The sequence below is a fragment of the Schistocerca cancellata genome, chromosome 11, assembly GCF_023864275.1.
Source record: "Schistocerca cancellata isolate TAMUIC-IGC-003103 chromosome 11, iqSchCanc2.1, whole genome shotgun sequence".
In the NCBI taxonomy this organism is placed as follows: domain Eukaryota; kingdom Metazoa; phylum Arthropoda; class Insecta; order Orthoptera; family Acrididae; genus Schistocerca; species Schistocerca cancellata.
The window spans coordinates 4,725,131-4,797,219 of record NC_064636.1 but is presented as its reverse complement, the minus strand read 5'-3'; the positions used below and the strand labels follow the sequence as shown (position 1 = coordinate 4,797,219).

At 43.1% G+C, this 72,089-nt stretch overlaps 1 non-coding gene across 1 annotated transcript; it reads right to left on the bottom strand.

The window, feature by feature from the left end:
- Window positions 1-42,362: 42,362 nt before the first annotated feature.
- On the bottom strand, window positions 42,363-42,436 carry Trnat-ugu (transfer RNA threonine (anticodon UGU)). The gene has a single exon. It is a non-coding gene; the product is annotated as a tRNA-Thr (tRNA).
- Window positions 42,437-72,089: the final 29,653 nt, after the last annotated feature.

Below are 72,089 nucleotides of genomic sequence, written 5' to 3'. Positions count from 1 at the left end.
GGAAGCACACCAGCTCACCTGTCCGAAAGAAATTCAAAACTCGAGCATCAGCGAGGAAAGTGATTCTGGCCGTCATCTGGATGCCACAGTTGTATTTTGGTGATTATTTGGAAGATCAGCGTACAGGATGCAGCGCTGACCACTCACACATACTGATGAGCAAAGTAAAGCCAGCGATGAGAGGAAAGGGTCGCCAATGTCAAAGAAAAGACGTGATATTATTACACAACAATGCTCGCCCACGCACAGCACAGCTGATCCAAGAAACCACTGGAAGGAAAAAGAAACCATAATGGGCTGGGAGACTCTACGTCGTCGTCCCTACAATCCAGATTTGACTTCCGTGAATTTTCATTTTCATATTGCTGATGTTATGCAGAATGGAAGCTGTCTGCAGCGTAATTAACTCATAAGAAAAACTTCAAAAATCAACCACATTTGTAGAGCATTTATTGCTACCTGTTTGATCCGTTCAAGGACGCATCGCGTGGAAAGGATTCAGCGGCAGCGAGTAGGTTAAAACAATTTCGGTTTTACTTACTTCATTCACATTTATCGTCTATCTCTTGCCCAGCAGTAATTCGCAAACGACTGGGAAAAGCTCAAGTGGCACCCGTATACAACGAGATCAATATACATTTGTCTTCAGACATTACACCTGTAATGGGTCCAACCTAAGGCAGTTTAAAAAATCGCAGGTGACACTCGTGTACAAGAAGAGTAAAAGAAAGGATGTGCAAAATTACAGACCAGTGTCCTTGACATCGATTTTCTGCAGAATTTTAGAACGTATTCTGAATCTGATTACATAAATTTCCTAGACACCGAAAAGCCTATGTCCATAAATCAGCACGGTTTTAGAAAGCCCGTGTGAAACCCAGCTTGCCCTTTTCGCACATTATATACTGCGAACCACGGATGAAGGGTGCCAGGCAGATTGCACTCTCCTAGATTTGAGGAAAGCCTATGACACGGTGCTCCACTGCACACTGTTAACGAAGGGCCTCGTATGAGCATACGGAGTAGGTTCCCAGATATGTGAGTGGCTCAAAGACTATAATAGATACCAGTACGTTCTCGACGGCGAGAGTTGATCAGAGACAAGGGTATCGTCAGGAATGTCCCAGGAAGTGTAACAGACAGCTGTTGTTCTGTATAGACATAAATGATGTGACGGGCAGAGTGAACAGCAATCTGCGGCTGTTGATGATGCTGTCGTGTACGGGAGAGTGTCGTCAGCGAGTCACTGTAGGAGGATACAATTAACGCGAAGCGCGGACAACTGAGAAACGTGCAGGAGGCAGTGAGGTACTGAGCCATGCCGACGCCGGTGCCTCAGTCAGCTGCGCTACGTTTGTCGGTTGAGGACCCAGGACACGAACAGCCTGAGCCAGGTGGTCCCACATATTCTCGATTCCGTTAAGCCCGGGAAGCCTGGTGGTCGGTGGAGTACAGCAAACTCATCCTGGTGCTTTTCACACCACGCACGTACACTGCAAGCTGTGTCAGAGATTCAGTTGTTCTGCTGGTAGGTTCCGAGGGAAAACAAACTCCATGTAGGTGTGGCAATGGTTCCGACGGATATCTCTGCTCATGCACTGTGCCCCTCCAGAACGACGATGTCACGGCGGGAGTGTCACGATACCGTTTCTGAGACCAAAACGATCCTTCCTCCGGTCTTAACCCTGCCGTCGACTGTTGCAGGGTGTTCACTTTCAGGTAAATCACGCCCTACACGCCAACGACTATCTGTCACTGGAAAAGCCCGCTTGTCACCGTGCAGTGGACGCCCAGTCGCAGAACTGGCTTGGAAATTCCAGCCTTCGTCCCCGATAAACAGCAGTCAGCATAGGTGTGTGGACCAGGCGTCTGCTGTGGAGACCCACAAGCAGCATTTTTCGCCGAGCGGTGTTTGAGGAGACACTGTCGGTAGCCCCTTGCTAAACAGTTGCACGTTATTTACCTGCAGCCTTCTTTAACTCCTGTCATGTATGGCCCGTGGGGCACCACAACGGCCTCAACGTCGGTTCTGGACAGCGCCATGCACGGAGTGCTTTAAATATGACAACACGCCAACATTTTACGAACTTTTCCGTTTCGAAAATGCGTCCACTGGTGGCCCGAAAGGCAATGATCACGTGCTTTTGGATGTCACATAAGTGGTTGAGTTTCCGCATTACGCATACCCTACACTCCTAGTGCTGCCACCCGCTGTCTGTGAGTGGTTACTGCACATTGACGTCTGACACAGGCGGTGATTACGTTAATGTGACTGGACCGTGTAGTAAGAAGAAGGAAAGGAAAAGGAAAGGACGCTAATCGGTACCAGGAGCACCGAAAATGTATACCAATTGCCTGTGCATGAACTCCGAGCGAAATAGGAGCAGCGGCAGTTTCAAAATTGTAAATGGTAGAATCATGGCTGAACAGTAAGTTCCTCGCCCAACCTGACGAAACAGATGTGGAGATTGAGAAACGAATGCGTAAATGCAGGCAAAGAATCTGCGGAGAGGAGACAGTGACTGTTTTCTGAAGGTTTAAAGAGCAATTTCAAGATTTGCGAGATACACGTTTAGATTACGTCGCAAGTATGACGAATTATGAGAAAGACTGCACTGTGTAAGGGAAGCTACTGGGATGTCCCATAACCGTGGCATTAGTTCAGGGATTCAGCTGCGCGAAGAGACTTTGAAAGTGACTGAAGTTTTTTTGAAAATTTGCAAATGAATCCGGGTGATCAGTTACGAAGAAAGGGAGAAAATGTGTGAAAATAAAGCTCTTCTTATGGACGGACATTTCGGACAACTGTACACCATTGCATGTTGATACCTGAAGCACGGAAGACTAGCTTTTTTACCAGAGGAAAGTCAAAATAATTGTGAAATATTTTTTTCTGAATCGAGAATTGTCATATCTGGGCTGTCATTTAATACTGCAATGCTAGACTTGGAAATGGCTGCAAATTAAGCTATGGAAACAGTGTTCTCCGAGCCATCTATTTCCAGTTGTAATTTTCATTTCAAGCAATGCCTCTGGAAGACATACAAGAACAGGGATTAGTGGAGAGATACAGGGATGAAGAAGTAGTTCGATTGTCTTGCCGCAAGTATGTTGTAGAGCACATCTTCCACCCTACCGCCTTGATGACGCACGGATGGTAACAGCGTAGCAAATGCCCAGTGGCGAAAAGATCATGAATACGTAGACTATATAGTCAGTCAATAGGTGGAAAATCCTAGTACACCATCTGAAATGTGGAATTGGTGAAGACAGACAGTCGACCGAAATTATTTCGAAATAAATTCACTCCTAACTTGGCTTCAGTTGCGTTAGGTAATACCTCGATACCTAACACAACTGTATCAAAGTTATCTGCGTTCAGAGAATTTATTTCCAAGTGATTTTGGTCAGCTTTCTGCCGTCATCAATTCCATGCACAGGACCATGAATGCTGTCGAAGTTTGGCATAGCAAACGATACTCAATAAGCCAAAGGTATCTGAACCTACAATTTCTGATCAATACGCTAAAGGAGAATGCAATAAAATCAATACCTGAAATTTAAAAAAAATAATAATCCGTTGGTCAGCCTCTTCAGTGAAAGAGGTAAAAGATACTTATGTGTCAGGGTGCGAATTGTGCTTTTACCAGTGTGGGGGGTGTCTTAGGGGGTTTGTAGAATTATATATGTTATTAGCATTGACCGTGGCGTTACGCATGGTTAAACAGCTATTTATAAATAGATGTTAATGCCGAAACTCACTATTGACGCGTATGCACTGTCAGAAAAGCCATCCCTTCTTATATCTTTAAAAGTACATTATAGGTAAAGCTTACTTACAAAATCATCTACATACGGATAAAGTTATACGAGGGGAATTCCAAAAGTAGAGGCACATTTGGGAAAAGTTGTACTTATTCTGATGATAGAAAACTGAAACGTATTAATAGTAAGACTTATTAAAAACTTTCAGTGTTCGGCTCCACAAATATAAATTATATGTAAAGTTTTACTCCAGTGCGTGGGAAATAAACATCCCAGGTTGCGATGCATAAACTAAAACCAGAGGAGGGGATGGTCTGATGCAGAGGGGGGGAAATCCCCCCCTGCAAATCGCACACTGAATTATGTGTTGAAAAAGAGTTAAAAGATATTTTAAGAACACATAATGACTCGGTGGATTTAAGACGTTTAAAATTTACGACATTCCTACGAAAAGTTCGTAATATAAGACAGGAAGTAATGTTGTAGAATGGAAAAGGTAAAAAAAATAACTATTTTTTAAAACACGGCTATGCACTATGTGCACAGACAGTCTTAAGCCTAGATAAAATGTGGAGGGGAGTTCTTATTACAAAACGACAGGCAGAGCGTCCCCCATTGTCGCGGCTTCCTTCGAAGGTCGGAGGACCCGCAGCTAAAATGTATGTGGTCAGAAACACCGCGTTGACTCACGGGTCGCAAAGTCCACGGCAGCAAAATCCCATAACACCCTTCAAGAGGCGGCGAGGCATCTCGTACAGTAGTTATTTGAGAGTGAATTTATTCCTCGCTCCTCATGACACGTTATCCAATTGATCTTCCTGCTTCTGGAGTGTCTACAGCGAGTATGAGGGAATGCCGAAACATTACATCTTAGTTTTGTTCTGCTCTCCGTTCCGCACCTTCAAGGACCCACTTCTTATCTGTGGTAGTCGAACACCTGCACTTCTTCGATGTCATTTTCGCGACGGATTTATGTACTGTGCTTATGCTTTATTGAGAAAATACGGGAATTTTTCGAAGTGTATAGGGATGAAACGATTATCTTAATAACCGATAAAACAATTCCAGATATCGATTATTACGTACCGGCTGACACTTCATTGCAAAATGTTTACGGGGCTGTCTGTTATGACGGTCGCTTCCGTTTTTCGAATGTACCGAACACATGAGGTTTCTTCGATAAATAGAAGTTGACAACACGATCGAATTACAAAGGTTCAAATAGTGAGACTCGACTGCATGTAACTGCATAGGCAGATTTTCGGTCCCTGCAAATAATTGTATCGCAACTAAGGACATTATAGCGACACGAACGTCAGCCGGGTAAATAAGTCGTACACTAAGTGGACATCCAGCGGACGCAGGTAAACACTTCCTGTTATACCTGCCTCGGTGTAAACACGGAGGACAGCAGAAAGTGCCCTACGACCACTAGCTGGACTTCAGAGCAGGAAACGGCCGGGGTCCCCGGTGGTCTAGTGGTAAGGTGTCTGGAACGTTCCAGCGCCTCGGCTGGGGCTGTTCGCCCCAGCCGGGCCGGGGTTCTATCCCCGGCCGGCGCTGGAATTTTCAGATTTCCGAACACTAGTCCCCACCTCTGCCCTGGCATGTGGCGCATGCCGGGTACCCCCGTGGGGTCCTTGCTTCGGATCCCACGTGGAGCTTACTGCCACACTACAAACTAAACCTGATTATGCTGCTGCAAACATTTTAAATTTTAAATCACACACTTGCTTAACCAGACTTCATCTACATATATTTTAAAGTACTTAATATACCTCACTATCAAAAGAAACTGCATGGTATCATTAATATTTGTAGGATTACAACTACGAAATAAAAACCTTGCAAAAAAATATATATATCTTGTTTTCCTTCGTGTGCTGAATACTACTGAGGTAAATACCCAAACATCTGCCATTTTCTTGTAGTGAACAGCCAATATCCGAAAAAAAAATTATAATACTGATTTATATATTACATACTGTATTTCACACGTTCTCAGTGCTGAAAAAGCAGTAATTATTTCAAAGTCATAAGAAAATGCAAAATATTATATCAATAGCAAAACACAAGACAACAATGTGTTCTTTTTAGTATCATGATTGACTATGTGATAAATAAATTCTATAGATGAAATCGTTTCGTAAAAGTTTACAATACCTTTTGAAAATAAATTGTTTTCACTAATTGCATTTTCAGAAACGAACAGAGGCCTATTTTTCTCAAATTATTCTAGTGTCAAAATGAGATGTTTGATTTCACACAGGTCACTAATGAGACAAACTCTTTTTTTTTAATGACAAACGATATTTCTCGTTGTTTTATGTGAGCTGAATGCTGAATCAAAGAGATAACACTTAACATTAATAAGAGGAATTTCTTGGCGATTTTACTAACACGTCCATTATTTCATATAATATTTCGATTAATAGTTATATGACAACCTCTCTGCCTCTACGTTTTGTAAAAGTATCTTGTGGATCAGAAAAGAAATTATATTACTACCTCTACAAGTTAAGTCTAGTTGAATGAAAGAGATTGTAAAGGCCGTAGCCGAAGATGTAGAATGTTACATTCTCTGCAAGGCGTTTGCCATCAGTAATGAGCGAAACTGTAAAATAAGGAGAAGGGATGACAAACGTCTATTATTGTTGTACTATTATATCACTAACGTTGCATTGCAAGAAACTTACTTACAGTTCCCCTTGCTGTTCAAAATTATTTAACCCCCAATACCGTGCGATTATTTTGGTACCATTTAATGTAACAGTAGCCCCGACACCTCACTGCGCAGAGGAAATTGAACCTACATTTCGTATTTTTGTTAATTAGAGAGACTGTCTGGCAGTATGGCTGTTTCTTTTACTATTAAATTCCGAGCCACATATCCATTTTTAATGCTTAAAAGTGCGGACAAAACTTTTAGTAATACTAAATTACAAAGAGGGAATGATGAATGTAACATGCTGCATACATAAATGTCACTGGAGATGTAGTTTGCATTTTATGTTACGAGAACAGAACTATTTTGTAACGCGTGAAATACACAATGATACGGTAACAGACAAACCGAGCAGTGATGCCATAGTCTGTTTTGTAATAATAGTGTAAAGGAAGAAGTAAACAGCAACTAGACATTTAAGTCACTCAATTTTCGCGGCCATTTTGCGGTTCATCACTTTGCTGCAAGGTGTCACTACCAGTCCCTCACACAGTCAGTTATCACTTCGCTGCTAGGTGTCGCTACTAGTCCCTCATAGACTCAGTTGTCTATAGTGCAGGGCTTCGCTACCAGAGGGCTCTATCAGCACCGGCGAGGACTCACTCTGTCGGCGTTTGCTGCTTCACTCCTCAACATCTATGCTAGCTGACGTGACTGCTAAATCTTCAGACTAAACGAAAAAATAACACAAATACCAAATAGGGCAAATAGTGATAAGTGCGAATACTACCGAACCATCACTTTCATACGTCCTGGCTGAAAATACTGATCCAAAATATTTACAGAGGAATGGAACACATTAGAGAAGACGAGCTAGACGAAAATCGATTTTGTGAGAACACACTAGCCGCTAGAGATCGGTTGAAGAAATTCAACCCCTATTTATAACATCCATAGATGTAGAAAATAACTTCTGACAGTTTTGACCAGAACATACAGTTTGAATTTAAGATGCAACCACCGATAAAATACAGTGAGCGGCATGTTATCTAGAACTCGGCCAGAAATCAGACAGCAGTTGTAAGACTTAACAGGAAGCTAATAGTTGAGAAGTGAGAGAGAGAGAGAGAGAGAGAGAGAGAGAGAGAGAGAGAGAGAGAGAGAGAGAGAGAGAGAGAGGGGGGGGGGGTTCTAGCCCCAGCTTCCATGTTATTCACTTTGCATACAGAGTGTTTCACACGTCATGCCACACACTTATCGAGTCTGTAGAGGGGACCTAGCTGATGAAGTTTTACATAGGAATCGATGTCTGGAAACGTCATCCAGCGACGCTACAGAGTATATAAGTTACAGGCGCTGCAGTCTGTAAAATATGTGTATACAGGGAGATCCAATTTTCTATGACGATGGAGATGGATAAATGTATCAATTTGAGGTTACGTCCATATAACGGAAAATTAGAAGAGAATACATCCCTGTTACGTGTAACAGTATGTTCCGGTAGTGTTGTAGCTAAAATGTAGGGCAGCAAACTTTCAGAGGTGGTAGTATAGACCGAAAGAAGAAAGCAATGTGCCGTACACATGGGCTGTAAAATGCATACCTTAAGAGCTGTGAGGACTTGTTCATCTTCGCTAGCATAAAACATGTGTCCACTATTGAACAAGTGCTCATAGCCCCTCAGGTACGCATTTTGTGGCCCATGTTTACCGGACATTTTTTCTTACTTTGATCCATACTACCACCTTTGAAAGTTAGCAACAACAGTATCAGTACTTGTATTCCACCGTCAGAGGTGTGATAACGATTTTCCCTTTTAACTTTCGACTCATTCGTTTCCGGTACTGGGGCCCTTACCTCAAATAGATACATAATAACGGCATCACACACTATTTACAAACATTTGCCGGAGCTGGCACCTGTATTTTGGTGCTCCGTAGCGTCGTTAGATGACGTTTGCAGGCCTGAGTTACTATGTAAAATTGCCAGCTCTAGAAATGTATAAAGACAGCAACATACGAAACGGACGGGAAATTCGGGAAATTAATCGAAGATAAAGAAGAAATAGAAGTTGTTTCCAAATCAAACTTTCATTTTGCTGCTGCTGATTTCAAATTTCGTGGCATTTATTCGCTCTGAAGAGGATCGTTCAAACGATGGTCGAAATGTCGTTATTTTGGTTGTTTCACTGTTTTATAATGACATAGCCTAGTACCCAAAATGATTTTCTTCAAGTTGTTTGTAGGAATTCTATCGCTTCTCTCCGATATTTTCAGTATGATATTAGTATTTTTTCCTACACCTAGCAACTTTAGTAGTGCTTGAAATGACGGAAAGGTGCTTCGTTTTAATGATAACGATATACAGGATAATTCAGCCATGTTTCTGCGAAGTTGCACAACGCCGAAATCCTGAAAGACATCCGTATATTTCGAATGAGGTTCAACAGCTGTAGGTAGGAGACGAGGTACTGGCAGAAGTAAAGCTGTGTGGGCGAGGCGTGAGTCTTGCTTGGGTAGCTCAGATGGTAGAGCACTTGCCCGCGAAAGGCAAACCTCCCGAGTCGAGTCACGGTCCAGCACACAGTTATAATCTGCCAGGAAGGTTCATATCGGCGCACACTCCTCTGCAGAGTGAACTAATTCTGGAAACAGCTGTACAGGTACTGGAGAGATACAGGACGTTCCAAAATTCCCGTTAAAAACTTCTAGGGAACTGAGTGACGATATTTAGAAATGGAATCCATGTATGGAAACGTATATCCGTGCTACAGCCGTATAAATACATCTTTGCTAATGTAGTAGTAATTCCAGCAGGACACTGCGACACCCCACAAAACCACAATTGCTACAGAGTGGCTGCAGGAACACTGTTCCGAAGTTAAACACTTCCACTGGCCACCAAACTTCCCAAACATCCTGTACGTTTCCTGTAAACTGTATAGCATTATCGAGCATATCTGGGATGCCTTGCAACGTGTTGATCAGAGGAGATCTCTAATCGCTCGTACTATTAAGGATTTATGGGCAGCTCGGCAGGATTCATGATGTCAGTTCCCTCCTGCGCGACTTGAGCCATTAGGCGATTCCATGCCACCGCGTGTTGAGGCACTTCTGCGTGCTCGCGGGGGCCCTACACGGTATTTCTTTGGCTCTTCAGTGTAACAAATTACTTGTCAAAGTGACAGCGTTACCAACATGTTTTCAAATGGTTGTAGCACACGGTACGTTGCCGGAGATGGGTTACAATTTAAAATACGAGTATTATGTACTCAGTCCCCTCTACAAGTTCTAGCAGTTAGTGATGGGAATTACGGAACATCCTGTACGTTTCCAGTAAATTGTGTGGCCGTTGTCGTATTATATCTGATATCTGCGAATACATTTCATAATTCGTGACAGATCGTCAGGCGCGACTGCAGACGTCCGCAGCGTTTACCCAGGGGGCGTCTTGGCTACGGCAGCTCTGACGCCCACGAGAATAACCGGAGGTAGAGAGCGCAGCACGGCTAGTTTGAAGGACATTTTCAGCTAGTGTTGCCAGAGGTGTCTCTTTTTAGAGATACGACGACTCGCCGCACGTAAGCTGTAAGCGCAAAGCCAAATGCTAACATTTCAAAATACACTATCCTATCAGTAAGTGTACAGGCACCTATTAGTGGACATTAATATGCAGTGTGTCCACCCTTTGTCTCTATGGCGGCTTGAACTCTGCGCGGGACACTAAGTGAGGTGCCTGACGACAATTTACGCACCACACACGGAGATAGTATCTACGTGTTTGTCTTTGTACATGCCAGGCAATACATTGCTCAGCAAGATTGCCATGTCTCTCACAAATTTTGAACGTTTGGAGCACAATGGGCGGGTTCTTTAAAGCAGGTCGCGATTTTGACGATGTAACGAACCAACTGAACTGAGTTTGGTTCGATATTCGTCAGGATCCGTTATTGACTTATCAATTGGTGAAGCTCTTTCTCTTGAATTAATCATACAGTTTTTCTGCAACTGTAATCATTCATTTGCCCCTACACGTACATCACGTGTATCGATTTCCATCGCACTGGGGTAGTTCCTCCGGGATACGTTTAATTTCCTTAGTGTGTAAATATATTTGGAGCATGTCATTCAGAAACGTTTGAAACTAAATAGAGGGGAGCGGGTTGTTGTTAGGAGAACAGAATGTATTAGACCCGCGGATCATGTGGTGTTATTGGCAGAGAGCGAAAGAAGTATGACTGAAATGTTAAAAGAATTAAACAAGAGACGTGAGTAAATTGGAATGAGAAATAATAAGAAAAATGCAAAATGTCCGGTGGTAAGAGCACGAAAAGTAAGTACGACTGTAATGTTAGGAAGGAAGATACAGAACAATTTAGTGTTTTTAGATAACTGCGACGCCCTATTATGGACGACATTGGAAGTAATAAGGAGGTGAAAACACGTATAGCAATTGCCAACGAGACGTTTCATAAAAGGAGGCTTTTATGTGGGTGCGTTGATATTGGATAAAATAGGCAGGCGCAGTAAGAAATGAGGTGGTGTTAAGTGGAAGAACAGAGAGAAATTTTAAAGGTAGCAGGATGAGGAAACACAATTGGCATGGACACTAAATTAGAAGAGATTGTTTATTGATGGTATGAAGGAAATAGTGAATGAAAGAAGAAGAAGAAGAAGAAGAAGAAGACGATGCAGAACATACCAGGTGGTGGACAGCGTAAGGACAGAAAATAGTTGTGAGAAAAGAAGCGGGTAACAAATGATGGGACTGCATGGAGAGGTACATGTGAAGACCTGCCCTAGGGCATAACACTCATGATGGCGGCGATGATGGTGGTGGTGGTGGTGGTGGTGGTGGTGACGACGACGATGACGATGAAGATGAGACTTATTTAGGACGTTTTCCAAGACGCCCATTTTCTTGTAATCGAAATTTAAACAAGAAAATAGGCAGCATATAATCTGTACTCTACAAACGACTGTGAACTGCATGGCAGATGGAACTTGCCATTATACCAGTTACTAGGACTTATTCCCACTCCACTGACGCATGGAGCGTGCGAATTGTGACTGCTTAAAAGCCTCTGTGCGTGCTGTGCTTAGTCTAATCTGGTCTTCACGCTTCCTGCAATACCGCCCACATTGCCGCGGTAAGTGGAAGAATTTGTTTTCCGACACATGTCGCCATGTAACAGTCGCTCATGGCGATACATTAAAGAGTTCTCTGTCTCCCTGTCAGAGAGCCAGTACCCGGCATCACTCTAACGAAATAAAGACGCAATTTCTGTGTGCCGCATTTGAAGGTGAGTCTGTAAAGGCTACAAAACTAGTTAATGGAATAAAAAATATTTCAAAGAGTGAGTTGTTGCAGTTTTCCATTTTTATATTCAATACACTAGTCACAGGCTCTAGATCCTCAGTGGATATGCTTAATCGGTTGTGATACTATTTGAATTGTTGAGCGCGTGATGTGTCCCTCCGAGATAAATTTTGCCTGGGCTTTAAGCGACTCACCGGTCAGCATTTACAGAGCTGCCAACTACATCTCGCATATTATTATGCTCAGTTTTAACCGCAGCTAAGGGAAGCGAACGCAGATCGAACGTGCATTCGCAGTCATTCCCTCTATTGACTACCATTCGCCTATATACAACATTTAAGGATTCCTCCGGAAATATTTCAAGTAAACTTTCTCTGGATATCTTACGTTTGTTTCCAAGCGCCTGCCAGTTCAGTTTCATCAGAAACTCTGTGACACTCTCCAACGGGTCGAACAAACCTGTGACCATTCGTGCTGCCCTTCTCTGTATACATTCAGTATCGCCTGGCAGTCGTATCTGATTATGATCCAAGAATCTCTAGCAATATTGGGGGATGGGTCCCACGAGTGATTTCTAAGCAATTTCTTTTGTACACATATTGTGTTTTCCTAGAATTCCACCAACGAATGGCAGCCTGCCACCATCTTTCCCTAAGACTGCGTCTAAGTGACGGTTCCATTTCAAATCTCTAGAAATTTTTACACCCAGGTATTCGTGTGAGTTGAGCGATTGAGAATTTGACTCGCCGACACTATACCCGTAGGATAAGGTTATTTCGTTTTGTGAACCGAACAATTTATCATTTCGGGAACATTTGAACCAAGTTTTTTTTTTTTTTTTTTGGTGGGGTTTAAGGGCGCTCAACTACTGAGGTCATTAGCGCCCAGTCACTGTTAGAGCACATGGAATCTAGTAAAACTCAAGGCGAGGGGGGGACACCAGGAAGACCTGACAAAGATGCAGATAAAATAAGTAAAAAGGTTAGATGTCTTTGGACAAGCCAGTCAAAGTTATAAAACGCAGGAGACGAGCAGCTGCTCGAGCGTCATCAGCTAAAATATCCGGTAAAGTATATGGCAGGGACAGGACAACACGAGATTGACTAAAGCGGGGACACGACAATAAAACATGGCGCACTGTTAATGCCTCACCACAAGGGCACTGCAGGGCTGGGTCACCTGAGAGCAGGTAGCGGTGGCTAAGCCGGCAATGCCCAATCCGCAACCTGGTCAGAAGGACCTCCTCTCGCCGAGATAGTCGGGAGGAGGTTGTCCAAGCAGTTGGGAGCGGTTTTACTGCCCGGAGCTTGTTTCCTTGGAGGGATGACCAAGCATCGCACCACAACGACACAAGCCTCTTACAAACATCCCCATGAACGTCAGATGACGGGACACAATGGGAGGCTGGCCGAGGCAGGAGGACTGCAGCCTCATTCCCAGGCACTCCTACACGTCCGGGAACCCACAGAAAGCTGACAGGAGAACCATCATCAGCGAAAGAATGGAGGGACTGCTGTATCCGTTGAATCAAGGGATGGACCGGATAGGGAGCTCCAAGGCTCTGAAGAGCACTGAGTGAGACTGAGCAGAGTACATACGATGAATGGCGGTGGCGGCGGGAATACTGAACGGCCTGATGGAGAGCAAAAAGCTCGGCCATAAAGCTCGAACATTGGTCGAGGAGCCGGTATTTAAAGGTGGCGGCCCCGACGACAAAGGCACAGCTGACACCATCGTCAGTTTTGGAGCCATCGGTGTAAATAAAGGTGTGACCGGCAAGTCGAGCACGAAGTTCGACAAACCGTGAGCAATACACTGCAGCCGGAGTACCCTCCTTCGGGAGTGAGCTGGGGTCGAGATAAATATGAACCGGAGCCTGGAGCCAAGATGGTGTCGGGCTCTCACCCTCTCTGAAGGTGGTAGGGAGGGCAAAATCCAGTTGTCGAAGCAGGCGACGGAAGCGGACTCCCGGGGGCAGCAGGGCAGACACATACAACCTGTACTGACGGTCGAGAGAATCGGCGAAGAAGGACTGGTAAGAGGGGTGGTCAGGCATAGACAACAGCCGGCAGGCATACCGACGCAGCAGTACGTCGCGCCGGTAGGTCAATGGTAATTCATCAGCTTCAGCATAAAGACTCTCGACAGGACTAGTGTAGAAGGCTCCGGTCGCAAGACGTAACCCCCGATGGTGGATGAAATTGAGACGGCGTAAGAGGGATGGCCGAGCAGACGAGTAGACGAAGCTCCCATAATCCAGCTTCGATCGGACTGTGGACCGATACAAGCGAAGAAGGACAGTGTGATCAGCTCCCCAAGATGAACCACTAAGAACTCTGAGGATATTAAGGGAACGTGTACAACGGGCCGCCAAATAAGAGACATGTGGAGACCAACACAGTTTCCTGTCCAACGTGAGCCCTAGAAACTTAGTTGTTTCCACGAATGGGAGAACAACGGGACCGAGATGTAAGGATGGCGGAAGGAACGCTTTATATCGCCAAAAGTTGATACAAACCGTCTTCTCTTCAGAGAACCGGAAGCCATTTGCCACACTCCATGACTATAGGCTGTCTAGACAACGCTGAAGGCAGCGCTCCAGGAGGCATGTTCTCTGGGCACTGCAGTAGATCGTGAAGTCATCGACAAAGAGAGAGCCTGAGACATTAGGTGGAATGCAATCCATAATTGGATTGATCGCGATGGCAAAAAGGGCTACGCTCAAGACGGAGCCCTGAGGCACTCCGTTCTCCTGGAGGAAGACGTCGGACAATACGGAACCCACACGTACCCTAAACTTTCGATCCGTTAAAAAGGAATCAATAAAAAGGGGCAGGCGACCGCGTAGGCCCCACCTGTGCATAGTGCGGAGGATACCTCCTCTCCGACAGGTATCATAAGCCTTCTCCAAATCGAAGAACACGGCTACCGTTTGGCGCCTTCGCAAAAAGTTGTTCATGATGAATGTCGACAAGGTCACAAGGTGGTCAACAGCGGAGCGGCGGCGACGAAAGCCGCATTGGACATTGGTAAGTAGCCGTCGAGATTCAAGAATCCAAACTAACCGAGCATGAACCATGCGCTCCATCACCTTACAGACACAGCTTGTAAGAGAAATGGGGCGGTAACTAGAAGGAAGGTGTCTATCCTTCCCGGGTTTGGGTATAGGAACAACGACAGCATCACGCCAACGCATGGGGACCTGACCTTCGGTCCAGACGCGATTGTAGGTACGAAGAAGGAAGCTTTTGCCCGCTGGAGAAAGGTGTGCCAGCATCTGAACGTGAATGGCATGTGGCCCCGGAGCAGAGGACCGGGACAGTGCAAGCGCACGTTCGAGTTCCCGCATAGTAAAGGGGGCATTATAGGTTTCCAGATTCAGCGAGTGGAAGGAAGGTCGCCGAGCCTCTTCTGCCTCTTTCCTGGGAAGGAAGGCAGAGTGGTAATGGGCGGAGCTTGAAACCTCCGCGAAAAACCGGCCGAAGGCGTTGGAGACAGCCACAGGATCAACGAGGACCTCATTACCTGAGGTCATGCCACGTACCGAGGCGTGGGCCTTAATGCCCGACAGCCGGCGCAGGCCACACCAGACGACAGAAGAGGGAGTAAAACTGTTAAAGGAGCTGGTGAAAGAGGCCCAACAAGCTTTTTTGCTGTCTTTGATGACTCTACGGCATTGCGCTCGGAGTCGTTTGTATCCAATACAATTCGCCAACGTAGGATGGCGGCGAAAGGTGCGTAAAGCACATCGTCGAGCACGGATAGCGTTTCTACAAGCCTCGTTCCACCAGGGGACGGAAACGCGACGGGAAGAAGAGGTAGTACGATGAATGGAACGTTCGGCAGCATTGATGATAACAGCCGTGAGGTATTCGACCTGACTGTCACAACTGAGAAACTCGTGGTCCGGAAATGCCGCCAGGGAGGAGTAAAGTCCCCAGTCAGCTTTCGGTATGTTCCAGCTCGAAGGACGTGGGGATGGGGTGTGGTGCAGGAGACTAACGACACAGGGGAAATGGTCGTTCGAATAGGTGTCAGAAAGGACATACCACTCGAACCGACGGGCATGAGTGGTAGAACAGATCGAGAGGTCCGAGTGGGAGTATGTATGAGTAGAGTCCAAGAGGAAAGTCGAGGCGCCATTATTGAGGTAGACAAGATTGCGATGGTTGAAGACATCCGCCAAGAGTGAGCCTCTTTGACAGGATGCAGGAGAGCCCCAAAGGGGATGATGGGCATTGAAGTCGCCAAACAATAAAAACGGCGGGGGAAGCTGAACGATCAGGTGCATCATGTCAGCCCGACTAACAGCAGATGACGAAGGAGTGTAGATGGTACAAACTGAAAAAGTAAAAGCAGAAAGAGTAATACGGACAGCTATTGCTTGGAGTGGGGTGGTCGATGGGATGGGATGGTAATAGACATCGTCCCAAACGAGCAACATGACCCCACCATGAGCTGGGATACCGTCCACAGGGGTGAGGTCATACCGCTCCGAGGTATAGTGGGTAAAGGCAATACGGTCAGTTGGGCGCAACTTGGTTTCCTGGAGACCAAGGACGAGCGGACAGTGCAGGCGGAGGAGCAGTTGTAATTCCTCCCGATTAGATCGAATACCTCTTATGTTCCAATGTAACAAGGCCATCGCTAGTCAAAAAAGAGGGGGAACGAGACGGGGGAAGAGCTGGTCACCTCGACGGCCGCGGAGGGCCAGGTTTCGAGGGAACAACGCTACAACCGGCGGGAGGCGGATCCTGTTCCATCGAGTCGTCGCCAGCTGCGGCCGCTGTCCCCGGTTGTGTAGGAGGGGCAGCATCATTGGCCAACGAGAGGCCAGCTGAGCGCCTGGCAGCAGAGCGTCCCGGCGAAACTGAGGACGGCCGGGAGCAACGACTCACGGATGGAGCGTCAGACGAAACGCGCCGGGGTGGAGAGGGCGATAGAGACTTCTTCTTGGAGGCCCTCTTGGAAGTCCGAGGAGGGACAGGGATGGTGGGCTGGACCCAAAGGAGGTCCTCACGCGCGGGGTCCGTTTTGGAACGCTGGACCTCGGAAAATGGGGTCCGGAACGTTTCCCCAATGGACGCCTGAGAAGAGGATCGCTTCTCAGGCGGAGGGGGGGGGGGGAGGAGGAGAAGGAGGAAGGGTGGCCCCTGGGGCAAAGGGGGCAGGGGCCACGGAGGAGGAGGATTTGGAAGGGAGGGATTTGGGAGTCGGAGGCAGAGACCCTGGATGGGGGGAGGAGGCAGAGGGGGGAAGGGATTGGGGTGAGGATACTGCGGAAGGAGTGGACACAACTGAGGCAAACGAAGCGGTCAACGGCACGGGATGGAGGCGGTCATACTTCTTCCTGGCCTCAGAATAAGAGAGCCGATCCAAAGTTTTGAGTTCTTGTATCTTCTTCTCCTTCTGATATGCAGGGCAGTCTGAGGATCTAGGCGAGTGGATGCCGGGACAATTAATACACCGAGGTGGTGGGGTGCATGTATGTTCCTCACAAAGAGGACGTCCACAATCGACACAAAGGGGCTCAGCCTCACACCGTGACGACATGTGCCCAAAGCGCAAACACCGAAAACAGCGCATAGGAGGCGGGACGTAAGGTCGCACGTAGCACCGGTAGCACATCACCTTTACCTTCTCCGGGAGTTTTTTTTTTTTTATGGTTTTAGGGCGCACAACTTCAATGGTCATTAGCGCCCTGACTACTCTAAGAATGCACCGCGAGACACAAGTTCACAACAACAACTAAAAGGGAAAACACGATAAAACACAGACTGACAGGCATAGGATTAAAAAACAGCATCATCAAATGTCCTTAGAGAGGTTTGTCAAATTGATAAAACGAAGAACACGAGCAACTGCTCGTGGGTCATCCGCTAAAATGGCATCGAAAGTACTGGGCAGGTTAAGATCTAGACGCAGTGTGTTAAAATCTGGACAGGACATTAAAATGTGTCGAACCGTCAGCAAGTGCCCACATGGGCAGAATGGCGCCGGCGCAGCCGTCAGCAGATGGCGATGGCTGAACTGGCAGTGTCCAATTCTTAACCGGGCCAAAACTACCTCCTCCCGCCGAGAAGGGCGTGAGGAGGACGTCCAAGCCACGGGAAGAGGTTTTAAGGCCCGAAGCTTGTTGTCGGTAAGTGCAGCCCAATCGGCATGCCACAGCGACACGACGCGCCGACAAATGACCCTGCTAAAATCGGACGAAGGGACACAACAAGAAGCTGTCCGAGGCTGGAGGACCGCAGCCTTGGCCGTGGCATCTGCAGCTTCGTTCCCAGGGATACCGACATGGCCAGGAACCCACATAAAGCTAACCGGAGAACCGACGTCCACCAGCTGCTGAAGAGAGCGTTGGATCCGGTGTACAAAAGGGTGAACCGGGTACGGATCACTGAGGCTCTGGATGGCGCTCAGGGAGTCGGAGCAGATGACATAAGGAGAATGTCGGTGGCGGCAGATGTAAAGAACAGCCTGGTAGAGGGCAAAGAGCTCAGCAGTGAAGACCGAACAATGGCCATGGAGCCGGTATTTGAAACTTTGTGCCCCAACAATAAAGGAACACCCGACCCCGTCATTGGTCTTAGAGCCATCTGTATAAATGAAAGTCATGTTGATAAACTTCGAACGAAGTTCCAAAAAACGGGAGTGGTAGACCGAACCGGGGGTAACCTCTTTTGGGAGCGAGCTGAGGTCAAGGTGAACGCGGACCTGAGCCTGGAGCCAAGGTGGCGTGTGGCTCTCGCCCACTCGAAAGGTTGCAGGGAGTGAAAAATTAAGGTGTTGAAGGAGGCGACGAAAGCGAACTCCAGGGGGTAGCAGGGCAGAGACATACAACCCGTATTGACGGTCGAGAGAGTCGTCAAAAAAGGAACGATAAGACGGATGGTCGGGCATTGACAGTAGCCGACAGGCATACCGACAAAGCAGTATATCGCGCCGGTAGGTGAATGGCAATTCGCCAGCGTCAGCATGAAGACTCTCGACGGGACTAGTATAAAATGCTCCGATCGCAAGTCGTAATCCCCGATGTTGTATGGAGTTGAGGCGGCGTAAGATGGATGGCCGTGCAGAGGAGTATACGAAGCTCCCATAATCCAGCTTGGAGCGGACGATCGACCGATATAGACGAAGTAGGACGGTTCGATCCGCTCCCCACCACATACCACTGAGAACACGGAGGACATTTAAAGAACGGGTACAACGGGCGGCCAAATATGACACATGTGGAGACCAGCTAAGTTTCCTGTCACATGTAAGGCCTAAAAATTTGGTTGTCTCCACGATTGGGAGAGCAACGGGACCGAGTCGTAAGGACGGTGGGAGAAACTCTTTGTAGCGCCAGAAGTTAATACAGACCGTCTTCTCGGCAGAAAAACGGAAGCCATTGGCGACACTCCAGGAGGAAAGACGGTCAAGAGAACGCTGAAGACAGCGCTCCAGGACACGTGTACACTGCGCGCTGCAATAGATGGTAAAATCGTCCACGAAAAGGGAGCCTGATACATCAGCTGGGAGGCAATCCATTATTGGATTGATCGCGATGGCGAAGAGAGCGACGCTCAAAACTGAGCCCTGTGGCATCCCATTCTCCTGGCGAAAGGTGTCGGACAGGACAGAACCCACACGTACCCTGAACTGTCGGTCCATTAAAAAGGAACGAATAAAAAGAGGTAGGCGACCGCGAAGGCCCCATGTATGCATGGTGCGGAGAATGCCCGCCCTCCAACAGGTGTCGTAAGCCTTCTCCAAATCAAAGAACACAGCCGCGGTCGGGCGCTTCCGCAAGAAGTTATTCATAATGAAGGTCGACAAGGTAACCAGATGGTCAACAGCAGAGCGGCGCCTTCGAAATCCACATTGTACATTGGTAAGTTGGCGTCGAGACTCGAGCAGCCCAACCAATCGAGAGTTAACCATTCGCTCCATCACTTTACAGACACAGCTGGTTAGCGAAATAGGTCGATAACTGGAAGGCAAGTGCTTGTCCTTCCCCGGCTTAGGAATCAGGACAACAATAGACTGGCGCCAGCATGCGGGAACATGTCCCTCAATCCAGATGCGATTGTATGTACGAAGAAGAAAACCTTTACCCGCAGGAGAAAGGTTCTTCAGCATCTGAATATGAATAGAATCAGGCCCTGGAGCGGAGGACCGTGATCGGCCAAGTGCGTTTTCGAGTTCCCGCATGGTGAATGGGGCATTATAACTTTCACAATTCGAGGAGCGGAAGTTAGGTGGCCTAGCCTCCTCTGCCTGTTTGCGGGGGAGGAAGGCAGGGTGGTAATGAGCGGAGCTCGAAACCTCTGTGAAAAAGCGGCCGAAGGCATTGGAGACAGCCTCAGGGGCCACAAGGACGTCAGTCGCGACCTTCAAGCCAGAAACTGGGGAGTGGACCTTAGTGCCAGATAGCCGGCGCAGGCTACCCCAGACAACAGAAGAAGGAGTAAAACTGTTGAAGGTGCTTGTGAAAGCAGCCCAGCTGGCTTTCTTGCTTTCTTTAATAATACGACGACACTGAGCACGTAATCGTTTATAATTGATACAATTCGCCACTGTAGGGTGGCGTTTAAATGTGCGTAAAGCACGTCGACGAGCACGTAAAGCGTCTCTACATGCTGCGGTCCACTAGGGGACCGGTACGCGATGTGGAGAAGAAGTAGGGTGAGGGATGGAATATTCAGCAGCAGCGAGAATGACTTCCGTGAGGTGTGCGACCTGACGATCGCAGCTTGTGAAGGTTTGATGCTGAAAGGTCGCCCTGGAAGAGAAGAGCCCCCAGTCTACCTTGGAGATGGTCCAACTAGAGGAGCACGGAGAGGGGTAATGCTGCAGGAGATGGATAACACACGGGAAGTGGTCGCTCGAATATGTATCAGAAAGTGCATACCACTCAAACCTGCGTGCACTTTGGGGAGTACATATAGAGAGGTCTAAATGGGAATAGGTGTGAGATGGGTCCGAAAGAAAAGTAGGGGCGCCAATATTGAGGCAGACAAGATTGAGCTGGTTGAAAAGGTCTGCTAACAAGGAGCCCCTTGGGCAGGATGCTGGAGAGCCCCAAAGGGGATGGTGGGCATTGAAGTCTCCAGTTAACAAAAATGGTGCAGGTAGCTGAGCAATAAGTTGCATCATGTCTGCCCTGGTAACGGCAGATGACGATGGAGTGTAAACGGTACAAAAGGAAAACGTAAAAGTGGGGAGAGTAATGCGGATGGCAACTGGCTGCAGGCCGGTGTGCAACGTGATGGGATCGTAGTAAATATCATCCCGGACCAGCAACATAACCCCTCCATGAGCTGGGATACCTACCACAGGGGGTAGGTCAAAACGCACAGAGGTGTAGTGTGCCAAGGCAATGTGATCGCATGGGCGTAGCTTCGTTTCCTGGAGGGCTACGACGAGCGGACGGTGCAAGCGGAGCAGCAACTTCAAGTCCTCTCGGTTGGAGCGAATGCTGCGAATATTCCAGTTAATAAGTGCCATCGTAAGATAAGGAAGATGAAAGAAGGTGTCACCCCGAAGTCCGCTGAGGGCCTGGCTTCGAGCGAGCACTGCCGCCGCTATCAGTAGGCGGACAGTCATCGTCCATTGGGTCTATAGGTTCATCGGCCATCTCGGGAGGATGGCCGGGAGGGGGAGCTTCCTCCGCCGGTGAACGGCCAGATGTACGGCTACCAGCGGTGCGGCCAGGCGAAACGGATGACGGCCTGGGGCGGCAACCGCTGGGTGGCGCAGGAGAAGAAATGCGCCGTGGCGGAGAAGGAGAACTGTGCTTCCTATGAGCCTATTTGGAAGGACGTTTGGTGGAAGTACCGGTCGAAGGCTGGGAGGTCGAGGTACGTAGGAAATCTGCACGGGATGGTTCCTTCTTGAAGGCCCGTGCATCTGACTTCGGGGTCTTCGTCTTAGCAGAAGCTGATGAAGGGGCTGGTGTCTGTGGGGTGATGGGAGGATGAGGAGACGTCGACCGCGCGATCTTAGCACTGGCCGAACGGACGACCGTGGTGCTGAAGGTCAGATCGCATGTCTGGGTTGCTACCTCCCTGGTAGTCCGAGGAGAGGCGAGGACAGTACTGTATTTCCCCGCTGGGAGCAGCGCGGCCTTCCTACTAGCCAATAGCTTGCGAGCAGCCGAGGTGGACACTTTCTCTTTGACCCGAATGTCTTGGATACAGCGTTCTTCCTTATAGACAGGACAGTCGCGGGAGGATGCGGCATGGTCACCCTGACAGTTCACACAACGAGGAGACGGAGGTGGACAGTCACCCTCATGGGCATCCCTGCCACAAGTGACACATTTAGCCGCATTGGAACAAGACTGTCGAGCGTGACTGAAACGCTGACACTGGTAGCAGCGCGTAGGTGTCGGGACATAGGGGCGAACAGAAATAACCTCGTAGCCCGCCTTGATGCGCGATGGCAGCTTAACACTATCGAAGGTCAAGAAAAGTGTCCGGGTCGGTACAAGGTCATTGTTGACGTTTTTCATGACCCTATGGACAGCCGTCACGCCCTGCTCAGCGAGGAAAGATTGAATCTCCTCGTCAGTCAATCCGTCGAGGGAGCTAGTATAGACTACACCACGAGAGGAATTCAAAGTTCGGTGGGCCTCCACCCGGACAGGGAACGTGTACAGGAGTGTGGCCCGAAGCAGTTTTTGTGCCTGAAAGGCACTCTCAGTTTCTAGTAATAAGGTACCATTACGCAACCTGGTACAAGATTTGACAGATCCGGCTATGGCATCTACGCCCTTCTGGATAACGAAAGGGTTGACAGAGGAATAATCCTTTCCGTCCTCAGATCGAGAAACGACGAGGAACTGTGGGGCAGGCGGTAGTACTTTTGTCACTGGTGGCTGGTCACGTTTCCGTTTTTGGGCAGAAGTCGAGAGAGATGGAGTAGAATCCATTGCGGAGGAATCCCCTATGATTGCCAGCGTCTCCGATGGCGCGCTCCTTCCCCGTGGGGACCCTCTCAGAGGGCACTCCCTCCTTAGGTGAATGTTTACACCTCAGGTCACACCTCCCGAGAAACAGACGGAGGGACCAATCGGCATGGTCAGAACGTATCAGCTCAGGCAATCACCCCTCCCCGGGCCTGGCCTTTACCAGGGGGTACGCGCGTGCCTTACATGTCTACCCAGGGCGGGGAATTACGCGTTACCCCGTCACCGGCTACGCGTGCGAACGGGTGGGTCGGCCTTCAGGCACGCACAGGGAGGAAGGAAGAAGAGGAAAAAGAAGAGAGAGAGGGAGAAAGAGGACAGACTGTCTCAAACGCCGAGGCGGAGACAAGAGAAGGCAAGGAGAAGAAGGCAATGAGAAGGCAAGGAGAAGAAGGCAATGAGAAGGCAAGGAGAAGAAGGCAAGGAGACAGAAGGCAATGAGAAGGCAAGGAGAAGTCAAGGGAAAGAGTAAGGAAGACAGTGAGGTGGAGAAGAGCAAAGAAAGGAACCAACAAAAGGAAGGAAGAAACGAGAAGTGAAAAACCAAAAAGACCACAATTATAGGTCGTGGAACCGTCCGTCTCCGGACGCAGGCGCTAACTACCCCCGTGAGGGGGATGGACTCCTTTTAGTCGCCTCTTACGACAGGCAGGAATACCTCAGGCCTATTCTAATCCCCGGACCCACAGGGGGACTTCTCCGGGAGAACGTCCCCCTCGAAGGCGAGGATAAAGGCCCCGGTGTCGATGCGACGGTCTTTGGGGCCTCGCCGGACGAAATGCACGCCTCGGCGCTCCAGGTTGGCCCTGAGCTCCTCATCAGATTGCAGCAGGAGGTCCAGATGAAAAATAACCCCCTGCGTCCTATTTAGTGCCAGATGGGGGACAATGGACACTGGGATGTCCCCTAGGCGGTCGCACGCCTGGAGCGCCGCCGACTGTGTGGCGGAGGTGGTCTTTATAAGAACGGACCCCGAACGCATTTTACTAACAGCCTCGATTTCCCTGAAGATGTCTTCAATGTGCTGAACAAAGAACATAGGCTTGGAGGTGGCGAACGTCGCCCCATCGGTTCGAGAACAGACCAAATAGCGGGGGAAGTACTTCGCCCCAATCCGGCGGGCCTGTCCCTCCTCCCAGGGAGTGGCCAAGGGGGAAAGGGCAGGAGAAACAGAACTAGAAACAGTACCTTTCTTTTTGAAAGACTCGGCCGCAGAGCGACCTGATACGTGTTGACGTTCCATCTGCGAAACGTCCGCCTCGATACCACCCACTCCGACCAGGGGCTCTCCCCACGGGCGCCACCCAGCCACAACAAGGGCCACCTGGCAGGATGACCGTTGCCGGGAGTCCTGATGCCCCAAGGAGACGGGCATCTACTCCTTGGCCGACGTGGGGAGGGTGCAGCTCAGGTATCGGCAGTACGATCGATGTGTTGTCAGGGGGCTACAACCTAGAGGGTACAAGACGACCCCACCACAACGGGCTGGCTACCATGCTTGATTTCGGGTGCCATGGAAAGTCCATCATGATCGTAGGTGCAGATGGGGAGCACTATGGGCGTAACTTGTACAACCCATCAGGCGTTTAGGCCCAATTTGAGGAATAGTGGGTATGGTTACAACGCCAGTACAACGCTGAGTGCCAAGGTCTTAGTGCACTGAGGACCAGTTGTACACCACGTAAGGCGTCCTTCCCCAAAAGGCTCGTACTACTGTAGAATTTTGAAAAATGGAGGTCAAACCACAAGGGGGACCATCACATGGAAGGCCGAAACGGTTGAAACTCCTTTTAGTCGCCTCTTACGACAGGCAGGAATACCTCGGGCCTATTCTTACCCCGGACCCGCAGGGGGTTGAACCAAGTTGTCATGCTTTGCACTACAGTGATATCAGAGCGTGGCTTCTTTCAGACAGTAATTCATTACAGACAACTGCATAATTTGCGGAAAGTGTGAAGTTTCAAATAGACCGCGTAACCACCACCGCCTTCTCCCCTCCAAATTGCTATCTGAAGACTGGAAGTACCATATGTAAACCACCTTCAGAAGTTCGTTCACTTTCCGTATCAGTTAATGTGTTAAATACTTGACCTGAAGAAGCATAGCCCTTTGCAGTTGAAGACGCTCTGTTTTAAGAGAAGCTAGTTTTTCGACAACATCTGAACGTTTATGAGGTAGGTGTTGTACAATGCTATAATATTTCAGGTATATTCAGCGATATGTGTGGATACTGTCAGACAAATGTGTTGCGAATAGAGTGAGTAGTAAAGAAGTAATAAATTCAAAATTCATGCCTAATGCCGACGCCTTACTGCACGAACAGCTAAAATGTAGGAGCGATAAAAGTCTTTTTTCCTTTCATCATTCTGTCAGGGATATCAGCGGGAAAAAAAAGTTTCGGAAATTTTCGAAATTGTGTGAAGTTTGTTGGAAGTCGCCAAGTGCTGCCATACACAAATGCACGGTTAATATAATCTGGATAATTTTCGCGCCATGAAATTATGCTGTCTTAAGCGTGTACGCAGTTTCTAACTTTTAACGCCCGACTTATTGAGTTAAACCTATGCCTTTAAATGAGGGACGGAAGGAGGATTGTGTTTAATGTGCCATCGATGTTGAGGTCATCAGAGACGCAGCAGGAAATGGCACTGCGTCAAGGAAGGGTAAAAGAAGTCCGCCGTGTCCTTTTAAAGGAATCATCCCGACATTTACTTTGAGTGATTTAGGAAAATTACGGAAAACATAAATCAGGGTGGCCGGACGCGGATTTAAACCGTCGTCCTCCCCAATGGGAGTCTCGTAGCTAGCGTTTCTGCTCTGGAACATGGGATTCCGGGTTCGATTCCCGGCCGGGTTGAGGACTTTCTTCGCCCGGGGACTAGGTGTGTGTATTGTCCTTATCATTTCGAAATCATTCGTGAAGGTGACGAGATTGGACTGTGTAAAGATTAGGGCTTTGAACAGGCGCTGATAACCGCGCAGTTGAGCGCCCAACAAACCAATCTTCATCATCATCATCATCATCATCATCATCATCATCATCATTCATCATCATAATACAGTGCACTAACCACTGCGCCAGCTCGCTCGGTATACATTTAAATGAGTAAATTATGTCAGCATTTTTAGTATTTACATTGACTTCATTCTTCATAAATGAAAGCATGAAATACGAGCAAAGGAATTGGGATAACGAATGAGAAATACCTGATTGTGCTTCTGTTTGTAAATGACATGATTCAAGTGAATGAAATGACCTCCAAAGATCTGCATACTACCTGAATTAAATATGCAACGAATGCAACTTTAAAATTTCTAGTAATAAAACGAAAATAAGTGCACTTCGAGGAAAATATTCAGTCAGATTAAAACTAGTTTCGGATAATCCTGCTTTATAACAGGTCTCTTAAACCTTCATTTAGGGTACGCTGTAAGATCTGATTGTTACTCTGATACTGAAAATAAATTACACAAATTCTAAGCTGTCTGTGGCACCATTATCAGAACATTGGGCAATAAAGTACAAAAAGAGATTGTCCCGTAATTCTATAAAGTGGTCGCGGTTCCTGTGTTACGCTATGAAAGCGAAAACATGGTTAAAACAAAAAAAAATTCAGACGGCAGTGATGAGGTTCTTAAGAAATTCGAAGGGCTGCAGAGCAAGAAATATTATGAATGAAGATACTAGAGAAAAATGAGAAAAATTAAGTATTTTCAACAGAAACTAAAAAATTCAAAAATATCGTGAAGACTGGTGAGAATGCTAAGTCCCAGACTTCCCCAAAATATTCTGAACTACAAGCGGAATGGGAGACGTGATATTGAAAGGCCTCGGACGTGGGAGCAATTTCGTTTGAGATACTATCCCGCGCGGCGACTACTGAAGTACTTATATATTACACAATTCTTAAGTTACACATCAAAATAAGTAAGTTTTAATGTAGTTTACGTTCACTGATGTAAAAAAAAAAACATTTCTTGCTTTCTAAAGTGGGCTATGTTCATTCTCAGGGTTCAAACTGTCTCCATGCCATATTTGAACAATATCTGTTAAGCGGTTTAGTCTCGAAAACGAAACAGACTGTTACAAAGAAGAAAAACAACTGAGAGAAAGAAGCGGCGTCACTTTCTGCAGGACGCGCCCATCATTTTGCAGGACAATATTCGGCACGCTTGGTGCAAGTCGTGATGATTTGTTCGCTATGTAGGGCTGGAAAGAGCCGCACCACTCACCACACCCCGGACTTATGCCCTCGCGATCTCAGCTTGATTCCTAACGTGAAGGACGAACTCTGGGGTATTCGGTTCGGAGCTGTTATGGAGATTCGTCGGACAATAGACCGCTCCATTCGAACTACCTATACAATTGGCGTAGCTACGGGTATCTTGCTCTTTCGACATCACTGGCGACGGCCTATATACGAGAGCTGCTCAAAAAATATCCCATCTCTAGTAATTGTTGAAATCAACAATGGTATCAGGGCGTGCGTGCGCTCATGTTTTCAGGCATACATAGCGCACATACCTCATTTTCTCCACTACTTCGGAACACTTGCAAGTGGTACACGTCGGATATAGTAATGCCAGCAAAATGACGTCATTGCATGACATTTGGCTTCAAGCTCAGCGATTCTCAAGTTGAAACCATCATGTGATTGAGGACGAAAAAATGGGTAATACACGGCTAAAGGAGTGGTACAACCGTTTCGAAGGCGGCCACTAATCAATGAATACAGAAGCCTGTTAATGTACGCCCTCAATATCCGCATTTCAGGTCGTCACTGACCCCGAAAGATCCCTAATGAAGCAGAATAGACGAATCACAACCAGAGAAGTTGCAGTCTAATCTAAAAGCCGTAAATTCAACTAAATACCTAGGTATTACAATCACGAACAAGTTCAACTGGAAGGAACACATCGAAAATGTTGTGGAGAAGGCTAACCAAAGACTGCGTTTTATTGGCAAGACACTTAGAAAACGTAACAGACCTACAAAGGAGACTGCCTACACTACGCTTGTCCGTCCTCTTTTAGAATAGTGCTGGGAGATGTGGGATCCTTACCAGATAGGACTGACGGAGTACATCGAAAAAGTTCAAAGAAAGGCACCACGTTTTCTATTATCGCGAAATATGGGAGAGAGTGTCACAGAAATGATACAGGATTTGGGCTGGACATCATTAAAAGAAAAGCTTTTTTCGTTGCGACGGAAACTTCTCACGAAATTCCAATCACCAACTTTTTCCTCCGAATGCGAAAATATTTTGTTCACGCCGATCTACGTAGGGTGGAACGATCGCCACGACAAAATAAGGGAAATCAGAGCTTACGGTAAGATACAGGTGATCATTCTTTCCGGGTGCTATACGAGATTGGAATAAGAGAGACTTGTGAAGGTGGTTCGATGAACCCTCTGCCAGGCACTTAAATGTGATTTGCAGAGTATCCATGTAGATGTAAGTATAGGTGTTCACATTATTGTTTCCTATCCTCTGTATGTGCATATCGCTTCCTACGAACTTTGTTACCTCAATGTCGATATCTGCACCATTTTCGAAATATGTAAGCTTACTTATATTATCTGTAATGTTAATATACAACATGAAAGGTAAGGCTCCCAACACACTTCCCTGTGGCACACGTGGCTACTTTTACACGTACAGATGAACCTCCATTCAAGATGAGATGCTGTGTCCTCCCTACAAAAATATTTTACTGGCTGTTCTTTATACGATACAGGCAAACGGTCAACTACAATTGCTGTTAACTGTGCGGTAACCTCTAGCGTATCAGAAGGGGTTTAAGAAAATTGTTTCAAATGAGTATACGCACTCGTATTTCGGCAGGTGCACAGTTCTGCCTTTCAATTTTTACACGTTTCCCACATACTTTTTCGAAAATGTCGAGCAAAACAAATCGAAATGTTTATTACATCATGAAACAATGAAGAAGCAAATGCGGGTTTGTTCGCAAACCCGAAGCAACATCTGGTGCAAGAGTCATGGGTTTTAATAAAGTAGCTGTCGATAGTTTTTCTTTTCGTTGCTAACAAATGTAACTGGCAAACACATACTAATGACTTCTCAAATATCTAATTGTGATGGAATAGGCATTTCGGTTAATTCTACAAACCAATCGAAGATCGCAGCTTGCAAGGGGAAACGTCAAGTAGGATCGTTAACATCTGCAGAAAGGGGCGAAACTGCAGCCTGCCTCATTAGTTCGTCAGCAAGCGGAGCTTACGTGCCTCTAACTTATTTTTCCACGAAAGAAGAAGCAGAAAAAAATTTAGTTAGGACTGGCAGCAGGAGGTTGCGCTGAGGTCCACAGCACCGCATGGATGGCCACAAAATCATTCTTTGTATGGTTTCGAAAATTTGTGGAATTTTCTAAGGCATAAAAGGACTTTCCAGTTCTCCTTATATTAGATGGCCACTCAGCACATACGACATACATTGACGTTATGAACTACGCGAGGGAGAGTTGCGTTTCGTTGCTATCTTTACCACCATATTGCTCTCACAGACTTCAGCCGCTTGATGTTTCTTTTATGAAGCCTTTAAGCTTTCGTTATAGTGATGAGCTTCGAAAATGGCTACGAAGTCATGCAGGGAAAGTCGTAACTATCTTTCAAATTTCAACGCTTTTTGGTTCAGCTTTCGTCTAAAATGCAACAATGAAAACCGCCATTAAATGTTTCGAAGCTAATGGAATACGGCCCACGGACCCATCTATATTCACCGATGCAGACTTCCTTCCTGCAGACACATTTGACATCGGACAAAATAGGTCGTCAGATAAAGAGGTTATCATATCTGAATAATTGGAATTGCCTCCACCTAGCACACCAGCTAAAAAAGACGACGCCAACGGGCTAGATAATCAAGCGGGCGAGGTTTCAGCGAATTGTAACAATGAACTGCCGCATAAGAATGACAAAGTTATTGAGGCTAATTGTTCTAATCCTTGATGCTCTTGAATAACAACTGACAACACCTCCTCATTTCATATTTCACTACAAATTCTGATGCCCTTGCCAATAGTTAACGAAAGCAAGAAAAGAGCGAAACGGAAGAGGGGGAAGACTGTTGTTTTAACTTATTCGCCGTACAAAAAAAGAGTTAGAAGCCATTATTAAGGAAAAATAGAAAAAGAACTTTGCCAAAGAAGAAAGTGCTAAGAAAAAACTATTTTCAAAAGAGAATAAAATTAAGGAAAAAAAAGAAAGGGCCTGAAGATAAATGGAAAAAAGGACAGAATACAATACTAAGGAGAGTGATTATGAGAAAAGTTCCGACTGTGAATGTTTATATTGTGGTGGATTTTATTCAAAATCAGTTGAAGGTGGGGTCGCTTGTTCCACGTGCAAAAAATGGACACACGATTCTCGTGCAGGAATAGATAGCGAAGATGATGAGTATTTCCTCGTGTGTGAATTTTGTAAACAGCCTTAAGAAAAGGATACAATACATGAAAACTGTAGTTTGACATTAATATTCACTTTAAACTAAATAAATACCGAGCAAGCCAATATTTCCTGCATTTCCGATAATTTTATACGATTTTGTTATCACTTGTACTTACCACCCCATTCTGCCGCGTGCACGGGGCAGAATGGGGCAAATGACATACATTTCTGTTTTTGAGTGAAAAATATTGTTGTTTTATTTTGTGGCAATGTTCTTTTTTTGTGATTAATACATCATAAGGTGTTCACATAAAAATTGGTAACTCTCTTATTTATCAATTTTGTACATTTAATCAAAGTTTTCAACTTTGTACCCCATTCGACACCAGGTTCCCGTATGTGTCGGATAAGAAAGATAAAAATACAATCGCTACTCGTTTCTTTAACGACAGTTTAAGCTGTGCTCTCGGGTTCCTCCCATCGTTCGTCACGATATATTACGAAAAAAATCATAGTTAATGATCATTATAAATTGCTCTAGAAACGAAGGCAATCACAGTTAACATTTAATAAGGCGACTGGTATCCTTCGAAACGCTAACTAATGACCGTCATGCTAAACGTCATGGGTCAAAGTTGACGGGTGGAATCGAAATACGCCCTTTGCCCACGATCGCTACTTTCTGTCAAGTTGTGCCATTAATTTCTCTGCTCCCTAATCTGTTTTCGAACTCCCCATCAGCTATTCGATATAAACTTTTTTAGCATTCTTCTACACCACCACATTTCGAAAGTTTCTATCCGTCTCCTGTTTGGAGAACGAGGCATATTAACTACTGATTCGCAATATATTTATTCCGAAGGGCAGAAGGTACCTCGAAAACAATGAAAATAATTTTTTTATTGGTGATTGTACCAATTTGATTTACACTTAGTGTGAATATAAAAGCATTTTAGTCCAAATCCTTATTTGAAGGTCCTAAATGTCGGTTTAAATGGCAGCTTGCTATGTAAGGCATGCCCACTTGTTTCTTTGTGACAGCTCTTCGTTGAGATGATAAGCGTAGGGACATTTTTTCCCGTTGCTTTGAGCTATCACCTATTGAATACATTTTTTCTTGTCTCGTAGTCAGTTGTTTGCTACAGTAATAACGTATCATGGGTGTTTCTCGTTTCTGAACAAAACAAATGCCAAGATCTACCCACAAAGTGTTCGAGAGAAGTTCTAGAAGACTTGCAAGAAATAAAAGAGTAAATGTCATTAAACAAATGTTATGTTTTTGTACAGCATGCGTACTATTTGAAAGGAACGAAAGACTTTACGAGAGATGTAAAAAATTAAAAAATTACTTGACAGTGCGCTGCTTGCAATAAACAGGAGAGAAATCTATGACACATGCAGTGAAAGAAACTATGAATTTAAATGAGTGCATGTACGTTGCTAAGTGCAATACAACTTTAAATTTTCCATAACTTTTCTAACTAAATGTACCTTTCCTCTCAAACCATTTATCCTAGAACCATGGAATTCTAACGGTCAGTTGTCTTACTGGAGGGCATAAAGAGTCGAGGGGCATGAAAGGGAAGCAGTGGTGGGGAAGGGAGTGAGACAGGGTTGTAGTCTATCCCCGATGTTATTCAATCTGTTTATTGAGCAAGCAGTAAAGGAAACAAAAGAAAAATTCGGAGTAGGAATTAAAATCCATGGAGAAGCTTTATTATAAAGAACACTGTTGCCTTTTTATTTTTGAAATTTGCCCATAAAACCTGTCTTTCTAAATTTTTCCCAAAATTTCACTATTAATATATTATTCATGAAAAATAGTCAGCTTGTTGGAAAATAGTGGATATGCATGTAAGAAATGTTTTATGTTTTACCGTTAATATAACACAGCTTGAGATAAGGGACGTGGAAATAGATCAATTTAACATGGTGGAGATAGAAGATACCTTCTCCCCTTGATATCTGTCTTTAAAAACAAATGAATATTTTCAAATCAACAGCTCATTTCAAGCAGTCATTACTAGAAACATCTATAATCTCCACAAAATTTTGGAAGTTAATTACTTTGGTGCAAAAAAGTCTCCATCATTCAGGAAAACGAATTTTCAATAACTTGGCAGCAGCCATAAAAAGCTTTACTACTGACAAATTTCAGTTTAAGAGGAGCCTAAAGGATTTATTAACCCATCTCCTCCGACACTATTAATGAAATGAATTTTTTTAGTAGAACTAGGGCGCGGGCGATTGTGAGTGAGTGAGTGAGTGAGTGAGTGAGAGAGAGAGAGAGAGAGAGAGAGAGAGAGAGAGAGAGGCGGGGGGGGGGGTGTCAAGTAATGCGAGTACAATCACAAGTATGTCTAAATTTTCATTCCTCATTCCATGTCCATGATCAGTCTACTTGCGATCTGTGGAAGGTAAATTAGCATATTAGTTTCCTACTGAGTATCTCCTCATTATGGATCAATTGCAACGGAAAGTACATATAATCTAATCTGACCCTCTTGTCTGTCCCATTTCTGTTGAAGGTTACACATGAGACAGGTGCCTTCATATTTTTGTTGTTGTAGTCTTCAGTCCAGAGACTGGTTTGATGCAGCTCTCCATGCTACTGTATCATGTGCAAGCTTCATCTCCCAATGCCTACTGCAACCTACATCCTTCTGAATCTGCTTAGTGTATTCATCTCCTTCCTCGATTTTTATCCTCCACATTGCCCTCCAATATTAAATTGATGCCTCATAACGTGTCCTACCAACCGACCCCTTCTTCTAGTCAAGTTGTGCCACAAACTCCTCTTCTCCCTGATACTAGTCAATACCTCGTCATTAGTTATGTGATCTATCCATCTGATCATCAGCATTCTTCTGTAGCACCATATTTATAAAGCCTCTATTCTCTTCTTTATCGTCCATGATTCACTTCCATACATGGCTACAGTCCATACAAATACTCGGATAAAAGACTTCCTGATACCTAAAGCTATACTTGATGTTAAATTTTTCTTCTTCAGAAACACTTTCCTTGCCATTGCCAGCCTACAATTTATATCCTCTCTACTTCGACCATCATCAGTTATTTTGCTCCCCAAATAGCAAAACTCATTTACTACTTCAAGTGTCTCATTTCCCAATCTAATTCCCGCAGCACCACCTGACTTAATTCGATTACATTCCATTACCCTAGTTTTGCTTTTATTGATGCTCATATCATCCTTTCAGGACACTCCATTGCGTTCAGCTGCTCTTCCAGGTTCTTTGCTGTCTCTGACAGAATTATGTCATCGGCGAAACTCAAGGTTTTAATTTCTTCTTCATTGATTTAAATTCCTACTCCGAATTTTTCTTTTGTTTCCTTTACTGCTTGCTCAATAAACAGATTGAATAACATCGGGGATAGACTACAACCCTGTCTCACTACCTTCCCAACCACTGCTTCCCTTTCATGTCCCTCAACTCTTATAACTGCCATCTCGTTTCTGTACAAATTGTAAATAGCCTTTCGCTCCCTCTATTTTACCACCGCCACCTTCAGAATTTGAAAGAGTATTCCAGTCAACATTGTCAAAAGATTTCCCTAATCTAGCTTCTAAGATAAGTCGTAGGGTCAGTATTGCCTCATGTGTTCCAGTATTTCTACGGTATCCAAACTGGTGTTTCCCAAGGTCGGCTTCTACCAGTTTCTCCAATCGTCTGTAAAGAATTGGCGTTATTATTTTGCACCTGTGACTCACTAAACAAATTGTTCGGTAATTTTCACATCTGTCAACACCTGGTTTCTATGAGATTGGAATTATTATATCCTTCTTGAAGTCTGACGGTATTTCGCCTGTCTCATACACCTTCCTCATCAGATGGTAGAGTTTTGTCAAGGCTGGCTCTCCCACGGGTGTCAGTAGTTATAATGGAATGTTGTCTACTCCCGGGGCCTTATTTCGGCTTAGGTCTTTCAGTGCTCTGTCAAACTCTTCACGCAGTATATCATCTCTCATTTCATCTTCATCTACATCCTCTTCCATTTCCATTATACTGTCCTCAAGTACACTGCCCTTGTATAGATCCTCTATATACTCCTTCCACCTTTCTGCTTTACCTTCTTTGCTTATAGCAGGGTTTCCATCTGAGCTCTTGATATGCATACGAGTGGATCTCTTTTCTCCAAAGGTTTTTTATTTATTTATTGTTCCGTGGGACCAAATTAAGGAGAAATCTCCATGGTCATGGAACGAGTCAATATATGAAATTATAACACGATAGTAGAAACAGATAAAATGAAATATAAAAACATAATCAGGCGACAAGCCGTAAGTATAAATAAAAAAAATCAACAATGTAACACTGGAATTAGCTTAATTTTTTAGCTCTTCCAGGAGCTCCTCGACAGAATAGAAGGAGTGAGCCATGAGGAAACTCTTCAGTTTAGACTTAAAAGATTTTGGGCTCCTGCTAAGATTTTAGAATTCTTGTGGTAGCTTATTGAAAATAGATGCAGCAGAATACTGCACTCCTTTCTGCACAACAGTCAAGGAAGTGCATTCCACATACAGATTTGATTTCTGCCTAATATTAACTGAGTGAAAGCTGCTAACTGTTGGGAATCGGCTAATATTGCTAATAACAAACGACATTAAAGAAAATATATGCTGTGAGGGCAATGTCAGAAATCCCAGACTATTGAATAGGGGCCGACAAGAGGTTCTGGAACTACATATAGCTCGAACAGCCCGTTTTTGAGCCAAAAATACCCTTTTAGAATCAGAAGAATTACCCCAAAAAATAATACCATACGACATACGCGTATGAAAATATACAAAGTAGACTATTTTTCGTGTTGAACTGTCACTTATTTCAGATAATGTTCTAATGGTAAATAAAGCAGCATTTAGTTTCTGAACGAGATCCTGGACATGGGCTTTCCACAACAGATTACTATCTATCCGAACGCCTAAGAACTTGAACTGTTCCGTCTCGCTTATATTATGCCCATTCTGTCTCATAAAAGTATTGGTCCTTGTTGAATTGTGAGTCAGAAACTGTAAAAACTGAGTCTTACTGTGATTTAGCATCAAATTGTTTTCCACAAGCCATGAACTTATTTCATGAACTACATTATTTGATACTGTTTCAATATTACACACAAGATCCTTCACTGCCAAACTGGTGTCATCAGCAAACAGAAATATTTTTGAATCACCTGTAATACTAGAAGGCATATCATTTATAGAAATAAGAAACAGCAGTGGCCCTAGCACCGACCCTTGGGGAATGCCCCACTTAACAGAGCCCCATTGCGACTGAACATCACTACCACTCTCAATATTGCGGAGAATTACCTTCTGCTTTCTGTTCTTAAAGTAAGAGGGAAACCAATTCTATGCTACTCCCCTTACTCCATAACGGTCCAACTTCTGCAGTAATATTTTGTGGTCAAAACAGTCAAAAGCTTTCGTTAAATCAAAGAAAACACCTAGCGTCCGCAACCTTTTATTTAATCCGTCCAAAACCTCACAGAGAAAAGAGAATATAGCATTTTCAGTTGTTAAATCATTTCTTAAACCAAACTGTACATTTGACAGCAAATTATGTGAATTTAAATGCTCCAGTAACCTTGTATATACAACCTTCTCGATAACTTTAGCAAACACCGATGGCATGGAAATAGCTCTAAAGTTGTCAACATTATCCCTGTCTCCCTTTTTATAAAGTGGCTTCACTAAAGAGTACTTTAATCGGTCAGGAAACCGACCACTACTAAAGGAAAAGTTACAGATATGGCCAAGTATTGGGCTAACATACACAGAACAATACTTCAGTATTCTGCTAGATACCCCGTCATATCCATGAGTGTTCTTGGTCTTTAGTGATTTACTTATTAAGTCAATCTCCCTCTTGTCAGTATCATGGAGGAGCATTTCAGGTAACAGTATCGGAACACTTTTTTCTAAGACCGCTGTATGATTCCCTGTTGGGGCTAGGTTTCTGTTTAGTTCACCTGCTATATTCAGAAAGTGATTATTAAATACTGTACCCATATGCGACTTATCAGTAACACGAACATTCACACTACGCACTGATTCTATATCCTCGACCTGTCTCTGCAGACCAGCCACTTCCTTTGCGACTGACCATATGGTTTTAATTTTATCCTGACACTTAGCTATTCTATCTGCATACCACTTACTTTTTGCCTTCCTAATAACATTTTTAAGCACCTTACATTACTGTTTGTAATGGGCTGCTGCATTTAGATTTTGACTGTTTCTAACGTTTTGATATAATTGCCACTTTGTTCTATAAGATATTCTTATCCCTATAGACAGCCACCTAGGCTGCCTGTTAGTGCTAGTACCCTGTTTTGAACGTTCTAACGGAAAGCAACTTTCAAAGAGAACGAGAAAAGTCTTGAGAAAAGCACTATATTTATCGTCTACTGTCTCAGCGCTATAAACATCTTGCCACTCTTGTTGCTTGATAAGGTTTACAAAGGTCTCTGCAGCAACTGGATCAGCTTTCCTACACAGTTGATAACTATATTTAACATGTGTTGCAGCACAAAAATCTTTTAGAGTTATAATTTGTGCATCATGATCTGAAAGGCCATTCACCTTTTTGCTAACAGAATGCCCTTCTAGTAATGAGGAATGAACAAAAATGTAGTCTATGGTTGTTCTACTGTTCCCTTGCACTCTCGTTGGAAAGAACAAGGTTTGCATAAGATTATATGAATTAAGGAGGTCTACCGGCATCCGTTTCCTTGCAGAATCACTTACACAATTAATATTGAAGTCACCACATATAACAAACTTTTTGTATTTCCTATAAAGTGAACCAAAAACCTCCTCTAGCTTTAGCAAATATGTTGTGAAATCGGCGTCTGGGGATCTATAAATAACAACAATTAGAAGCTTAGCTCCATTAAATTTAACCACACCTACACAACATTCAAACACCTTTTCAGTGCAGTACTTTGAAACATCAATTGACTCTAATGGGATGCCGTTTTTCACATACATGGCTACTCCCCCACACCGCAAAGAGCTCCTAGAAAAGCTGCCAGCCAACCTGTATCCTGGTAAAGGAAGCCTTTGAATTATCTCCTTATTTAAGAAGTGTTCAGATATACCAATAATTTCAGAGTCATCATCTATAAGCAGTTCACTAACTTAATCTCTAATCCTTGTACATTTTGATGAAATATACTAATTCCCTCATTACTCGGATGCCTAAGCTTTGTCAAAAGTGGTTCTTTTGTTAGAGAGAATTCCCTTAAGCAGGAATACCTATCAGCTGACTTCAATCTAAAAAAGGTGCAGCTGTAACATCCACTATTGCAGGAATTTTCCCATGAGTGCTCCCACCACCCCCACCTATGCTGTCACTTTAATTTTCCTGTAGGCAGTATCTATCTTACCCCTAGTGATATGCGCCTCTACATCCTTACATTTGTCCTCTAGCCATCCATGCTTAGCCATTTGCACTTCCTGTCGATCTCATTTTTTGCTTCATTTACTGAATTTTTGTAATTTCTCCTTTCATAAATTAAATTCAATATATCTTCTGTTACCCAAGGATTTCTACTAGCGCTCGTCTTTTTACCTACTTGATCCTCTGCTGCCTTCACTATTTCATGCCTCAAAGCTACCCATTCTTCTTCTACTGTATTACTTTCCCCCATTCCTGTCAATCGTTCCCTAATGCTCTTCCTGAAACACTCTACAACTTCTGATTCTGTCAGTTCAACCAGGTCCCATCTCCTTAAATTCCCACCTTTTTCAAGTTTCTCCAGTTTTAATCTACAGTTCATGACCAATAGATTGTGGTCAGAGTCCACATTTTCCCCTGGAAATGTCTTACAATTTAATACCTGGTTCCTAAATCTCTGTCTTACCATTATATAATCCATCTAAAATATTGCAGTATCTCCAGGTCTCTTTCACGTTTACAACCTTCTTTCATGATTCTTGGACCAAGTGTTAGCTATGATTAAGTTATGTTCTGGGCAAAAACCTACCAGGCGGCTTCCTCTCATTTCTTACCCCCATTCCATATTCACCTACTACGCTACCTTTTCTTCCTTTTTCTACTATCGAATTCCAGTCACCCATTACTATTAAATTTTCATCTCCCTCCACTATCTGAATAATTTCTTTTATCTTATCACACATTTCATCAATTTCTTCGTCATCTGCGGACTACTTGTACTACTGTGGTGGGCTTGGGCTTCGTGTCTATCTTGGCCACAACAACGCGTTCACTATGCTGCTTGTAGTAGCTAACCCGCAATCCTATTTTTCTTATTCATCATTAGACATACTCATGCGTTGGCTTCATATTAGACTTCCTAATACTTATATCTATATTCGATGCTAACAATGACGCCGGTGGATAGACTACCATGAAATAACTGACCTTCGAGAAAGTCACCAACATAAATGGCTCTGAGCACTATGGGACTCAACTGCTGTGGTCATAAGTCCCCTAGAACTTAGAACTACTTAAACCTAACTAACCTAAGGACAGCACACAACACCCAGCCATCACGAGGCAGAGAAAATCCCTGACCCCGCCGGGAATCGAACCCGGGAACCCGGGCGTGGGAAGCGAGAACGCTACCGTACGACCACGAGATGCGGGCTCACGAATATAACCGACAAGCTAATGGGTCCTTCGCAGGAAAAGGTTTTTCGCCGCAAAAAGCGGAAAACTGGAATCCAGCAAATGAGTAAAATATATATATTCACTGACAATAAATTAGTATACGTACACCACAGTAGTCTGGGATTTCTCTATTACGTAATAGTTTTGGTCTTTGTATCTTGCAGCTTTCGTTATTTTTAATTAAAAGGGATTTTAAAAGGACCGAAAGAACATTTTGGACTGCGCTACAGATAGTTCTGTTAGCACAGTCTTGACTTCGTAATCACTTTTTTTGACTTCGGCAACTCTCAACCAAAATCTCCAACCTAACCGAGACAATGCGCTACGATACAGCCGAGATCATGACAAGAGAATGGGCTACATTACACTTGAAGTAATTTTATATACATAAGGATCTCCATGACCTGTGTACGTCTAATATAAAAGACCTCCGAAACACTCTCCTCAAATAGATCGCAATCTTCACTTGACCTTTAACTGTTACTATTTCAGAATTAAAAACCGAATTCAAAGAAAACTTGGCTACCAGTCACAAAACTAGAAAAATAAAAATAATAAAAGTGAGAACGTGAAACAGGTTAGCAATAACCATAAACAGGAGATTCTACAGGAAATAAAAGTGAGAAAGGAAATTATTAATATTATCGACCGTTTAGGAACTGTAGGCTACGAAAGGGATGAAATCATTTATCGAATAATTGGTGGAAGAGTTAGTGTGTTTTAAGATTAAATCCAAACAAGAATTAGAGAAAAATATATCGAAGCTAGGCCGATATTACGAAAAATTGCTTACTCTCGAGACAAATTGTGTCATGTATTAGATGAAGAGTTTGTGCCCGTAGTACGGATAAAACAGTATCTGCAGCATCAGCAGAAACTTCGGACATGTGTTTCATATTTCATCCAAGCCTGCAGGCTATAAGTACTTAAACAAAATACCACTATAGGGAAATTACCTACGAAGAAGTTCTTGGTAAAGAAACACAGGACACAAATACGTGTGTAGGCTTAATATGCACTACAACTGTGTTTAAAAATCGCTATACTAGCTTTGGACTAACGACGAGCGAATATCAGTATAACGTGTACAGCCTGTACACTTTCCAAAGCTGTTATCCATGAAAAAGCTAAACGGCGTATCGCGAACAAAATACAATTGGACACCGAAACAATGAAATTAGCTGACAATGGGCACTGACTTTAGTCAATGGACACTGTTGAAAATTTGTGCCAGACCAGGATTAGCACCCGAGTCCCCTGGTTACTAGGGAGAGGCAATGATCACTGTGTCCGAATTACGCAGTGGACAACCTAATTGCACCAACTGTCCGTGCATGCCGTTCATCAGATCCAAATTCTCAATTTCTCCATAGACTGCTAATGCAGTGCTCCTCGAACATTATCCTCCTCGGCTTAATTATACAGTATATGGCAAAAAAAAAAAAAACTGACACCGAATGTATACAAACTTGGCCTTACGAACATTGCAGACACACGTCGCACTTCAAAGAATTGACCGTTGCATTGTTTACTATAGACCACGAATCAAGTAACGTAAAAAAAAGCTCTGCGTCTATTGAGATCATGATCCAGAGTTAAAAAAACTCTAATAAGTCGCCTACATATTACAGTTGCTGCCGAAAGAGGAGAACCACTATTTTCCCAGAAACGGAAATATAGTTAAAATTATGCTTCTATTTCGGCTAGTTTCGGCGCTTACTAAAAATTGTACTGAAAGTTACATAGTGGACTCTCCCCTCCCCCCACCAGAAACGTAGTTTTCGTGACTGTTGTGCGACTTTAGTACACAGCTAGAGAAAATGTGTTAAATAAGGCGCGGACGGAAACACTAGGCTACGCTACAGGGCAATCTGCTCGCACAACGTTTACTCGGCATTCATAATCGTTGGCATAAACAACTCTCAATCAAATTACCTCCCTACAACCTAACTTAGATCTCGGGCTACACTACCCATCGGCCTGTCATCACAACCAAAATTTCATTCAGGAGGGGGGATTTCCAGTATCTCTCTCTAGGCAAATCTGTCAGTTATTGTAGATTGATTGTCAGTCTCAACTACAAGATTTACTAATGATAAACGCTTTCGAGACGGCTCATAATTTTAGAATAGTTCTCTTCGTCTTACTTGGCATAAATTGTTCGCTGGCGTCCCTACAGCTAGCTCCCTCAGTGTCTGCTTCTGCCATCGCACCACGCCAGTCTGTTGTTGTCTTAGCAGACCGAACGCACCGCACATCCGACACCTTCGGAACCACTCAATGGCCAGTTAGTTACTGAGCCGAGCACTGTTTACAACGTGAAAGGAAAACTATGCAAAGATGTACACTCAAATGGCACGACTGAGTAGCACACACACACAGTAATATCTGTGGAATGTCCATCGACACGCGTGGAACGAAATACTTCTCGCGAACGTACAACGTCTCCGAAAAAAATCTCGTCACTATATTCCGCCATTAAGGCCAGGTTCTCATTCAAATGAGCAAAAAATGGTACATTTGGAAATCTTTTTGAGACAATGAAAATACATTCGAAGGATCTGTTTGGGAATTACAAGTGATCATACTATGAGCTTTATTTTAGATTTTCAGTAAAAAAAATGGCGCCCGTAATTATAATTTGATCAAGGGCCTGCGAGTCTGAAGTACGCAGAGTGCGTGCAGTGTGGCCCCTCAGATGTTACCTGAAATCAAAAATGGATAACATCAGTTGATACTACATTATTTCTCTGAAATTAAAAATGGATAACATCAGTCGATATTACATAAAATTTATGCAAGCGCATACCGAACCGCAATGAAACAACCTTAAATTTAAAGATACAGTGCTAATTCGAACTTTGACTTCGATTTTTGGGGGTTTGTTTCACTCCTTATGCCCACACAAAAATTAGTTAATATTAACAAATGTCACATTATAGCTATAAGCTCCTAAGAAAAATGTTTACTTTTCGGGGTCCGAGGTAGAAGTTAAGAGGTTGAATCACTTTTAGTTTATGCTGCATGCCGTTCTGAGAAATAAACGTATCTCGAAAAAAAAAGTGTTCAAAGTTTAGCGAAAACTTTTAGTTATATTATTACTTCGATTTGCATGAACTGAGTGTTACATATATATTTTTAATGTTGCTGAACAGGAAGCTGAAGTCAGATTTTCAATATTCAAAACGGCTAATTTAATACGGAGGGCACAGGATTATGTTTTGACCAATTTTTACCAAAAATGCATTTTCGTCATTTACGTTTAGTCTGCAATTCAAGGAGTGCTTATGAGCCCTACCTCTAGCTCGAATTGTTCCTACATAGCAATTCCCTGTTCTTATTGGCAGGAAAGGCCGATCTGTGTAACTTGGATATGCAGCACTCGTTATTCGTCAGTATTTACGGCGAGTATGTTTGCATGCATTCTGTAGTATGAATCGTTTTGAGCACGTGCGACATGGATACTCTTCAAATCACATTTAAGTGCCTGGCAGAAGGTTCATCGAATTACCTTCCGAATTGATAATTAATTGAAACCCTCAGATGCCGATAGGTGTTGTTGATACAACCTCGATGGGGACAGCTGAAAATATATGCCCCGACCGGGACTCGAACCCGGGATCTCCTGCTTACATGGCAGACGCTCTATCCATCTGAGCCACCGAGGACACAGATGAATAGCGCGACTGGAAGGACTTAACCCTTGCACGCTTCCCGTGAGACCCACATTCCCAACTGTCCACAATCAACATACGTAATGTACGTAATAGGTATTTGCCCATCCACTCATTACTCGGGCACACTAAGGTGACGATTCCCGTATAAGAGTTCGGGCAATCTTTGGGCATTCGCACAGACGAAGGTTAATGGCTGGGTAGCCTTTAACTACATATATGAAGATAGTAACTGTTCTCGAAGGAACAGATACCACTGATTACCGTGCAGCTTCTCTAGAATAAATGATAATTAATTGAAACCCTCAGCTGCCGACAGGTGTTGATATACCTCGATGGGGACAGCTGAAAATGTGTACCCCGAGGTACATCAACACCTGTCGGCAGCTGAGCGTTTCAATTAATTATCATTTATTCTAGAGAAGCTGCACGGTCATCAGTCGTACCTGTTCTTTCGAGAACAGTTACTATCTTCATATACCTTCACAATTCTCTATTACTCCAATCTCGTATAGCGCGCGGAAAGAACGAACACCTATATCTTTCCGTACGAGCTCTGATTTCCATTATTTTATCGAGGTGATCGTTTGTTCCTATGTAGGTCGTTGTCAACAAAATATTATCGCATTCGGAGGAGAAAGTTGGTGATTGGAATTTCGTCGCAACGAAAAACGCCTTTGTTTTAATGATACCCATCCCAAATCCTCTATCATTTCAGTGACACTCTCTCCCATATTTCGCGATATAACGTGCTGCCCTTCTTTGAACTCCGACAGTCCTATCTGGTAAGGATCCCACACGGCGCAACAATATTCTAAAAGCGGACAGACAAGCGTAGGGTAGGCCTTCTTCCTGAGCAAGCGTTTCCGACTCAAGAGTGTCCCATGGCAACCGTCCGTCTGTGGTAAGCTCCTGTGGGATCAAACTGCTAAGGTCATCAGTACCTAGCCGGCCGGTGTGACCGTGCGGTTCTAGGCGCTTCAGTCTGGAACCGTGTGTCCGCTACGGTCGCAGGTTCGAATGCTGCCTCAGGTATGGATGTGTGTGGTGTCCTTAGGTTAGTTAGGTTTAAGTAGTTCTAAGTTCTAGGGGACTGATGACCTCAGAAGTTAAATATTCTGCGATTTACTTTACTCTGATACCCGTACAACATCCAGACAGTGCAGCAACTGAAACCTCACTATGTGCAGCAACATTATGAATTCGCTCTTCGGTTTCTGGCGCGGATCGAAGTTGGTGACTTTTAGCTGGGTAATATTCTGTACAGTGAAGAGGCTGATTTTACACTACAGGGTGCAGTGAATAGACAGACCTGCCGAATTTGGGGTACTGTTAAATCGCGTGTTGTGCATGAAGAGCCGTTGCACTGACCCTATGTGATGGTGTGAGGTGGATTCACAAGCATCTTTATTCTCCATCCGTTCTTCTTTGAAGACAATTCACCATAAAGACCTGTCAGGTGTACCGTGACGTCTGCACGTTATCGAGACCTCTCTGTACAGCATGTGAGTCCGCTTTGGACTTTCTGTTATGTACACGAACAGTAACGCTCTTGTCCTTGTGCCTCCTTTGGACTTAGATTTCTGAAGATGGAAGTAACTCCAAAACGCGTCATGCATACTTTGCATTTGATCCGGTGACCTCGCTGTTTGGTCCTCTCTTCCCAAATCAACCAATCATACTTTGCAACAACCAATAAAGTCATTCTTCACCTGCTGTGTGGGATTTTATGCTATCTGATCAGCAGACCTAAGCATATTAATAGAACTAGTATCGCCTGTGGTCAAAATCCGACCAATTGCGTCAAGGAATCTCATATGCGATGGATAATGTCATGTATCTTAAAGTGAAATTTTAGCCGCAGAACTGATCCCTGGCAAATGCTACGTTGCAGCTACGTGTGTCTATGAAACAGTTCTTTAATTTCTCTTTAATTATTCAAGCATTTAAAGGGAGTCTTTGATACACTACGTTGACAAATTAATTTTACCATTATGACAACACAATGTGAATGCCATTGTATCGTATAAGGTCATCTCAGACGCGAAATGATTTGCATTACAATATCTGCGTTGTAAATTCATCAAAGCGCAATTACAGTTCTCAAAATTATTTGTAATTATGTTCCATGCACATTTAATTGTATCTTTTAGAACCACAATAGAATTATCGTTACTGACATCTAACAAAAATTGTGTGTCTCTAGCTCTTCGTCTTTCAGCCCGACTCGTTAATGTTCTTTTTCGAGGCGTAGCCCAAAACAAGTACAGTTTCGTTACAATAGAGGACGTCGTAGCTACTCAAAATGCAGATACTGAAAATTAGGAACACACTACATTTGGTGGTGACGGCGGAAAATGAACACAGAGTTAGTTCCGTTTTCTCTTTGACCAAAGTAAGTGAAAAAACGACATTAATAAAGAACGTTTGCTGCACCCGACGACTTCGTTACTACGTTTCGTTTTCCACTGTTGACAACTTCAACGACATAGCAGCTTCGGTCCTGGAAGTTGGTAGCAGTGTCAGAGACAAAGGAAAAGTTTTCACAAGTGTGTGCTTCTATTTACCTATCCTAATGGTTATGGACACACATGATGGTTTCCATTTGTTCACATCTACGGCGAAGTTCCTTACCCGTTATGCAAGTTTGATTTGTCATATTGTATAATTAATTTTAAGAATCAGTACTTCAGTTTTCGATAAACACATGCGTTATCATTATGAATGTTCACATTGCTATTACTTTCGCGACGCAAAAACTGTGTCTGCCTAGCTCTGCGTCTTCCACTCTGACCCGTTAGCATTCTCCTTCTAGGCATACACTAAAACAAATATGGTTTCCGCATACTAAGGGAAATCGGAAGTCTTACATATTCAAAGTGTAGAAATTACAAATCCGGAACTTACTTCAAAGTTTCTGATAATGGCTGCAAACGATCACGTAATTACTTTTACACAAAACTAAGCGAAATAACGACGCCAATATACAATGCTATTTACAGACATCATCACTGACTTAGCAGTTGTCGCATTTTACATGCCAGATATGCATGTTGTACTGCAAATCCATGTAAGCACGAAAGCCCCTAAAATACGATCTCACGAAATGTTGTCACTTTCATTTGTCAATTCTACTGTAGCACTTGATCTGTGCGCTAGGCAGAGGTTGGCAGCTCTACAGTTTTCAATTTTCAGGCATTGGAGATTTTAATGCGTGATAGAGAATGAAAGATTAGTGTTACGAATGTGAACGCTTCTATTTCCTTTTACGACTCTTAATGGCTTAATACAGAGATTATTTTTTCTTAGCGCACATCTATGGCAAAGTATCTTTCGAATCACATAAGGATCATTGTCCTCGTTGTTCGATTAATATACAAAATCTGTACTTCAATTTCCTTGTTCGCGTATTAAAATTATGACTTGACTTTTGTTACATCTTTGTTACTGACCACTCACCCTCGAAAACACTGTACATAGCTTACAGCGGGCTGGAACGTGGATGGTCAACTCTTGTCATTATTGGCGTATCTGCAAGCTACCAGATCATCTTCCACGGATTAATGTGGAGATTACAAAGTCTCACTCGAAACGTAATCTGCATCCAGCTATATTTTTAACGCTTCAGGGCCGTTTACCCGAGCTTAAAGTCAGGCGATATTTGTATCTAATCCCTGAAGGAACATGACGTTTCTTGTTTATTTATAGATTTATAATCTGAGACGTAATCAACTGCAAGCAAGCCGCAATGACTGACGCAAATGCCCCTTTCCAGACAAGATACCAAGATGAAATCTGTAAGTTTTAGTTTTGTTTGCCGATTTGAAACTTACTGACTGACGTAATTCTACATTTTAGTAGAAAACAGCCGTCTGAAAGAAAGAATTCTGTGGGAGATGAAAACAAAAAGAGAAACACATTAAGGCGAATTGAAACGAAAGCGAGACAGTTGGGAAAAAGTAAGGAAATTATTATTATTATTATTTCAAAAATAATCACCATAATTGTTATTACGTTTATACAAGTATGCGACAAGACGGTAATGCCTCCATGGAAAAAATGTTGGCGGTGCCTACAGAACCATTACGATACTCAAGCGTGCGCCTCCTCGTCCGAAACAAATTGACGGCAACGAATGTCTTTCCGCTCTAAAAATATGGACGTCGCACGTGGGAGATTGCGACCGTATGCAGGATCTGTAAGCGCTCTTCACAGCGAAACTTCTGCAGCATAGTACTGTAAGTAGGCTGTTTCTGTTTTCTTATTGGCAACGCCACGTAGCACTCTGTATGAAAATCACTGGCTGTGCTGTGTGCAGTCTCTGGATAGTTTGCATTGTTGTCTGCCATTGTAGTGTTGGGCAGCTGGATGTTAACAGCGCGTAGCGTGGCGCAGTTGGAGGTGAGCCGCCAGCAGTGGTGGATGTGGGGAGAGAAATAGCAGAGTTTAGAAATCTGTAAGACTGGATGTCATGAGCTGCTATATATATTATGAGTATTAAGGTAAATACATTGTTTGTTCTCTATTAAAATCTTTCATTTGCTAACTATGCCTATCAGTAGTTAGTGCCTTCTATAGTTTGAATCTTTTATTTAGCTGGCAGTAGTGGCGCTCGCTGTATTGCAGTAGTTCGAGTAACGAAGATTTTTGTGAGGTAAGTGATTTGTGAAACGTGTAGGTTAATGTTAGTCAGGGCCTTTCTTTTGTACTGGTTTTTGAAAGTCAGATTGCGTTGCGCTAAAAAAAAATATTGTGTGTCAGTTTAAGGACAGTCATGTATAATGTTTCTAAGGGGATGTATCATATGGCGCGCCTGCCAGGATACCTCACTGGAATCTTCAGATTTTTTTTTTGTAGTTTGTGTAATTAGTGTAGCTATTGTTTATTGCTAGCGCGTAATTGTAGAGAGAATCTCCTTTGTAGTTGCAGTCTTTCATTGTTGTTGTGGCATGCATGTAGATTTGCACCAAGTATTTCGCAGCTGCGCTTGCAATTAACTAGATATTATTTTCAGTGCTATGTTGATGTGTTTTCTTATTTTGCTCTTCAAATTGTGCTTCTCTGTGTTGTCGTGTGAAATATTGTGACAATAATGGCGTGTGAAAAACGTAATACTAGGCTCCAAAGTAAACTGAGAAATGACAGTGAAGACGAAAGCAGTGTGTTAGCGCCACCGTGTAATGAATTAACTAATATTCAAACTAGTGATTTGGTAATTGTGCATAAGGAAATGGAGCGGGAGGCAAATAATGGCATAGACAGTGAAACAATTAGTGAACAGGGAAGCATTATCGATCGATCGGTCGGCAATAGCTCGCCTCAGGAATCCGAAATGGCAGGACACAATCTTCAAAATACTGTGGATTCAGGTTTTGGGTCCTCACCGTTTTCTCAAATAAGTCAAGACACATTTTCTGCTTGTCAAAATGTGAATGTTGCCGGTGTCAATTCACTGCCGAAAAGCACTGAGGAACATGTTTCAGATACCAGTGTATTGTTATTACAATTAATACAACAAATGGGACAAACACAGCAAAAGCTTCAAAAGTTAGACACAATGGAACAAATTCTTCAAAAGTTAGACACAATGGAACAACACCAGAGACAAACACAGCAACAGTTAGACACAATGGAACAAAATCTTTCGAAGTTAGACACCACACTTGAATAAACACGTGAATATTTAACTACTGAGTTACAGAACATTGAATCGAAATGTCAAAAAGTCTGTGATGACGTAAAAACACAAATATGTGAGCAATTCCAACCGATTTTTTCGCGGCAAGAAAATGCATTATAGAATCACGAAGCAGCCATAAAAGAACTGCAAACTATTGTTCATGAAAATCACGACACATTGCAAGCTAAAATTGACTCAGTTGCATCTACCGATTCGGTACCCGAAATAAATCGATACCTCGAAATAAACCGAACCCTCGATATCAAACGATAAATAAATGTAAATCGATACCTCGAAACATAGCGGTGTCTCGATATAAATCGATATCTCGAAATAACCGATATCCGAAATCGGTATCCGAAATAAATCGATATATATAGAAATAAAGCGATAAATCGAAATAATTCGATATCTCGAAACTGCTCGATATCTCGACATACCTCGATATCTCGAAATAAACCGGTATCTCGAAGAAATCAATATTACGAAATAAACCGGTCTCCAAATAAATCGAGGTCTCCAAATAAATCAATGTCTAGAAAAAAACCGATGTCACGAAAATAATCGATGTCTCCAAATAAGTCGATGTATCCAAATAAATCGATGTCTCCAAATAAATCGATGTCTCCAAACAATACAATATCCAAATAAATCAATATCTCGAAATATAACGATATCTCTAAACGCAGCGGTACCTAACATACAGCGATACCTCGAAATATACCGATATCTCGTAGTATATCGATATCACGACATATATCGATATCTTGAAATATATCTACTTCTCGAACATATCTATATCCCGAAATACATCGATACCTCGAAATGAACCGATGTTTCGAAATGAATCGGTATCCCGAAATATATCGATATCTCGAGAAGAATCGCATTATGAAATGTATAGTTTTCACGGAGCACATCGATACCTCGAAATATATAGTTTTCTCAAAATATAAGATATCCCGAAATAAATCGATGTCTCTAAGTAAATCGATATGGTGAAATATACCACTATCACTAAATATGTCGATGTCGCGAAACATATCGATATCTCGAAATATGTCGATCACACGAAATAAATAGATTTCTCGAAGGAAATGGGTATCATGAATAAATCGATATCTCGAAATAGTACGGTAAACCGACATAAATCGACATCTTGATATATAACGATATCTCGAGATGTATCGGTATCTCGAAATGTAGCGTTGTATCGAAATAAATCGACGTACCGAAATAATTCGATAACTAGAAATTGGTCGAAGTCTCGAGATTCTACGATATCTCTATATTAATCGATATGGCGAAAGGAATCGATATCCCGAAATGTATTGTATCTCGAAATGAATCGATATCAAGAAATATATCGGTACCTCATAAAGATTCGAGACCTAGAAATATATCGATATCTCGAAATGTACCGTTACCTCGAAATGTACAGATGTCTCGAAATATGCCTACATCTCGAAACATACCGATATCTCGAAACCAACCGATTGCTCGAAATATACCGATATCTCGAAATATACAAGGACCTCGAAATAGCACGATATCTCGAAATAAATCGGTATCTCGTAATAAACTAATGTAAAGAAATATATCGAAGCCACGAAATCTATCGATGCCTCCAAATAAACCAAAATCTCCAATTAATCGATATCTCCAAATATATTGATATCTCGAAATATAACAAATCTCGAAATATATCTAATATCGAAATATTTCGAATCTCGTAAGCATCAATATCTCGATATGAATCGTCATCTCAGAATGAATCGAAGTATCTAAACATATCGATATCTCCATGTAAATCGGTATCTCGAAGTAAATCGATGTAAACTAATAATTCGACATCTCCAAATAAATCGATATCCCCGAAATAATCGATACCTCCAAATATATCGATATCTCCAAATGATTCAGCATCTTCAAAGAAATCGATATCTCCAAGTAGTCGTCTTATCGAAATAAATCGATATCACGAATTAAATCGATATCCCTGTAAAGATCGGTATCCCGAAATCAACCAGCATCTCAAAATAAATCGGTAATTCGAAATAATCGATATTCGAAATAATCGGGTCCAAAATAAACCGGTATCAGAAATAAACAGGTATCTTAAAACAAATCGATATCTAGAAATGAATCGAAATCTCGAAAAATATCGATACGTCCTGATAAATCGGAACCTAGAAATAAATCGATACCTCGATATAAATCGATATCAGGATATAAATCAATATCTCGAAATAAAGATATATTCCAAAATAAATCGAAATCTTGATTCAAATCGAAATCTCGAGAGAAATCGATACCTCGAAAAAATAGATACCACGATATATTACGGAACCACGTATTAAATCGACATCTCGAAATAAACCGATATCTCGACACGAGGCGATGTCTCGTCAAATATCGATAGTTCTAAATAACTTGACGTCTCGAAATACATCGACATCTCGAAATATATCGTTACCTCGAAATATACCAACCTCGAAATATAACGATACCTCGAAATATACCGATACCGCGAAATAAATCGATATATCGAAAAAATTTCATATCTCGAAATAATTCGAAATCTTGGATTAATGCGACGTCTCGAAATATAACAATACATCGAAGCATGTCGATATCTTGGTTAAATCGTTGTCCGACATAAATCGATATATCGAAATAAAGCGATATCTCGACTTAATCGATACAGATATTTAACCCCCCCCAAGAGACAGTTTTTTGCCCCCACAAGAGACAGATACTTTGCGCCCCCCCCCCGAGAGACAGATACTTTGCGCCCCCCCCCGAGAGACAGATACTTGCCACCACCCCCCGAGAGACAGATACTTGCCACCACCCCCCGAGAGACAGATACTTGCCGCCCCCCACCCCGAGAGACAGATACTTGCCGCCCTCCACCCCGAGAGGCAGATACTTGCCGCCCCCCCCCCCCCCAAGAGACAGATACTTGCCGCCCCCCCACCCCGAGAGACAGATACATGCCGCCCCCCCCGAGAGACAGATACTTTCCACACACACCCCCCGAGAGACACATATTTGCCGCCCCCCCGAAAGACAGACACTTGCCCCCCCCCAGAGACAGATACTTTGCCACCCCCCACCCCTCGCGAGAGGAATAAACCATGTTGTCTACAGCACACTTGCACGTTGTGAACACCACACGCTTACAGCAGAAAGACGACGTACAGAATGGCGCACCCACAGACTGCGTTGTCTTCTATATCTTTCACATCACTTGCAGCGTGATCTGTTGATGAAAATTGTAACTACTGTAATTTCGAAAGTTTGTCAGCCTGAAAATGTACTGTTGTCCCAAGCATATTGCAACAAACGGTGTATTTCTATCGCTGCTCGTTTAGTTTTTATTGCCGTTTCAAATATACCGGTCATTTTTGAAACACCCTGTATTACGTACAGAGTGGTGCGACCGCAAGGCTCATCACGCGACAATAATTGCCAGAAGATAAATGTTAACGTTTCCGATAGAAATGTGTCCATTGTAGCTGCGTGTGTCTATGAAACAGTTCTTTAATTTCTCTTTAATTATTCAAGCATTTAAAGGGAGTCTTTGATACACTACGTTGACAAATTAATTTTACCATTATGACAACACAATGTGAATGCCATTGTATCGTATAAGGTCATCTCAGACGCGAAATGATTTGCATTACAATATCTGCGTTGTAAATTCATCAAAGCGCAATTACAGTTCTCAAAATTATTTGTAATTATGTTCCATGCACATTTAATTGTATCTTTTAGAACCACAATAGAATTATCGTTACTGACATCTGACAAAAATTGTGTGTCTCTAGCTCTTCGTCTTTCAGCCCGACTCGTTAATGTTCTTGTTCGAGGCATAGCCTAAAACAAGTACAGTTTCGTTACAATACAGGACGTCGTAGCTACTCAAAATGCAGATACTGAAAATTAGGAACACACTACATTTGGTGGTGACGGCGGAAAATGAACACAGAGTTAGTTCCGTTTTCTCTTTGACCAAAGTAAGTGAAAAAACGACGTTAATAAAGAACGTTTGCTGTACCCGACGACTTCGTTACTACGTTTCGTTTTCCACTGTTGACAACTTCAACGACATAGCAGCTTCGGTCCTGGAAGTTGGTAGCAGTGTCAGAGACAGAGGAAAAGTTTTCACAAGTGTGTGCTTCTACACTCCTGGAAGTGGAAAAAAGAACACATTGACACCGGTGTGTCAGACCCACCATACTTGCTCCGGACACTGCGAGAGGGCTGTACAAGCAATGATCACACGCACAGCACAGCGGACACACCAGGAACCGCGGTGTTGGCCGTCGAATGGCGCTAGCTGCGCAGCATTTGGGCACCGCCGCCGTCAGTGTCAGCCAGTTTGCCGTGGCATACGGAGCTCCATCGCAGTCTTTAACACTGGTATCATGCCGCGACAGCGTGGACGTGAACCGTATGAGGAGTTGACGGACTTTGAGCGAGGGCGTATAGTGGGCATGCGGGAGGCCGGGTGACGTACCGCCGAATTGCTCAACACGTGGGGAATGAGGTCTCCACAGTACATCGATGTTGTCGCCAGTGGTCGGCGGAAGGTGCACGTGCCCGTCGACCTGGGACCGGACCGCATCGACGCACGGATGCACGCCAAGACCGTGGGATCCTACAGAGTGCCGTAGGGGACCGCACCGCCACTTCCCAGCAAATTAGGGACACTGTTGCTCCTGGGGTATCGGCGAGGACCATTCGCAACCGTCTCCATGAAGCTGGGCTACGGTCCCGCACACCGTTAGGCCGTCTTCCGCTCACGCCCCAACATCGTGCAGCCCGCCTCCAGTGGTGTCGCGACAGGCGCGAATGGAGGGACGAATGGAGACGTGTCGTCTTCAGCGATGAGAGTCGCTTCTGCCTTGGTGCCAATGATGGTCGTATGCGTGTTTGGCGCCGTGCAGGTGAGCGCCACAATCAGGACTGTATACGACCGAGGCACACAGGGCCAACACCCGGCATCATGGTGTGGGGAGCGATCTCCTACACTGGCCGTACACCACTGGTGATCGTCGAGGGGACACTGAATAGTGCACGGTACATCCAAACCGTCATCGAACCCATCGTTCTACCATTCCTAGACCGGCAAGGGAACTTGCTGTTCCAACAGGACAATGCACGTCCGCATGTATCCCGTGCCACCCAACGTGCTCTAGAAGGTGTAAGTCAACTACCCTGACCAGCAAGATCTCCGGATCTGTCCCCCATTGAGCATGTTTGGGACTGGATGAAGAGTCGTCTCACGCGGTCTGCACGTCCAGCACGAAAGCTGGTCCAACTGAGGAGCCAGGTGGAAATGGCATGGCATGCCGTTCCACAGGACTACATCCAGCATCTCTACGATCGTCTCCATGGGAGAATAGCAGCCTGCATTGCTTCGAAAGGTGGATATACACTATACTAGTGCCGACATTGTGCATGCTCTGTTGCCTGTGTCTATGTGCCTGTGGTTCTGTCAGTGTGATCATGTGATGTATCTGACCCCAGGAATGTGTCAATAAAGTTTCCCCTTCCTGGGACAATGAATTCACGGTGTTCTTATTTCAATTTCCAGGAGTGTATTTACCTATCCTAATGGTTATGGACACACATGATGGTTTCCATTTGTTCACATCTACGGCGAAGTTCCTTACCCGTTATGCAAGTTTGATTTGTCATATTGTATAATTAATTTTAAGAATCAGTACTTCAGTTTTCGATAAACACATGCGTTATCATTATGAATGTTCACATTGCTATTACTGTCGCGACGCAAAAACTGTGTCTGCCTAGCTCTGCGTCTTCCACTCTGACCCGTTAGCATTCTCCTTCTAGGCATACACTGAAACAAATATGGTTTCCGCATACTAAGGGAAATCGGAAGTCTTACATATTCAAAGTGTAGAAATTACAAATCCGGAACTTACTTCAAAGTTTCTGATAATGGCTGCAAACGATCACGTAATTACTTTTACACAAAACTAAGCGAAATAACGACGCCAATATACAATGCTATTTACAGACATCATCACTGACTTAGCAGTTGTCGCATTTTACATGCCAGATATGCATGTTGTACTGCAAATCCATGTAAGCACGAAAGCCCCTAAAATACGATCTCACGAAATGTTGTCACTTTCATTTGTCAATTCTACTGTAGCACTTGATCTGTGCGCTAGGCAGAGGTTGGCAGCTCTACAGTTTTCAATTTTCAGGCATTGGAGATTTTAATGCGTGATAGAGAATGAAAGATTAGTGTTACGAATGTGAACGCTTCTATTTCCTTTTACGACTCTTAATGGCTAAATACAGAGATTATTTTTTCTTAGCGCACATCTATGGCAAAGTATCTTTCGAATCACATAAGGATCATTGTCCTCGTAGTACGATTAATATACCAAATCTGTATTTCAATTTTCTTGTTCGCGTATTAAAATTATGACTTGACTTTTGTTACACCTTTGTTACTGACCATTCACCCTCGAAAACACTGTACATAGCTTACAGCGGGCTGGAACGTGGATGGTCAACTCTTGTCCCTATTGTCGTATCTGCAAGCTACCAGATCATCTTCCATGGATTAATGTGGAGATTACAAAGTCGCACTCGAAACGTAATCTGCATCCAGCTATATTTTTAACGCTTCAGGGCCGTTTACCCGAGCTTAAAGTCAGGCGATATTTGTATCTAATCCCTGAAGGAACATGACGTTTCTTGTTTAGTTATAGATTTATAATCTGAGACGTAATCAACTGCAAGCAAGCCCCACTGATTGACGCAAGCCCGCATTTCGTGGTCGTGCGGTAGAGCTCTCGCTTCCCACGACCGGGTTCCCGGGTTCGATTCCCAGCGGGGTCAGGGATTTTCTCTGCCTTGTGATGGCTGGGTGTTGTGTGCTGTCCTTAGGTTAGTTAGGTTTAAGTAGTTCTAAGTTCTAGGGGACTGATGACCATAGATGTTAAGTCCCATAGTGCTCAGAGCCATTTGAACCATTTTTTTGATTGACGCAAATGCCTCTTTCCAGACAAGATACCAATTGAAATCTGTAAGTTTTAGTTTTGTTTGCCGATATGAAACTTACTGACTGACGTAATTCTACATTTTAGTAGAAAACAGCTGTCTGAAAGAAAGAATTCTGTGGGAGATGAAAACAAAAAGAGAAACACATTAAGGCGCATTGAAACGAAAGCGAGACAGTTGGGAAAAAGTAAGGAAATTATTATTATTATTATTTCAAAAATAATCACCATAATTGTTATTACTTTTATACAAGTATGCGACAAGACGGTAATGCCTCCATGGAAAAAATGTTTGCGGTGCCTACAGAACCATTACGATACTCAAGCGTGCGCCTCCTCGTCCGAAACAAATTGACGGCAACGAATGTCTTTCCGCTCTAAAAATATGGACGTCGTACGTGGGAGATTGCGACCGTATGCAGGATCTGTAAGTGCTCTTCCCAGCAAAACTTCTGCAGCATAGTACTGTAAGTAGGCTGTTTCTGTTTTCTTATTGGCAACGCCACGTAGCACTGTGTATGAAAATCACTGGCTGTGCTGTGTGCAGTCTCTGGCTAGTTTGCATTGTTGTCTGCCATTGTAGTGTTGGGCAGCTGGATGTTAACAGCGCATAGCGTGGCGCAGTTGGAGGTGAGCCGCCAGCAGTGGTGGATGTGGGGAGAGAAATAGCGGAGTTTTGAAATCTGTAAGACTGGATGTCATGAGCTGCTATATATATTATGAGTATTAAGGTAAATACATTGTTTGTTCTCTATTAAAATCTTTCATTTGCTAACTATGCCTATCAGTAGTTAGTGCCTTCCGTAGTTTGGATCTTTTATTTAGCTGGCAGTAGTGGCGCTCGCTGTATTGCAGTAGTTCGAGTAACGAAGATTTTTGTGAGGTAAGTGATTTGTGAAACGTATAGGTTAATGTTAGTCAGGGCCTTTCTTTTGTACTGGTTTTTGAAAGTCAGATTGCGTTGCGCTAAAAAAAAATATTGTGTGTCAGTTTAAGGACAGTCATGTATAATGTTTCTAAGGGGACGTATCATATGGCGCGTCTGCCAGGATACCTCACTGGAATCTTCAGATTTTTTTTTTGTAGTTTGTGTAATTAGTGTAGCTATTGTTTATTGCTAGCGCGTAATTGTAGAGAGAATCTCCTTTGTAGTTGCAGTCTTTCATTGTTGTTGTGGCATGCATGTAGATTTGCACCAAGTATTTCGCAGCTGCGCTTGCAATTAACTAGATATTATTTTCAGTGCTATGTTGATGTGTTTTCTTATTTTGCTCTTCAAATTGTGCTTCTCTGTGTTGTCGTGTGAAATATTGTGACAATAACGGCGCGTGAAAAACGTAATACTAGGCTCCAAAGTAAACTGAGAAATGACAGTAAAGACGAAAGCAGTGTGTTAGCGCCATCGTGTAATGAATTAACTAATGTTCAAACTAGTGATTTGGTAATTGTGCATAAGGAAATGGAGCGGGCGGCAAATAATGGCATAGACAGTGAAACAATTAGTGAACAAGGAAGCATTATCGATCGATCGGTCGGCAATAGCTCGCCTCAGGAATCCGAAATGGCAGGACACAATCTCCAAAATACTGTAGATTCAGGTTTTGGGTCCTCACCGTTTTCTCACATAAGTCAAGACACATTTTCTGCTTGTCAAAATGTGAATGTGGCTGGTGCAAATTCACTGTCGAAAAGCACTGAGGAACATGTTTCAGATACCAGTGCATTGTTATTACAATTAATACAACAAATGGGACAAACACAGCAAAAGCTTCAAAAGTTAGACACAATGGAACAAATTCTTCAAAAGTTAGACACAATGGAACAACACCAGAGACAAACACAGCAACAGTTAGACACAATGGAACAAAATCTTCCGAAGTTAGACACCACACTTGAATAAACACGTGAATATTTAACTACTGAGTTACATAACATTGAATCGAAATGTCAAAAAGTCTGTGATGACGTAAAAACACAAATATGTGAGCATTTCCAACCGATTTTTTCGCGGCAAGAAAATGCATTATAGAATCACGAAGCAGCCATAAAAGAACTGCAAACTATTGTTCATGAAAATCACGACACATTGCAAGCTAAAATTGACTCAGTTGCATCTACCGATTCGGTACCCTATATAAATCGATACCTCGAGATAAATCGATACCTCGAAATCCAGCAGTATCCCTATATAAATCGGTATATCGAAATTATCGATTTCCGAAATTGGTATCCGAAATAAATCGATATATAGAAACAAATCCATACCTCGAATCAATCGATACCTCGAAACAACAGGAAAACTCGAATTACCTCGATGCCTCGAAATAAGTCTGTATATCGAAGAAATCGATATCACCAAATGAACCGGAATCCAAATAAATCGAGGTCTCGAAATAAATCGATGTCTCGGTATTAATCGATGACACGAAAAAAACGATGTCTCTAAATAAGTCGATGTATCCAAATAAATCGCTGTCTCCGAACAAATTAATCTCAAAATAAATCAATCACTCTAAAAATATCGATATCTCGAAGTACAGCGATTTCTAATATATAGCAGTATCTCGAAATATATCGATATCTTGAAATATATCTGTATCACGAACATATCTATACCCCGAACTCCATCGATATCTCGAAATGAACTGACATTTCGAAATGAATCGATATCTCGAAATAAATAAATATGTCGATAGCTCCAAATGCAACGAAACATGAAATGTATAGTTTCCACGAAATATGTCGATACCTCGAAAAATATAGCTAGCACGAAATAGATCGATATCTCGAAAAAAATCGGTCTCAAAGTAAACCGATATCGCAAAATAAATCGCTGTCTCTAAATATGTCAATGTCACGAAACATATCGATAACTCGGTATAAATCGATCACTCGGAATAAATAGACTTCTCGAAAGAAATCGGTATCTCGAAATAAATCGTTATCTCGAAATGATTCGATTAATCGAAGTTTCGAGAGCACTATGTAAATTGATATATCGAAGTAAATCGATGTAAACAAGTAATTCGAAATCTTCAAGTAAATCGATATCTCCAAAATAAACGATATGTCCAAATATATCGATATCGCCAAGTAAATCAACATCTTCCATTAAATCGATATCTCCAAGTAATCGATATTTCGAACTACACTGTTATCACGTTCTAAATCGATATCTCAGTAAAAATCGATATGTCGAAATAAATAGGTATCTCGAAATAAATCGGTAATTCGACATAATCGATATCCGAAATAATCGGGTCCAAAATAAACCGGTATCCGAAATAAACCAGTATCTTGAAACAAATAGATATCTCGAAATTAATCGAAATCTCGAAATAAATCGATGTGTCGAAAAAATACGGTACCTAGAAATACATCGATACCTGGATATAAATCGCTATCCGGAAATAAATCTATATCTCGAAATAAACATATACTGGAAATAAATCGAAATCTCGATTCAAATCGATATCTCGAAAGAAATCGACACCTAGAAAAAATAGATACCTCGGTATATTTCGATACCACGTATTAAATCGACAGCTCGAAATAAACCGATGTCTCGACACAAGCCGGTTTCCCGTCAAATATCGATAATTCTAAATACCTCGACAAATCGATATACATCGACATCTAGAAATATATCGTTACCTCGAAATATACCAACCTCGAAATATAACGCTTTCTCGAAATATACTGACACCGCGAAATAAATCGATATCTCGAAAAAATATCGCATATCGAAATAAATAGATACCTCGATCTAATACACATCTCAATATATATCGATATATATCGTTGTATGTCGATATCACGAATAAATCGAAGACCGAAATAAAACGATATCTCGAAATAAATCGATATCTCGACTAAATAGATACAGATATTTTGCGCCCCCCCCCCCAAGAGACAGTTACTTTGCCACCACAAGAGACAGATACTTTGCGCTCCCCCCTGAGAGACAGATACTTTCCCCACCCCCGAGAGAAAGATACTTGCCACGCCCCCCCCCCCCCCCCGAGAGACAGTTACTTGCCGCTCCCCACCCCAAGGGACAGACACTTGCTGCCCACCCCGAGAGACAGATACTTGCCGCCCCTCCCCCGAGAGACAGATACTTGCCGCCCCCCCACCCCGAAAGACAGATACCTGCCACCCCCCGAGAGACAGATACCTTCCACCCCCCCCCCTGAGAGACAGATATTTGCCGTACCCCAAAAGACAGACACTTGCCCCCCCCCCCCCAGAGACAGATACTTTGTAACCCCCCCCCCCCCCCCCCCCGAGAGGAATAAACCATGTCGTCTACAGCACACTTGCACGTTGTGAACAGCACACGCTTACAGCAGAAAAACGACGTACAGAATGGCGCACCCACAGACTGCGTTGTCTTCTATATCTTTCACATCACTTGCAGCGCGATCTGTTGACGAAAATTGTAACAACTGTAATTTCGAAAGTTTGTCCGCCTAAAAATGTACTGTTGTCCCAAGCATATTGCAACAAACGGTGTATTTCTATCGCTGCTCGTTTAGTTTTTATTGCCGTTTCAAATATACCGGTCATTTTTGAAACACCCTGTATTACGTACAGACTGGTGCGACCGCAAAGCTCATCACGCAACAATAATTGCCAAAGGATAAATGTAAACGTTCCCGAGAGTAATGCGTAAATTGTGACGATTTGCAGTTACGTCATTTCCAAAACAAATGTATTAAACGTAAGATTTACTGCGGTTTTTTCTACACATTACATCTTCTCGCTTTTTCTCGTGTAATGTGGCTGCCAGAGCTCGGTTTGTGCCAAATCTTAAGGTCCTAGATCAACTACAAGGCAGCAAAAGCGGCCAAAAATTGAGTTTTCACAAACTAAAACTTGACTTGCTGTGCTCCTTACTTGTCGACTGCAACAACTTAGATGCTTAAATAACGTACAGGGTGGTGCACCCGCAAAGCTCATCACGTGACTTGAACTGCCAGAAGATAAATGTAAACGTTTCCGATAGAAATGCGTCCGTTATGACGATATGCAGTTACGTCATTTCGAAAACAAATGTATTAAACGTAAGATTTTCTGCGGTTTTTTCTACACGTTACCACTTCTGGCTTTTTCTTGTGTAATGTGGCTGCCAGAGCTCGGTTCGTGCTAAATCTTAAGGTCCTAGGTCAACTACAAGGCAGCAAAAGCGGCCAAAAATTGAGTTTTCAAAAACTAAAACTTGATTTGCTGTGCTCCTTACTTGTCGACTGCAACAACTTAGATGCTTAAATTACGTACAGAGTGGTGCGCCCGCAAGGCTCATCACGCGACTTTAACTGCCAGAAGATAAATGTAAACGTTTCCGATAGAAATGCGTCCATTGTGACGATTTGCATTTACGTCATTTCGAAAACAAATGTATTAAACGTAAGATATTCTGCGGTTTTTTCTACACATTACCACTTCTGGCTTTTTCTTGTGTAATGTGGCTGCCAGAGCTCGGTTCGTGCCAAATCTTAAGGTCCTCGGTCAACTACAAGGCAGCAAAAGCGGCCAAAAATTGAGTTTTCAAAAACTAAAACTTGGCTTGCTGTGCTCCTTACTTGTCGACTGCAACATCTTAGATGCTTAAATTACGTACAGAGTGGTGCACCCGCAAGGCTCATCACGCGACTTTAACTGCCAGAAGATAAATGTAAACGTTTCCGATAGAAATGCGTCCATTGTGACGATTTGCAGTTTCGCCATTTCGAAAACAAATGTATTAAACGTAAGATTTTCTGCGGTTTTTTCTACACATTACCACTTCTGGCTTTTTCTAGTGTAATGTGGCAGCCAGAGCTCGGTTCGTGCAAAATCTTATGGTCCTAGGTCAACTACAAGGCAGCAAAAGCGCCAAAAATTGAGTTTTCAAAAACTAAAACTTGACTTGCAGTGCTCCTAACTTCTGACTGCACCAACTTAGATGCTTAAATTACGTACAGGGTGGTGCACCCGCAAGGCTAATCACGCGACTTTAACTGCCAGAAGATAAATGTAAACGTTTCCGATAGAAATGCGTCCATTGTGACGATTTGCAGTTATGTCATTTCGAAAACAAATGTGTTAATCGTAAGATTTTCTGCGGTTTTTTCTACACATTACCACTTCTGGCTTCTTCTTGTGTAATGTGGCTGCCAGAGCTCGGTTCGTGCAAAATCTTAAGGTTCCAAAATCAACTACAAGGCAGCAAAAGCGGCCAAAAATTGAGTTTTCACAAACTAAAACTTGACTTGCTGTGCTCCTTACTTGTCGACTGCAACAACTTAGATGCTTATATTACGTACAGGGTGGTGTACCCACAAGGCTCATCACGCGACTTTAACTGCCAGAAGATAAATGAAAACGTTTCCGATAGAAATGCGTCCATTGTGACGATTTGCAGTTACGTCATTTCGAAAACTAATGTATTAAACGTAAGATTTTCTGCGGTTTTTACTACACATTACCACTTCTGGCTTTTTCTTGTGTAATGTGGCTGCCAGAGCTAGGTTCGTGCCAAATCTTAAGTTCCTAGGCCAACTACAAGGCAGCAAAAGCGGCAAAAAATTGAGTTTTCAAAAACTAAAACTTGACTTGCTGTGCTCCTTACTTGTCGACTGCAACAACTTAGATGCTTGAATTACGTACAGAGTGGTGCACCCGCAAGGCTCATCACGCGACATTAACTGCCAGAAGATAAATGTAAACGTTTCCGATAGAAATGCGTCCATTTTGACGATTTGCAGTTACGTCATTTCGAAAACAAATGTATTAAACGTAAGATTTTCTGCGGTTTTTACTACACATTACCACTTCTGGCTTTTTCTTGTGTAATGTGGCTACCAGAGCTCGGTTCGTGCCAAATCTTAAGGTTCTAGGTGAACTACAAGGCAGCTAAATCGGCCAAAAATTGAGTTTTCAAAAACTAAAACTTGACTTGCTGTGCTCCTTAATTGTCGACTGCAATAACTTAGATAATTAAATTACGTACAGGGTGGTGCACCCGCAAGGCTCATCACGCGACATTAACTGCCAGAAGATAAATGTAAACGTTTCCGAGAGAAATGCGTCCATTGTGACGATTTGCAGTTACGTCATTTCGAAAACAAACGTATTAAACGTAAGATTTACTGAGGTTTTTTCTACACATTAAAACTTCTGGCTTTTTCTAGTGTAATGTGGCTATCAGTGCTCTTTTCGTGCCAATTTTTAAGGTCCTAGGTCAACTACAAGGCAGCAAAAGCGGCCAAAAATTGAGTTTTCAAAAACTAAAACTTGACTTGCTGTGCTCCTTACTTGTCGACTGCAACAACTTAGATGCTTATATTACGTACAGGGTGGTGTACCCACAAGGCTCATCACGCGACTTTAACTGCCAGAAGATAAATGTAAACGTTTCCGATAGAAATGCGTCCATTGTGACGATTTGCAGTTACGTCATTTCGAAAACAAATGTATTAAACGTAAGATTTTCTGCGGTTTTTTCTACACACTACCACTTCTGGTTTTTGCTTGTTTAATGTCGCTGCCAGAGCTCGGTTCGTGCCAAATCTCAAGGTCCTAGGTCAACTACAAGGCAGCAAAAGCGGCCACAAATTGACTTTTCAAAATCTAAAACTTGACTTGCTGTGCTCCTTACTTGTCGACTGCAACAACTTAGATGCTTAAATTACGTACAGGGTGGTGCACCCGCACGGCTCATTACGCGACTTTAACTGCCAGAAGATAAATGTAAACGTTTCCGATAGAAATGCGTCCATTGTGACGATTTGCAGTTACGTCATTTCGAAAACAAATGTATTAAACGTAAGATTTTCTGCGGTTTTTTCTACACACTACCACTTCTGGTTTTTTCTTGTTTAATGTCGCTGCCAGAGCTCGGTTCGTGCCAAATGTCAAGGTCCTAGGTCAACTACAAGGAAGCAAAAGCGGCCACAAATTGACTTTTCAAAATCTAAAACTTGACTTGCTGTGCTCCTTACTTGTCGACTGCAACAACTTAGATGCTTAAATTACGTACAGGGTGGTGCACCCGCACGGCTCATTACGCGACTTTAACTGCCAGAAGATAAATGTAAACGTTTCCGATAGAAATGCGTCCAGTGTGACGATTTGCAGTTACGTCATTTCGAAAACAAACGTATTAAACGTAAGATTTACTGCGGTTTTTTCTACACATTAAAACTTCTGGCTTTTTCTAGTGTAATGTGGCTACCAGAGCTCTTTTCGTGCCAATTTTTAATGTCCTAGGTCAACTACAAGGCAGCAAAAGCGGCAAAAAATTGAGTTTTTAAAAACAAAAACTTGACTTGCTGTGCTCCTTACTTGTCGACTGCAACAACTTAGATGCTTAAATTACGTACAGAGTGGTGCACCCGCAAGGCTCATCACGCGACTTTAACTGCCAGAAGATAAATGTAAACGTTTCCGATAGAAATGCGTCCATTGTGACGATTTGCAGTTACGTCATTTCGAAAACAAATGTAGTAAACGTAAGATTTTTTGCGGTTTTTTCTACACATTACCACTTCAGGCTTTTTCTTGTGTAATGTGGCTGCCAGAGCTCGGTTCGTGCCAAATCTTAAGGTCATAGGTCAACTACAAGGCAGCAAAAGCGGCCAAAAATTGAGTTTAAAAAAACTAAAACTTGACTTGCTGTGCTCCTTACTTGTCGACTGCAACAACTTAGATGATTAAATTACGTACAGTGCGGTGCGCCCGCAAGGCTCATCACGCGACTTTTACTGCCAGAAGATAAATGTAAACGTTTCCGATAGAAATGCGTCCATTGTGACGATTTGCAGTTACGTCGTTTCGAAAACAAATGTATTAAACGTAAGATTTTCTGCTGTTTTTTCTACACATTACCACTTCTGGCTTTTGCTTGTGTAATGTGGCTGCCAGAGCTCGGTTCGTGCCAAATCTTAAGGTATAGGTCAACTACAAGGCAGCAAAAGCGGCCAAAGTTGAGTTTTCAAAAACTAAAACTTGACTTGCTGTGCTCCTTACCTATCGACTGCAACAACTTAGATGTTAATATTACGTACAGAGTGGTGCACCCGCAAGGCTCATCACGCGACATTAACTGCCAGAAGATAAATGTAAACGTTTCCGAGAGAAATGGGTCCATTGTGACGATTTGCAGTTACGTCATTTCGAAAACTAATGTATTAAACGTAAGATTTTCTGCGGTTTGTTCTACACATTACCACTTCTGGCTTTTTCTTGTGTAATGTGGCTGCCAGAGCTCGGTTCGTGCCAAATCTTAAGGTCCTAGGTAACGTACAAGGCAGCAAAAGCAGCCAAAAATAGAGTTTTCAAAAACTAAAACTTGACTTGCTTAGCTCCTTACTTGTCGACTGCAACGACTTAGATGCTTAAATTACGTACAGAGTGGTGCGACCACAAGGCTCATCACGCGACTGTAGCTGCCAGAAGATAAATGTAAACGTTTCCGATAGAAATGCGTCCATTGTGACGATTTGCAGTTATGTCATTTCGAAAACAAATGTATTAATCGTAAGATTTTCTGCGGTTTTTTCTACACATTACCACTTCTGGCTTCTTCTTGTGTAATGTGGCTGCCAGAGCTCAGTTCGTGCAAAATCTTAAGGTTCCAAAGTCAACTACAAAGCAGCAAAAGCGGCCAAAAATTGAGTTTTCACAAACTAAAACTTGACTTGCTGTGCTCCTTACTTGTCGACTGCAACAACTTAGATGCTTATATTACGTACAGGGTGGTGTACCCACAAGGCTCATCACGCGACTTTAACTGCCAGAAGATAAATGTAAACGTTTCCGATAGAAATGCGTCCATTGTGACGATTTGCAGTTACGTCATTTCGAAAACAAACGTATTAAACGTAAGATTTACTGAGGTTTTTTCTACACATTAAAACTTCTGGCTTTTTCTAGTGTAATGTGGCTATCAGAGCTCTTTTCGTGCCAATTTTTAAGGTCCTAGGTCAACTACAAGGCAGCAAAAGCGGCCAAAAATTGAGTTTAAAAAAACTAAAACTTGACTTGCTGTGCTCCTTACTTGTCGACTGCAACAACTTAGATGATTAAATTACGTACAGGGTGGTGCACCCGCAAGGCTCATCACGCGACTTTAACTGCCAGAAGATAAATGTAAACGTTTCCGAGAGAAATGGGTCCATTGTGACGATTTGCAGTTACGTCATTTCGAAAACAAATGTATTAAACGTAAGATTTTCTGCGGTTTTTTCTACACATTACCACTTCTGGCTTTTTCTTGTGTAATGTGGCTGCCAGAGCTCGGTACGTGCCAAATCTTAAGGTATAGGTCAACTACAAGGCAGCAAAAGCGGCCAAAAATTGAGTTTTCAAATCTAAAACTTGACTTGCTGTGCTCCTTTCTTGTCGACTGCAACAACTTAGATGCTTAAATTACGTACAGAGTGGTGCACCCGCAAGGCTCATCACGCGACTTTAACTGCCAGAAGATAAATGTAAACGTTTCCGATAGAAATGCGTCCATTGTGACGATTTGCAGTTACGTCATTTCGAAAAAAAATGTATTAAACGTAAGATTTTCTGCGGTTTTTTCTACACATTACCACTCCTGGCTTTTTCATGTGTAATGTGGCTGCCAGAGCTCGGTTCGTGCCAAATCTTAAGGTCCTAGGTCAACTACAAGGCAGCAAAAGCGGCCAAAAATTGAGTTTTAAATAACTAAAACTTGACTTGCTGTGCTCCTTACTTGTCGACTGCAACAAGTTAGATGATTAAATTACGTACAGTGTGGTGCGCCCGCAAGGCTCATCACGCGACTTTAACTGCCAGAAGATAAATGTAAACGTTTCCGATAGAAATGCGTCCATTGTGACGATTTGCAGTTACATTTCGAAAACAAATGTATTAAACGTAAGATTTTCTGCTGTTTTTTCTACACATTACCACTTCCGGCTTTTTCTAGTGTAATATGGCTGCCAGAGCTCGGTTCGTGCCAAATCATATGGTCCTAGGTAAACTACAAGGCAGCAAAAGCGGCCAAAAAATGAGTTTTCAAAAACTAAAACTTGACTTGCTGTGCTCCTTACTTGTCGACTGCAACAACTTAGATAATTAAATTACGTACAGGGTGGTGCACCCGCAAGGCTCATCACGCGACTTTAACTGCCAGAAGATAAATGTAAACGTTTCCGAGAGAAATGGGTCCATTGTGACGATTTGCAGTTACGTCATTTCGAAAACAAATGTATTAAACGTAAGATTTTCTGCTGTTTTTTCTACACATTACCACTTCTGGCTTTTTCTTGTGTAATGTGGCTGCCAGAGCTCGGTACGTGCCAAATCTTAAGGTATAGGTCAACTACAAGGCAGCAAAAGCGGCCAAAAATTGAGTTTTCAAATCTAAAACTTGACTTGCTGTGCTCCTTACTTGTCGACTGCAACAACTTAGATGCTTAAATTACGTACAGAGTGGTGCACCCGCAAGGCTCATCACGCGACTTTAACTGCCAGAAGATAAATGTAAACGTTTCCGATAGAAATGCGTCCATTGTGACGATTTGCAGTTACGTCATTTCGAAAACAAATGTATTAAACGTAAGATTTTCTGCGGTTTTTTCTACACATTACCACTTTCCAGACGAATGGAAAAACTAGTAGAAGCCGACCTCGGGGAAGATCAGTTTGGATTCCGTAGAAATACAGGAACACGTGAGGCAATACTGACCTTACGACTTATCTTAGAAGAAAGATTAAGGAAAGGCAAACCTACATTTCTAGCATTTGTAGACTTAGAGAAAGCTTTTGACAATGTTGACTGGAATATTCTCTTTCAAATTCTAAAGGTGGCAGGGGTAAAATACAGGGAGCGAAAGGCTATTTACAATTAGTACAGAAACCAGATGGCAGTTATAAGAGTCGAGGGACATGAAAGGGAAACAGTGGTTGGGAAGGGAGTAAGACAGGGTTGTAGCCTCTCCCCGATGTTATTCAATCTGTATATCGAGCAAGCAGTAAAGGAAACAAAAGAAAAATTCGGAGTAGGTATTAAAATCCATGGAGAAGAAATAAAAACCTTGAGGTTTGCCGATGACATTGTAATTCTGTCGGAGACAGCAAAGGACCTGGAAGTGCAGTTGAACGGAATGGACAGTGTCTTGAAAGGAGGATATAAGATGAACATCAACAAAAGCAAAACGAGGATAATGGAATGTAGTCTAATTAAGTCGGGTGATGCTGAGGGAATTAGATTAGGAAATGAGACACTTAAAGTAGTAAAGGAGTTTTGCTATTTGGGGAGCAAAATAACTGATGATGGTCGTAGTAGAGTGGATATAAAATGTAGACTGGCAATGGCAAGGAAAGCGTTTTTGAAGAAGAGGAATTTGTTAACATCGAGTATAGATTTAAGTGTCAGGAAGTCATTTCTGAAAGTATTTGTATGGAGTGTAGCCATGTATGGAAGTGAAACATGGACGGTAAATAGTTTGGACAAGAATAGAATAGAAGCTTTTGAAATGTGGTGCTACAGAAGAATGCTGAAGATTAGATGGGTAGATCACATAACTAATGAGGAAGTATTGAATAGGATTGGGGAGAAGAGAAGTTTGTGGCACAACTTGACCAGAAGAAGGGATCGGTTAGTAGGACATGTTCTGAGGCATCAAGGGATCACCAATTTAGTATTGGAGGGCAGCGTGGAGGGTAAAAATCGCAGGGGGAGACCAAGAGATGAATACACTAAGCAGATTCAGAAGGATGTACGTTGCAGTAGGTACTGGGAGATGAAGAAGCTTGCACAGGATAGAGTAGCATGGAGAGCTGCATCAAACCAGTCTCAGGACTGAAGACCACAACAACAACAACAACAACAACCACTTCTGGCTTTTTCTTGTGTAATGTGGCTGCCAGAGCTCGGTTCGTGCCAAATCTTAAGGTCCTAGGTCAACTACAAGGCAGCAAAAGCGGCCAAAAATTGAGTTTTCAAAAACTAAAACTTGACTTGCTGTGCTCCTTACTTGTCGACTGCAACAACTTAGATGCTTATATTACGTACAGGGTGGTGTACCCACAAGGCTCATCACGCGACTTTAACTGCCAGAAGATAAATGTAAACGTTTCCGATAGAAATGCGTCCATTGTGACGATTTGCAGTTACGTCATTTCGAAAACAAATGTATTTAACGTAAGATTTTCTGCGGTTTTTTCTACACACTACCACTTCTGGTTTTTTCTTGTTTAATATCGCTGCCAGAGCTCGGTTCGTGCCAAATCTCAAGGTCCTAGGTCAACTACAAGGCAGCAAAAGCGGCCACAAATTGACTTTTCAAAATCTAAAACTTGACTTGCTGTGCTCCTTACTTGTCGACTGCAACAACTTAGATGCTTAAATTACGTACAGGGTGGTGCACCCGCACGGCTCATTACGCGACTTTAACTGCCAGAAGATAAATGTAAACTTTTCCGATAGAAATGCGTCCATTGTGACGATTTGCAGTTACGTCATTTCGAAAACAAATGTATTAAACGTAAGATTTTCTGCGGTTTTTTCTACACACTACCACTTCTGGTTTTTTCTTGTTTAATGTCGCTGCCAGAGCTCGGTTCGTGCCAAATGTCAAGGTCCTAGGTCAACTACATGGCAGCAAAAGCGGCCACAAATTGAATTTTCAAAATCTAAAACTTGACTTGCTGTGCTCCTTACTTGTCGACTGCAACAACTTAGATGCTTAAATTACGTACAGGGTGGTGCACCCGCACGGCTCATTACGCGACTTTAACTGCCAGAAGATAAATGTAAACGTTTCCGATAGAAATTCGTCCAGTGTGGCGATTTGCAGTTACGTCATTTCGAAAACAAACGTATTAAACGTAAGATTTACTGCGGTTTTTTCTACACATTAAAACTTCTGGCTTTTTCTAGTGTAATGTGGCTACCAGAGCTCTTTTCGTGCCAATTTTTAAGGTCCTAGGTCAACTACAAGGCAGCAAAAGCGGCAAAAAATTGAGTTTTTAAAAACAAAAAGTTGACTTGCTGTGCTCCTTACTTGTCGACTGCAACAACTTAGATGCTTAAATTACGTACAGAGTGGTGCACCCGCAAGGCTCATCACGCGACTTTAACTGCCAGAAGATAAATGTAAACGTTTCCGATAGAAATGCGTCCATTGTGACGATTTGCAGTTACGTCATTTCGAAAACAAATGTAGTAAACGTAAGATTTTCTGCGGTTTTTTCTACACATTTCCACTTCTGGCTTTTTCTTGTGTAATGTGGCTGCCAGAGCTCGGTTCGTGCCAAATCTTAAGGTCCTAGGTAAACTACAAGGCAGCAAAAGCGGCCAAAAATTGAGTTTTCAAAAACTAAAAATGACTTGCTGTGCTCCTTACTTGTTGACTGCAACAACTTAGATGCTTAAATTACGTACAGAGTGGTGCACCTGCAAGGCTCATCACGCGACTAACTCCCAGAAGAAAAATGTTAACGTTTCCGATAGAAATGCGTCCATTGTGACGATTTGCAGTTACGTCATTTCGAAAACAAATGTATTTAACGTAAGATTTTCTGCGGTTTTTTCTACACATTACCACTTCTGGCTTCTTCTTGTGTAATGTGGCTGCCAGAGCTCTGTTCGTGCAAAATCTTAAGGTTCCAAAGTCAACTACAAGGCAGCAAAAGCGGCCAAAAATTGAGTTTTCACAAACTAAAACTTGACATGCTGTGCTCCTTACTTGTCGACTGCAACAACTTAGATGCTTATATTACGTACAGGGTGGTGTACCCACAAGGCTCATCACGCGACTTTAACTGCCAGAAGATAAATGTAAACGTTTCCGATAGAAATGCGTCCATTGTGACGATTTGCAGTTACGTCATTTCGAAAACTAATGTATTAAACGTAAGATTTTCTGCGGTTTTTTCTACACATTACCACTTCTGGCTTTTTCTTGTGTAATGTGGCTGCCAGATCTCGGTTCGTGCCAAATCTTAAGGTCCTAGGTCAACTACAAGGCAGCAAAAGCAGCCAAAAATTGAGTTTTCAAAAACTAAAACTTGACTTGCTGTGCTCCTTACTTGTCGACTGCAACAACTTAGATGCTTATATTATGTACAGGGTGGTGTACCCACAAGGCTCATCACGCGACTTTAACTGCCAGAAGATAAATGTAAACGTTTCCGATAGAAATGCGTCCATTGTGACGATTTGCAGTTACGTCATTTCGAAAACAAATGTATTAAACGTAAGATTTTCTGCGGTTTTTTCTACACACTACCACTTCTGGTTTTTTCTTGTATAATGTCGCTGCCAGAGCTCGGTTCGTGCCAAATCTCAAGGTCCTAGGTCAACTACAAGGCAGCAAAAGCGGCCACAAATTGACTTTTCAAAATCTAAAACTTGAGTTGCTGTGCTCCTTACTTGTCGACTGCAACAACTTAGATGCTTAAATTACGTACAGGGTGGTGCACCCGCACGGCTCATTACGCTACTTTAACTGCCAGAAGATAAATGTAAACGTTTCCGATAGAAATGCGTCCATTGTGACGATTTGCAGTTACGTCATTTCGAAAACAAATGTATTAAACGTAAGATTTTCTGCGGTTTTTTCTACACACTACCACTTCTGGTTTTTTCTTGTTTAATGTCGCTGCCAGAGCTCGGTTCGTGCCAAATGTCAAGGTCCTAGGTCAACTACATGGCAGCAAAAGCGGCCACAAATTGAGTTTTCAAAATCTAAAACTTGACTTGCTGTGCTCCTTACTTGTCGACTGCAACAACTTAGATGCTTAAATTACGTACAGGGTGGTGCACCCGCACGGCTCATTACGCGACTTTAACTGCCAGAAGATAAATGTAAACGTTTCCGATAGAAATTCGTCCAGTGTGGCGATTTGCAGTTACGTCATTTCGAAAACAAACGTATTAAACGTAAGATTTACTGCGGTTTTTTCTACACATTAAAACTTCTGGCTTTCTCTAGTGTAATGTGGCTACCAGAGCTCTTTTCGTGCCAATTTTTAAGGTCCTAGGTCAACTACAAGGCAGCAAAAGCGGCAAAAAATTGAGTTTTTAAAAACAAAAACTTGACTTGCTGTGCTCCTTACTTGTCGACTGCAACAACTTAGATGCTTAAATTACGTACAGAGTGGTGCACCCGCAAGGCTCATCACGCGACTTTAACTGCCAGAAGATAAATGTAAACGTTTCCGATAGAAATGCGTCCATTGTGACGATTTGCAGTTACGTCATTTCGAAAACAAATGTAGTAAACGTAAGATTTTCTGCGGTTTTTTCTACACATTTCCACTTCTGGCTTTTTCTTGTGTAATGTGGCTGCCAGAGCTCGGTTCGTGCCAAATCTTAAGGTCCTAGGTCAACTACAAGGCAGCAAAAGCGGCCAAAAATTGAGTTTTCAAAAACTAAAACTTGACTTGCTGTGCTCCTTACTTGTCGACTGCAACAACTTAGATGCTTAAATTACGTACAGGGTGGTGTACCCACAAGGCTCATCACGCGACTTTAACTGCCAGAAGATAAATGTAAACGTTTCCGATAGAAATGCGTCCATTGTGACGATTTGCAGTTACGTCATTTCGAAAACAAATGTATTAAACGTAAGATTTTCTGCGGTTTTTTCTACACACTACCACTTCTGGTTTTTTCTTGTATAATGTCGCTGCCAGAGCTCGGTTCGTGCCAAATCTCAAGGTCCTAGGTCAACTACAAGGCAGCAAAAGCGGCCACAAATTGACTTTTCAAAATCTAAAACTTGAGTTGCTGTGCTCCTTACTTGTCGACTGCAACAACTTAGATGCTTAAATTACGTACAGGGTGGTGCACCCGCACGGCTCATTACGCGACTTTAACTGCCAGAAGATAAATGTAAACGTTTCCGATAGAAATGCGTCCATTGTGACGATTTGCAGTTACGTCATTTCGAAA